The sequence below is a fragment of the Miscanthus floridulus genome, chromosome 2 (genome assembly GCF_019320115.1).
Source record: "Miscanthus floridulus cultivar M001 chromosome 2, ASM1932011v1, whole genome shotgun sequence".
In the NCBI taxonomy this organism is placed as follows: domain Eukaryota; kingdom Viridiplantae; phylum Streptophyta; class Magnoliopsida; order Poales; family Poaceae; genus Miscanthus; species Miscanthus floridulus.
In genome coordinates this window covers 115296067-115368155 of record NC_089581.1, presented here as the reverse complement: position 1 = coordinate 115368155, position 72089 = coordinate 115296067, and the positions used below count along the sequence as shown (strand labels likewise).

Sequence of the window (72089 nt, the reverse complement as noted above, 5' to 3'; positions counted from 1 at the left end):
GCAATCAAACCCTAACGTGGGTTTTGGTGTTGATGACCACCTAATTAGAGAACTAATGATATTTATTAAGATGACAAGCAGGGAATTCATTATAGAGGATGTTACATGGAAAGGAGGAGCCCCCAATTACAATTAAGGACGGCATCTCGCTCAAAGGAGTTTTGAATTCTTTTGTCTTTTGAAATTGAGTATGGGAAAAAGCTGTACTATAAAGGGGGACACTACAACTGGTTAAAAATGTACAACCAAATACTCAATCTCTACACAAAACATTCTCACACCTCAGCCAAGACAACCAACTTAACAACTCCTTCACCCTTGCTATCTTGCTGGGTGCGACAGTGCCACACCTAGAGAGAGGCACTACCGCACTTAGGGTGGCACTATCGCACTTAAGTAACCATTGGGAGGCAGGGGGTATTTATACTTTTCCCTATCCTCCACATTGTCTCTCTCTTCTTTCCCAACGGTTCAGACCAACGAAAAACAGCAGGTGCTCATCTCCTCTCTCCTCCATTTATGCCCTTCAAGCTCTCAAGCTTTTCCTTTAACTTCTCCATCAATCCTTGAGAGAAAAAGGTGCCAAAAGTGATTAGAGAGCAGCCCCACCGATTCCCAAAGTCTAAAGAGCATTTGATTCACGTTTTGGCCGGTGGTTGTGTTTGTTACTCTTGGAGCTTGGCTCCTAGCCGGCTAGAGCATCGCCCAGTGTGCTTGCCAAGTTTGTGGCAGCCTCGGGAGGTTTGTAACCACCTCTTGCAGCGAGTAAAATCACTCCTCATCTCAAGAGTTCACTCTCTTGACTTGAGAACGAGGTAGGGTTGCAAAGCCCTAAGCCTTAGTGGTATACCTCAACAACGTGGACTTAGGCAAGCCTTGGTGGCGAGCTGAACCACGGGATAAATCCTTGTGTCATATTGTGCTTGTGTTGCTACACTTGTTTTCTTGTTGTTGTTGATGTGATTTCTAGGGTTTGAGGCCAATCTACTTGTGTGTAGTGTTCCCACCACTTTTAGCTGTTGACTTGAGAACGAGGTGTGGCAGTGCCACGCTCACAGAGCGATTGTGCCGTGGGTGAATTTGACTTTATTTTGAGTTAAATTTTTATAGGCCTATTCACCCCCCTCTAGACGTACCAGAGATCTTATAAGTGGTATCAGAGCGGGTTACCTCATGTGCGCTTCACCACATGAGATATGGAGCCCGGGGGAGGATCTGGTGTTGTGAAGCCCATCAACATCAATCCGGAGGACGTTGGGCTGCATGACACCAACAACAGTGAGCTTAGCGCCTCTACAACGAGCAACTCCATGCTCCCGTAGCTAGAGGCCACCGATGCCGAAAAAGTTCAAAATGAAGAAGAAAGAAGAAGAAAAAGGGTAGCTATAAAAGAGAAAAGAGAAGCAAGAGAGAAGAAGAAGAAGGAGCAGCAGTGGTTAGAAGAGAAGAAAGCAAGAAAAGAAGAAAGAAGACTCAAGAAAGAAGCTAGAAGAAAAAGAAGAGAAGTAAGAAAGAAGAAGGAATAAGAAGCAAAAGCCTCCAATGCATCTTCAAGTGAGCTATCTAGCAACTCTGAAGATGGTGATGATGATGAGTCCTATCAAGTGCATAGCAAGAAGGACAAGAAAGGAAAGGGCAAGAAGAATAACGACAATAAATATGCCGCCGTATCCTTTAACTATTCTTCTATGTCTATGACTAACCATGATCGTAAGTCTTTCATCAATGTGCCCACGAGCAAGTTACCTCATTTCAATAGAACTAACTTTGCCAAGTAGAAGCACTTGATGAGAGCCTATCTTATAGGTCTTCATCCTAGCATTTGGGAGGTTGTTTGTAATGGATTTGAGCTATCGGTTGATCCCAAGAATCCAACCATGAAAGAAATGAGAATCATCCACCTCAACGGTCAAGCTACTAGTGTGCTACTTAGTGCCTTGGATGGTGATGAGTACAATAGAGTGATTGGTGTGGATGTTGCCAAGCAAATTTAGGATACTTTGCATCTTGCACATAAAGAGGTTGACAAAGTGAGAAAGGTAAGAATTGATTTGTTGATGTCCAAGCTCAACCGATTTGTTAACTTAGATGGAGAAGGACCACATGAGATGTTTGATAGGTTGATGACCATGGTGGGCAAAATTAGAGGCTATGGTTGTGATGAGCTAGATGATCATAAAGTTGTCAAGATTATGTTGGAAGCTTATTCACCAAGAAATGAGACCATAGTAACTCTAATTAGAGACAAGAAGAAGTTTGAGTACTTCACACCAAATGATGTACTTTGGAGGATCTTGACCTTTGACATGTAAAGAGAAGAAGCAAATGAGAGGAAGAAGCTTGGAGAATTGCAAGCAAAGCTACAAGGCATCAAGATCAACAATGATGTAGCTCTCAAGGCCAACAAATCAAGCAAGCAAGGCTCTACTAGCAAGCCCAAAGCAATCAAGCAAGTTCAAGAAAGAGTAGAGATCACCTCATCCTCTAGTGAGAGTGAACATGATGATGACTAATATGAGAAAGTGGATGATGTTGCTCTCTTTATGAGGAGGTTTCACAAAGGGTTGAAGAAGCAAGGGTACAAGGTAGTAAAGAGGAAGTTTTCAAACAAGAAGAAGAGGACATGCTATAATTGTGGAAGCATCGATCACTTCATTGCCAAGTGCCCACATGAGATCAAGGAGAAAAAGTATAAGAAAGAGAAGAAGGAGGACAAGGACGACCAGAGAAAGAGCAAGAAAAACATGGGAGAAGCTCACATTGGGCATGAATGTGATTCATCTATTGAAAGTTCAAGTGAAGAAGATGAGAAAGTTGCAACCATTGCTATCCATGAGCCATCTTCTTCACCAAGACTCTTCACCAATATGTCCGATGATGACTACTACTCCCCTCACATTTGTCTTTTGGCAAAGGGTGAGAATGTAAAATCTAAATCCAAGGTCAAAGCTCCTCCACCTCCACCTCCTAGTGATATCTCTAATAGTGATATTAGTGATAGCTCAAGTGATGATGAATCTAGTGATGAAGAAATTGATAAATTAACTAAGAACTTAGATGGAAAGACCAAACTATTCATCACTAAACTAATAGAGGACTTAGAGAGTGTCTAAGCCGAGCTAGAATCTAGAGAGGAAACTCTTATCTAATAAGAGGATCTCTACATTGCTAGCAAGGAAGCTCTTGCATTAGAGAGAAGTGAGGTGGAATCCTTGCGCAAACCCTTGGCCAAAGAACAAGGGGGCCATGCTATCACAAAGAAAAAAAATATTGCTCGCAAGAAAAAATATTATGACTTAGATGAAAAGCACAAAGAACTTGAGTTGCAATATAATATTCTTTGGGATAGCAACTCACATTCCTCTAAGGCAAATGATGCCTCTACTACCTCCACTAGTTAAGGTTGTGAAAAATGATATAATATTGATTTAAATGCTTATTCCACTAACCTTGCAAACATGGAGGTAATGAGAAAAGAAATTGCTAGACTCAATGAGATCATTGGCAAGGGCTGCTTGAGTGGTAAGGCTCAAGTAAGTGACAAGAAGGCAAATGATTCAAAAGTGCCTCAATTCAAGCAAGGGAGACACCCCTCAATCAAGCATGGGATTGGGCACATTGCAGGTGCCAAGACAAATGGAAGAAAGATCATAAATGGCTATAAGTGTGTCAAGTTTGAGAGGAAGGAAAGAGTTGGTACAGATCAGCCTACATAGACAACGACAGTGCCGCAGTGAATGCCGATTGTTGTAGGGTCGAGATGGCGGACTAGAGGAGGTGAATAGTCCTTTCTAAAACTTAATCACACTGGCTAACCGAAACAAGTGCGGAATTAAAACTATCGGTCTAGCCAAGACTATACCCCTCTATCTATGTTCTCTAGCACCTTGCAAAGATCCTAATTAAGCAACTAAGGTGCCAAGCTAGCTAGAGCTCACCTATTCAATTCTAGGAGCAAGGTCACACAAACCTATGCCACTAGTATTTTGCACACCAGGGAGCTTCTACACAATTCTAGTAAGCAAAAGCACAAAGCTCCTAAGCTCACTAGCAATGCTCAATAACAAGGCAACCAAAGTCAAATTAGAGAGCACAAATACTTAGCTACACAAACTAAGCAATATGACTAACAATGTTACACAAACTAAATTAGCCACGCAAGGAAGCTACTTCTATGCTACACAAGCAAGAACATAACTAGTGAGCTACACAAGCTAAATAATTACAAGAGCAACTACACAAGCACAATGTATATGAAGGTAATTACAAGCGTGTGTAAGGGGATTGCAAACCAATAGGAAGAACAATGTTGATACAGTGATTTTCTCCTGAGGTTCACGTGCTTGCCAACTAAAAGGATCAAGATGCCCAAGAGGGGGGTTGAATTGGGCTAATTCTAAAATTCTTTGCAATAATTAAACCCTACACTTAGCCCACTTCACCCCTTGTGCCTAGAATGTGTTTCTAAAGTTCTACCGCACAAAAGTTTTGCAACCTAAGTTTCAATCCTACTCTAGCATGGTAATTCTATGAATGTAAAGATAAGAATTGAATTGCTCAAAGTAAATGCTTAAAGTAAAGAGAGAAGGAGGAATGCGGCGATGTTTTGCTGAGGTATCAGAGAGTCGCCACTCCCCATTAGTCCTCGTTGGAGCACCTGCGCAAGGGTGTAGCTCCCCCTTGATCCGCGCAAGGATCAAGTGCTCTCTATAGGTTGATTCTTTGACACTCCATTGCAGTGAATCACCCACAACCGCTCACAACTTGAGTTGGGTCATCCACAAGCTCCATCGGATTATCACCAAGCTCCCAATCACCACCAAGCCGTGTAGGTGATGGCGATCACCAAGAGTAACAAGCATGAACTCTCACTTGACCACGACAAGCCTAATGAGAAGGGTGGATGCACACTTTGCTACTTGCTTTCACTAATGAGGCCTCTCTCTTGGATTCTCAAATCTCAATCACCTCACTAGAACCTTGCTCTCTTTGGCACTCTCAAGGGTGTTTCTCATCTGTTGAAATAAGCAAAAGTGATCCCTTAAGTGAATAGAGAAAGTATTTATAACCCCTCATTCAAAACAAACAGTTATGTGCCACTGCGGATTGACCATACGCTCCGGTCAGTTCTCCCCACCACCAAGCAGTTAAGTTGTGACCGGACACAGACCAGCATCCGGTCAGCACTGACCCAATGCGTTCGGTCACAAAAACTACCATCTAGAACCTTACTAATGTTGACCGAACTCTACAACCCAGCGTTCAGTCACTTTGCTGCTCAGTGTCTAGTTAGTAGCCAGAACCTGACCAGCGTCCGGTCAGCACTAACCGGACGTGTCCGTTCAGGATTCTCCCTCTCTAGAACCTTATTAGAGTTGACCGGACTCTGGCACCCAGCGTCCGGTCACATTTCACTCAGCGTTCGGTCGCATTCAGATGACTTCACTTTGATCAAATGAACTAATCGGACTCTGTGCCAGTATCCGGTCACACCAGAACCCGTGGAGGGTCAACATTTGACCCTCCATTCACTTCCAACTCGTAATCATATGTGAATGAAGTTTGCTCTAATTGATCTTAGGGCTATTTAGGAGCTACCTAGTGCTAGATTGATAAGTGTGCACCACACCTAACCCACGAGACTCACCTAGGTCAAGCTACTCATCCATACCCCCTTAATAGTACGACCAAAGGAAAAACAAAGTCCTAAACTACTCTAAGTGTCTCTTCAACACCAAACGACACTTAGAACTAGTCCATCCTTAACCTTGTTGTCCATCCTTTAAAAACCGAAATGATTTCCATTGTAGGGGCATGATAACCATGATCGCCCAATCAATTGTCATTACCATGACCTAACTTAATTGCATATGCAAAACACACATTAGTCACAATAATCTTATATTGTCATTAATCATTGAAACCCAACTAGGGGCCTAGATGCTTTCACCAACACACTACGTCCCTGTTGTATCGACTACTCACTTGGTGGTTCGATGGCTAATTGGCATCACCCACCAAGCCTACACGTCGGGCACCGCAAGAACCTACCCCAAAAGTGAGGGTAGCTCAATGACACACTCAATTAGAGTTGCTCTTCGTTGCTCCTGCGGGACGAGCATAATGCCCCTTATAAAGCTCTTCTCTGGAGCACCGCACAAGCTTCTTGTAGGCTTCGATGGAGACCGCCACCAAGTCATCTAGGAGGTGGCAACCTCCAAGAGTAACAAGCACCACTAGTTATGAGACACAGGGATCCCAATCTTCTGTCAGGTAGTGATAACTATCGTTGTGGCAGAGAATGACACACCGATCTGGCTTTAGATCGAAAGATCGAACCCTGCAATCTTAGCACCACAACTCCTCTGATTATCAACCGAGACATGGATCTAGTTGACCTCGCTAAGAAGGCTAATCCCTACCTGCACAACGAAGAACACAAACAAGTACAAGAAAGAAAGCAACCAAATGCCAGATGATTGATTAATCTCACAAAGTTGGGGTCTCACAAACCGATGAATGGCGAAACTGTTCTTGATAGATTAATCTAAGCAAAACCCAAAACCTAATAATGGCAATGGCATATGATTATAAAGGTCTTAGGGTCGTCACCTACTCTAGACACGCCCCCTAATAGGCCCAAACACGATACACGGTCCAACAGACCAAAAGACGTTGTCACAGCACCCTGGTAGATTCTGGACACTGACTTGTTTCAATGATTCCTGTTGATTCTGGAGGCCTTTTGATGTGACACCACTTGGATTGACTTCCTTATAAAATTAGCTTTCCAACCATATGTGGGTCGTTAAAAACGGAATCCAGATGCGTCCTAGGTGACCAGTTTAAGTCAGACTGGTCCTGGAGGTCGAGGTAGACTCGAAATCATGTTGGACCGGGCCTCTGATTTCTGTTGAACGTCCTTGCTGGTCATCAATGCCTCCACCTCTTCCTCTAAGTCTCTCATGACCCTCTCCAATGTTCCTAAGCAAGATAATATCATTAGGTAGTAGTCTATTCTCAAAAGTATGAAAAGGATCGCTTAAGAACGAGCTCACCTCTAAATTGAGTTGACGCATTCGAGCTCAGGTCATTGGACCTTGCATGACGGTTGGAGGATCAGCAGGTACATCTGAAGGAGTGATGTCCTCATCATCCTCCCTCCTCTTGAAACTGAGTCATCCTTGACTCAAGCTCATCTTCTTCTCCCAAATAAGGCTTCAAATCTGCAATGTTAAAGGTGGGACTAACCCCGAACTCAGGTGGTAACTTAAGTTTGTAGGCATTATCATTTACTTTCTCAATTATCTTATAAGGACCAGCTGCTCTTGGCATTAATTTAGACTTATGCAGCTTAGGAAATCTATCTTTTCTCAAATGTAACCAAACTAAATCACTCGGTTCAAGTTTAATTTCTTTTCTACCTTTACTACCAGCAATTCTATACTTTTTATTTATTCTTTCAATATTTGCTTTAGTTGTTTTATGCAACTTACAAATGAATTCAGCACGCTCTCTAGCATCACTATGTGTTCTTTTAGTGGTAGATAAATGCAAAAGATCAATAGGAGCATGAGGGTTAAAACCATACACTACCTGAAAAGGACTTACCTTGGTGGTGGAATATTCCGTCCTGTTATATGCAAACTCCACATGTGGTAAACACTCTTCCCATATCTTCAAATTGCGCTTCAAAATTGCTCTCAACATGGTGGATAATGTTTGATTCACTACCTCAGTTTACCCATTAGTTTGGGAATGACATGTTGTAGAAAATAGCAGCTTGGTCCCCAATTTATTCCACAAAGTGCGTAAAAATGACTCAAGAATTTTACATCACGATCTGAAACAATAGTAGAAGGCATACCATGCAAGCGAACAATTTCTTAAAAGAAAAGGTTAGCAATATGAACAACATCGTCGCTCTTATGACAAGGAATAAAATGTGTCATCTTAGAAAAATAATCAACCACCATAAAAATACTATCCCTCCCTCTCTTAGTCCTTGGCAAACCCAACACAAAATCCATAGATATATCAGCCCAAGGAGTAGAAGGAACAGGAAGAGGCATATACAAACCATGTAGGTTCAACCGTGACTTAGCTTTTTGACATGTGGTTCACCGAGCCACGTACCGTTCTACATCTCGCCTCATCCTAGGCCAAAAGAAATATGTGGATAACACCTCCTCTGTCTTCTTGACTCCAAAATGTCCTATTAATCCGCCTCCATGTGCCTCCTGCAACAACAAAAGACGAACAGAGCCAACTAGAATGCATAGGCGGTTAGCCCTAAACAAAAACCCATCATTGATCATAAACTTATTCCATGTACGTCATTTTCTACAATTTAGCAACACGTCCTTAAAATCAGGATCAAGCGCATATTGTTCTTTTACTGATTCAAGCCCCAAAATCCGACAATCAAGTTGGGACAGCAATGTATATCGTCTAGACAAAGCATCAGCAATCACATTATCCTTTCCTTTCTTGTGTTTGATAATATAAAGAAAAGATTTAATAAATTCAACCCATTTAGCATGCCTACGATTCAGATTATATTGAGAGCGAAGATACTTAAGTGATTCATGATCAGAATGAATAACAAATTCTTTAGGCCACAAATAATGATGCCATATCTCTAAAGAATGGACAAGTGCATACAATTCCTTATCATACGTGGAATAATTAAGAACAGGACCATGTAATTTTTCACTAAAGTAAGCAATGGGTTTACCATCTTGCATAAAAACACCCCCAATGCCAACTCCACTAGCATCATATTCTAGCTTAAAAGTCTAACCAAAATTTAGAAGTTGTAGCAATGGTGCGTGTGTGAGCTTGTCCATCAAAGTGTCAAAGGACTCCTCATGTGCCTTTCCCCAATGAAACACCACCCCTTTCTTTGTTAACTCATGCAACGGGGCAACAATGGTGCTAAAATCTTTGATGAAGCGGCGGTAGAATCCTACAAGACCAAGAAAACTCCTCACCTGTGTGACAGTTTGGGGAACCGACCAGCTCTTTATGGCTTCAATTTTCATCTCATCCAACTCAATTCCCTATGAAGTTACAACATAGCCAAGAAAAGAAACTTGATTCGTGGAAAAGATGCACTTCTCAAGGTTATGAAATAAACGTGCATCACGTAAAGCATTAAAAATAGCACGTAAGTGATCCATATGTTCATCAAAAGACTTGCTATAAATCAATATATCATTAAAGTAAACTACCACAAAATGACCAATAAAAGCTCTTAAAACCTCATTCATTAAGCTCATGAAAGTGCTAGGTGCATTTGTCAAACCAAAAGGCATTACTAACCACTCATACAACCTGAATTTGGTTTTAAGCACAGTTTTTCATTCATCTCTAAGTTTTATTCTAATTTGATGGTAGCCACTTCACAAGTCAATCATGGTGAAAATTATAGAACCACACAACTCATCAAGCATGTCGTCTAGCCTAGGAATAGGATGACGATACTAAATAGTAATATTATTGATGGCTCTACAATCAACACACATACGTCAAGTTCTATCTTTCTTAGGAACCAAAAGTATAGGAACGACATAAGTACTAAGGCTTTCACATACATACCCGCGGTCCAAAAGGTCTTGGACTTGCCGTTGAATTTCCTTAGTCTCCTCAGGATTAGTGCGATAGGCAGCACGGTTGGGCAAGGTTGCTTCTGGAATCAAATCGATTTGATGTTCTATCCCTCTCATAGGTGGCAGCCCTAGGGGTATCTCAGCTAGAAAAATGTTCTCATACTCATACAAAAGGTTAGTGATAACAGGAGGCACCAAGCTAACAATATCATCAAACAAAAATATAGCTCGTTTGCATACCAAAGCATATTAAATATCATCATCAGGAATTTTAGCAAAGTCACATTTTATTGCAAGCATAACACCACCCTTCAATTTAATCTCCTCAGCCTTAGAAATAGATGTAGACTTATCCTTTTTAGGTGGGAGAATAGAATTAGCAACTTGCTGATTTTCAGATTAAACATCATTCAAACTAGCAGCGCGTTCTCTATCAGCTTGTACAATTTAAGCAAGGGTCAAAGGTATCAAAGTATTTTTCTTTTCTTTATGCGCTAAGGTGTATTTATTACTTCTACCATGGTGTGTAGCATCATTATCATGTTCCCAAGGATGACCCAATAAGAGTGAACATGCTTACATAGCTACCACATCACAATCAACAGAATCAGCATAAGAACCAATGGAAAATGAAACTATACAAGTTTATGTTACCTTTGCTTTTCTAGAATCATTTAGCCACTGAATATGGTATGGACGTGGGTGCGGGCGTGTGGTCAAGCCAAGCTTCTTGACCAAATCAGAACTCACTAAAGTATTATAGCTACCTCCATTAATAATGACACATGCTCAACGGTTGCTGATGATGAAGAAAATCTAGAACAAGTTATGGCTTTGTAGCTTCATAGGTTGCTGTACTTGTGAGCTGAGCACCCACTGTACAATGATGCTCCTATAGAACATCGTGGCCTCGTCACCAAGGACCTCGCCGTCCTCCTGATCTATATCTTGGTCTTCTCCATCCTACTGATGTAACCATCTTCTGTAGCAATGTATGCTCGCTGACTTGGGCAGTCCTTCTGCACATGGCCAATGCCATGGCAGGGTGGCACTGAATGTCTGAAGTGCGTCTCGTTGATGCAATGGATGAGGCACTCTTGGTAGGCACCTGCAAAGAATTTTTATATGAATCTGAAGGTCATATGGGAGGTGCCTTAGGTGTAGCGGTAACTCTAGAGGTTGTTGGTCGCTTGCTCACTGGTGGAGGCACCCGAAAAGTGGTTGGCTTGGTCATTCCCGAAGATGGTGCCGAGCATGGCGTGTATGTGGTGCTGACCTTGCTCTTGCTCTGCTATTCATGGCCCTGCAATTTCTTTTCTGCAAGCATAGCAAACTGAAACAACTGGTTGATAGTGTTAAATTCTCTATAATCAATAATGTCCTAAATCTCGTACCTCAAACCCGAATAAAAATGACAAATGGAATCTTCATTCCCCTTGACAACACTACAACGCATCAATCCCTTTTGGAGCTCACCATAGTAATCCTGTACAGATTTATCTCCTTGTTCTAAACGCATTAATTTCTTATGCAAGTCTCTATGATAAGAAGGAGGTACAAAATAATCATGCATAGCTACCTTAAGTTCTTCCTATGAACCAAGTAAAGCATCCTGTGCAGCTAGCCCATTCCACCAAATAATGGCAAAATCCTTAAACTCACTAGTAGCTTGTCAAACTCTATGATGCTCAGGCACAAGGTGAACGCTAAACTTTTGTTCTACTGTCATCTCCCAATCAAGATATCCCTCAGCATCATAATGACCTAAAAAAGATGGTATTTTGAACTTAATCTTAGCATAAGAATCATCGGGCACATGGTGATTATTACCTTGATGGTGGTGGACACCACCCATACATGTCGTGTTGCAGCGAAGATGTCGTCGTAATCTTGCTTATCGGAAGGCTACTCAATCTATGTTCCCAGTGGCATCATGCATCGTGTCTTCTGGCAAGAGACCATCGGTGTTGCTGCCGGAGACGTCATTGTTGTTGACCGCAACCAAGGTTTCCAGCTCAGTAATCTTGTCAGTTAGCGTGGAAATTCATTTGTCCAATCTCTCCATGCTGTTGCTAATGTTGAGTTCAATGAGTGCGTCAGTGACGGCCTTCCTGACGGCCTCATTCATCCATTTTTGGGCATCCTCTATAACAGCTTGTAGTTGCTCTTGGCTGACACACTCGTTGAAACCCTTAGGATTGTTATCTCCAGTCTGATCACCTCCTGCCATTGTAAACATAAAAAACAGGAACAAATGGTGAAAGTTATCCCTACCAAATGACTATATGGTTGTAGTGGTGTCACTTTTCATAGCAAGTGGAAGCGTCTTACCAAGCTCTTATAAAGTTCTTACCAACACAAGCAGTGGACGGTACAACCGGCGGCTGGTTCATGATACCTATGAGGCAGTGGTACCAAGATTGCAAAGTCCTTTTTCTGTACTGGTCTAAAGTGTTTGTGGAGCTTAGAAGACATACAAAGAATAATATGTATATCTGGCACACAAGTCAGTAACAGGAAGTAATGCTAAATTATAGTCCAAAGTACTTGTTCTTATTACTGGTCTAAAATGTTCGAAGTACCAGGTGTGTAACAAACAAGTATGGTGGATAGCAAGGTGTCAGTGATGTGAAAAACAAGTATGGTGGATGGCAACAGCAACACAAACAAGAAACTAGATAGCACACGCTAACACAACTCGCTTTGGCCTTCTCTATGTGCTCCTCAAGATATTGTTCCTCTTTTGCCCATTTTTTCTATTTTTTGGGCTGCCGTTGTTTTTTAGGAAATTTTGACTTTTTTGTTTTTTTTATATTTTTCCTTCACTTAGGAGCACAAAAGAAGTAACCACAGAAAATATGAGCTTAAACAAGTGAAAGACGTGGCCTATGGAAATTTCAGAAGACGTGCTCAAAATCGACAAAAAGCTTGTGACCACGAAAAGAGGATCTTGTGACCAGTTTTTGAGCAAATTAAAATTTCCCAACCCCAGCAAAGTGAGGGATGGATGGATCCAAAAAAATTTTCTGATCGATTTTAATATATGGAACATTGAAATCCGAGTTCGTATGCGAAAACTAGACCAGTTTTAAGAATGGGCTCCGAATTAGAGGACAAAACGAGAACAATATGCGCAAAATTAGTCACGGAAGCAAAGATTTAATGGAAATGATGGGGGAAAACACATGAACTAGACTTTAACATGACCTAACCAGCGACAAGACCTCGACCAGGACACAAACTCAACACGACGGACTCTGAAACCGAAATATGCAAAGGCTATGGTGCGGAAGGTTCTAGGACAGGAAAAAATATGGCATAAGACTATGGGATGAATGCGAAACACTCAAAACTAGGGGATAAATGTGAACCTGACGGTATACCTTAGCTTTGATTACCACTTTATGGGAACAGGGATCTCGATCTTCCGTCAGGTAGTGATAACTATCGTTATTGCGGAGAATGACACATTGATCCGGCTTCAGATCAAAAGATCGAACCCTACAATCTTAGCACCACAACTCCTCTACTTATCAACCAAGACATGGATCCGGTTGAACTCGCCAAGAAGGCTAATCCCTGCCTGTGCAACAAAGAACTCAAGAAAGAACAAGAAAGAAAGCAACCAAATTGCAGATGATTGATTAATCTCACGAAGTTGGGGTCTCACAAACTGATGAACGGTGAAACTGTTCTTGACAGATTAATCTAAGCAAAACCCAAAATCTAATGATGGCAGTGGCGTATGATTATAAAGGTCTTAGGGTCATCACCTACCCTAGACATGCCCCCTAATAGGCCCAAACACGATACACAGTCCAATGGACCAAAAGACGGTGTCGCAGCATCCTGATAGATTCTGGATGTTGAATTGTTTTGATGATTTCTATTGATTCTAAAGGCCTTTTGATGTGAGACCACTTGGATTGGCTTCCTTATAAAATTATCTTTCCAACCATATGTGGATTGTCAAAAACATAGTCCGGATACATCCTAGATGACCAGTTTAAGTCAGACTAGTCCTATAGGCCGAGGCAGACTCAAAATCATGTTGGACCGAGCCTCCAGTTTATGTTGAACGTCCTTTCTGGTCATCAATGCCTCCACCTCTTCCTCTAAGTCCCTCATGACCCTCTCTATTGTTCCTAAGCTAGATAACATCATTACATATTAGTCTATTCTCAAAAGTATGAAAAGGATCGCTTAAGAACGAGCTCACCTCTAAATTGAGTTGACGCATTCGAGCTCGGGTCATTGGACCTTGCATGACGGTTGGAGGATGAGCGGGTACATCCGAAGGAGTGATGTCCTCATCAACCGGCTTGTAAGACAATCACCTAGTGCCACTCAATGTAACCTTACGATGCAATCATACTAGAATCGCTCACTCACTTGATCAGATGAACACTATCAAGCTCAAGTGAGTTAGATGGCTCCTAAGCACTACCACATAAGCCACCAAGGCTCTAGTGTGCTCAGCAACCAGCCCAATGCTGGCCAATGCTTGGTTTTATAGCCTCCAAGAAAATAGAGCTGTTGTACCCCTTCACTAGGCACTTTTCGAACTGACCGGACTCATAGGTCATAACGACCGGATGCACAAGTCACAGAGTCCGGTCGCTAGGATGACACCACGCGTCCCCTCCTTTCGAAGCCGACCATTGGCCTTCAATGGCTAGCTCCTAGGCATGCATACTCTTGACTGGATGCGCCTAGGTACAATGACCAGATGCGCCGAGGCCAAGTCCAGTTACCAACATATTTTTGCACAACAGACCAGACTCACCTTTATCCTATGACCAAACTCAACTCTATCAGCATCCAGTCACTTCTAGAGAGGTTCTAGAGAGCTCTTTTGATGATCGGACGCATCAAGTCATCACTGATCAGACTCTCTGTGCATCTGGTCGCTCCTAGACATGTTAAAACACTGATTGGACTCTGTGACCGGACTCGTAGGTGCTGACCGGACGCATAGGTCGTAGAGTCCAATCACAGACCTTTCAGCGCTAAAACGACTATAACTCTTAGCTCCGAACTCTGATTTCAATGATCTTGGATATTTTGGAAAGCTTACTTAGGGGTCTACACATCCCATATGCATACTTGATCCAAATTATAATGGATCAAAATTGTATTCCAATCCAAGGACCATCCTATAGTTTGGAGTACGTCGAAAAACATTTTTCTCTTCTCTAAGTTGATCCACAACAACTCCAACTTCTTCTCCTTTGCAAATGTGCCAACACCACCAAGTGTACGCCACCAAGTGCAAGTGTGTTAGCATTTTCACAAATATTTTTCAAAGGATTAGTCACTCAATTTACCACGCCACTCGATCCTAGCAACATCGCAAAGTTAGATCACTCAAGTGGCACTAGATAACCGATATGAAAACAAGTTGCTCGTCTTGATAGTATGGCCATCTATCCTAAACTCGGTCATAAACTTCTCTACACACCTATGACCAGTGAAATGAAATGCCCTATAGGTTATACCTTTGCCTTGCACATTCCATTCCATATCCAATGTCGATGCAATACATGCACCAACATGATCAACAATGATATGATCCACTTCATATCATCATGTGACCTTATTGGTTCAACGATCTTGACCTCACTTGCTCTTCACCATTGCATTGGTCCATCGGTGCCAAGTCTTTGCTCAAGCTTCACCACCACACGGTCAATCATTCCAAAGCCTCCAACTTGTCCTTCACACTTGCAACTGGTCCATCAAGCCAAGCCTTGTCTTGATCTTATCCACCTTATCACATGACTCCATGTCATATCTCATGTGCAATGAGCTCCTTCATCACATGTGTGAGCTTTGCAACATCTTTGAGCCATTTTCACCACCATGACATATGTTGCTCACACATATATACCTGTGGACTAATTTCTTGTGTATCTCACATCAAACACAATTAGTCCACCTAGGTTGTCACTCAATTACCAAAACTAAACAAGGACCTTTCAATTGTGCCGCTCCCTACAAAAATGGAAAGGCTACCAATTCTGCTCCTGATCAAACTAAGCCTAAGAAGAAGGTGTCTCAGCAAAAACAGGTTCAGCAGAAGCCAAAGGAATTAGTATGGGGCACTATGAACAAGTATGCCTAGCAACCAAAATTTCAACCACCTCGACAAAGCTTGACTTTATGTTTTGTTTTAAGGAACAACAATAGTGGAAAAGTGGTTGCCAAATATGTTGGAAAGGAAGCAAACACATATATGAATACTTCTATTTGGGTTCCTAAATTTCTTATAACTAACATGCAAGGCCCCAAGTCTAATTGGGGACCTAAATCAAGCAACTAAATCTATTTTACAGGCATACTCCTCTGGTGGATCAAGTTGGGTGCTTGATAGTGGATGTATAAATCATATGACTGGAGAAAGGAGTATGTTCTCATCATATACCCCAAAGATGGACTCAAATGAAAATATTCTCTTTGGAGACCACTCTAAGGGGGATGTGATTGGTCTTGGTAAAGTTGCTATAACCCTTGAGCATTCAATTATAAATGTTTTACATGTTGATTCATTAGGTTATAATTTGTTGTCCGTCTCTCAATTATGCGAGATGGGCTTGAATTGTCTCTTTACGGATAAGGGTGTGAAAGTCTTTAGAAGGGAGGATTTTTCTATTGTGTTTACGGGTCATTTAAAGAACAAGCTTTACTTAGTTGATTTCAACAAAAGTAATGCTAATCTTGAGATGTTTAGTGGCAAAATCTAGCATGGGGTGGTTTTGGCATCGCTGACTAGCCTATGTTGGGATGAGAAACTTGGCCAAACTTTAAAAGGACGAACACATCCTTGGGCTAACAAATGTTCACTTTGAGAAAGATAAGATATGTAGCGCTTATCAAGCCAGAAAGCAAGTTGGCATACCTCACCCACCAAAGAGCATCATGACCTACTCAACCATTGGAGCTCATATACATAGATCTCTTTGGACCAGTTGCCTACCTAAGTATCGGGGGTAACAAATATGGTCTTGTTATTATTGAAGATTATTTCTATTTCACTTAGGTATTTTCTTGTTTGATAAGTGTTAGTTAGAGACAAAGTGAAGACTTTTGTTAGAAGAGCTCAAAAGGAGTTTGATCTCTCCATCAAGAAAATGAGAAGCGATAATGAAACCGAATTCAAGAACACCCAAGTTGAGGAGTTTCTTGATGAAGAAGGCATCAAGCATGAGTTCTCAACTCTATACACCCCTCAACAAAATGGTGTAGTAGAGAGGAAGAATCATACACTAATTGACATGGCAAGGACAATGCTAGATGAGTACAAGATGTCGGACCTCTTTTGGTGCGAAGCCATCAACACCGCTTGCCATGCCATCAACCGCCTCTACCTACACAAGAAGTTGAAGAAAACTTCATATGAGCTTCTAACCGGTAACAAACCAAAGGTGTCCTACTTTAGAGTGTTTGGGTTCAAGTGTTTCATACTTAATAAGAAACCCAAAACCTCTAAGTTTGCACCTAAAGTTGATGAAGGTTTTCTTCTTGGTTATGGATCAAATGAGCATGCCTATCTAATGGCTCTCAAGTGGAGCAAGTTGATTCAAGTGTTGTAGGAAAGGAGGATCCATCATGTGAAGCAATCAAGTAATTGGCTATTGGTGATATATGACCATAAGAAGACGAAGTCACTGAAGTGGAGGTTCCTCAAGCTGCTGATGAATAAAGTTCCGCTGACATACCTAATGCTGAGAGGGAGCAGACCCCTGCTGTAAATCAGCAGAATGGTAGTGCCACACATAAGAGTTGTAGTGCCGTACTCCCTCTGATAGCAGCAGCAAGTCCAACTCTGATTCAAGGATAGAACCTACAACCCATATTCGAGCAAGAAGATAATGAAGATCTAGAAGATAGACAAGAGGCCATTGATCATCCAAGGCTAAGGCAAACAATACAACAGGATCATCCCATTGACAACATCCTTAGGAGTCTTCAAAAGGGGGTAACAACTCGTTCATATTTAGTAAACTTTTGCCAATATTACTCATTTATTTTCTCTTTGGAACCTCTTAAGGTTGAGCAAGCACTTGGTGATCTGGATTGGATGATGGCCATGCAAGATGAGCTCAACAATTTCGAAAGAAATCAAGTATGGACCTTGGTGGAGAGACCCAACACCAATATCATTGGCACCAAGTGGGTCTTCCGCAACAAGCAAGATGAGAATGGTGTGGTGATAAGAAACTAGGCATGATTGGTTGCTCAAGGTTTCACTCAAGTAGATGGCTTGGACTTTGAGGAAACATATGCACCAGTGGCAAGACTTGAAGCAATCCGAATGCTTCTAGCCTATGCCACTCATCACAATTTCAAGCTATATCAAATAGACGTGAAGAGTGCATTCCTTAATGGCCCCCATTTAAGAACTTGTCTATGTTGAGCAACCACCAGGTTTTGAAGATCCCAAGTTCCCCAACCATGTCTACAAACTCCAAAAAGGCGCTCTATGGGCTTAAGCAAGCACAAAGAGCATGGTATGAATGCCTTAAGAAATTCTTGCTTAAACAAGGCTTTGAAATAGGCAAAGCTGACCCTACCCTTTTCACTCACAAAGTTGGTAAAGATATATTTGTGTGCCAAATATATATCAATGATATAATATTTGGTAGTACTAATCATACTTTTTGTGAGGAATTTAGTAGGATCATGACGAAAAGATTTGAGATGTCCATGATGGGTAAGTTGAAGTTCTTCCTTGAATTTCAAATCAAACAAGTGAAGGATGGAACTTTTATTAGTCAAACAAAGTACACCCATGATATGCTCAAGAAGTTTGACATGGTAAATGCCAAGCCTATCAAAACTCCCATGCCAACCAATGGACATCTTGATCTCAATATTGAAGGGAAAGCCATGGATACCAAGGTATATCATTTCATGATCGGCTTTCTACTTTATTTGTGCGCATCTAGGCTCGATATTATGCTAAGTGTGTGCATGCATGCTAGATTTCAAGCTAACCCGAAAGAGTGTCACTTGGTGGCCGTTAAGAGAATCTTAAGATATTTAGTATACACTCCTAACCTTGGTTTGTGGTATCCTAAGGGCTCTAAGTTTGATCTACTTGGGTATTCGGATTCCGATTACGCTAGTTGTAAAGTAGATCGAAAAATCACTTCGAGGACATGTCAATTCCTTGGACAATCCATAGTGTCTTGGAGTTCTAAAAAGCAAAATTATGTAGCCCTTTCCACTGCTGAGGCCGAGTATGTTGTGACCGGTGCATATTGCGCCTAACTACTTTGGATGAGGTAAACTCTTCGTGATTTTTAGATGTTTACCAAAATCCCATTATTATGTCACAATGAGAGTGCCATTAAGCTTGCAAACAATCCCGTAAAGCCACTCTAGAACCAAGCACATAGACATCCATCATCATTTCTTGAGAAACCACAAAACCAAAGGAGATATCGAAATTCGCCATGTGAGAACTGAAAAGCAACTAACTGATATCTTCACAAAGCCCCTCGATGAGTCAAGGTTTTGTGCTTTGTGTAGTGAGCTAAATATACTTGATTCTCGTAACGTTGTTTGAATTTTAGCATGCCTCTGTTTGATAAACTAGTATATAGGCAAAAGAGTTGAAAATTTTCATATTGTGCATGAAAATGATTTATAAAAGGCAACTTATGTATCATGGTCATAGTCTGTATTGATTATTTGTTTCTGGTCATGGTATATAGGTGATATGTGTCCATATCTTATATAGAGAGAGTCATATAGATTATAGCTAACTCCCATTATTTTGGGGAATACGGCAGTGTCGCGCCTGCCGCTCTGCAGCAGTGCCGGGCTAGGCATGCGGCAGTGCCGCACCTTGAATCTTAATTGAGATTAGGCGCAAACGGTTTTACTGTAGGGCCCATCTACCTTATCTCTTTACCCAGGCCCGCGGTAACTCCCTCTCTCCCTCATTCTCACCCAACGCCTAACATCCGCACCTTCTCTTCCTCTCGTGCCCACGCATCACCGTCGTCTGGCCACGTGCTGCCAGTCTCCAATAGTGCCGTGGTGGTTGCCGTCCATCTTCCAATGCCGCTGGTGACTACTGTTACTCTTGGCCCGAGCAGTCATTCTTCTTCCCTCTCCAATCGTCGTTTAAGAAGGTAGAACCCTAAACCTACTCGATCTATGCAATGTGAGTGTTTCTATGATGGATTCAGCTTCTTAGTGGTACTATGAACGAGTAGGAGGGAGATTTGATGGACAAATTGAATCAATAGGTCAATTTATTTGGGGGTGGCGCACAGCACGTGTGGCAGTACCGCACCCCACAGTTTTAGACTGCGTCTGGTTGTGACTTTCCCTAGATGAATCGATGTATTGGCTAGATTTATTCACCACATGCTCTACCCCACTCAAAATGTTATCACTATTCCCATCTATTACATGACATCATGTGTTTTTATCTTGAACTATGTTCTGGAAATTGTTTGGTGATGTGGGAAGACATTTGAAAAATAGATTTGCTAAGAAAGAAGAAGGAGGTCATGAGCTTGTGGAGATATTGAGTGAGGCAGTGCCACGCTCAGGGTGCGATAGTGCCACACTGCTTGGGCAGCACTATCTATAGTGTCTCTCAAGTTCATGATCTAAGTTATTTTTCTTATCAAGACTATTCTTCAAGTGATTTTCTATGTCCCATTTGTACAGTTTTTTATCTAGTTCATTCTATGCATAGATGGAGCATGGAGATAATGACCAAAGGGGGAAAAGGAAGATGAATGAGCAAAGAGACAAAGATCCACCTCGCCATGGTCGAGGGAGACCAATAGCAGTAGGCAATAGTGTAGCTCCAAGGGGACTTGGTGATAGAGGGAGGCGCGAGAAATACATTAAAGATGAGGAGAGGCTGGAGATGACAGGTCGTACCACTAATGCCATTCATGACACCCCACAGCATCTCTCTAAGTTTGATGGTAGATACATGAGAGAATTTGAGGGTGAGATCATCATGAGACCACCAGATGACTCCCGCTAGCATGCAGTTGCCAACTATTCCAAGAGTTGGAAGGTGGTGAAAGAGCCAAGGGGAATCAATCCCTATGTAGTGCGCAAGGATTTGGGCATTGATTATAGATTCTGGAATGAGTTTCATTCCAACTTTTATGCCACGGCCATTCTTGCATCCAAAAAACTAAGATCATCAAGATGCAGTACATTGATTGGGATAAGATGAAGGAGAAGGAGGAGCCTGAGTTTGACAAGGTAATCCAAACTTGTGACAGGTTCTAGCTTTCAGATATCATGGGTTTCCAGTATAACTAGAATGAGGAGGTCCTTGCACAGTTTCATGCCACATACTTCTATGACCAGACATCTGATGAGATTCATTGGATGACTGATAGTCGGCACTACCAAGTCGACTTTGTCACTTTTAGCCGGATTCTTGGCTTTGTGGAAAAGTATAGAGGTTACACTTACATTCATGATGAGCCTCGAGCTGAGATCCATGACATTAGTTACATGTGGAGAGATAGAAGGATTGCAGATGGCAAGAGAAGTGGTCTACACAGCTTCTATTACACCCTCAACAACCTTATTAGGAACACCATCAACCCAAAGGATGGAGCAGCCTCAGATATTAATGACTATGTGATAAATGTGTTGGCTCCAGGTGGGGACATGTTCAATGTCCCTAGATTTATGTGGACTAAGCTGAGATTTGTAGTGGAGGATGGGAGGAGGGGGCTACCCTATGCCCCTTTACCTCATGTTCATGATTGAGAGGGTCACTGGATTTTATTTTCCGAAGGATGGGATGCACAACGTCTAGAAAATTAAGAAGACCCAGCCAGCTACAGCTACTCAGGAAGCGGAGGGCTCTCATGCTCATGTAGATATCTCTGAGTCTTCCCGCTCTAGGTCTCGCAGAGGAGGCAAGATCAAGAAGTTTGGCAATTGAAGGCAATCTTCGGCAAGTGCACCTATGCAGCAGATAGAGCGTATGAGACACAGCTTGAGCATCGTCAGCAGCATGGATAGGACCTTCCACCACTTCCTCCTATTCCACCTCCTCTACAGTATGACCTTTCGAGTATCTCCGACACAGATTCAGATGATGAGGATGATGAAGAGGAGGAGCAGTAGGGACGAGCAGCAGATTGGGATGAGACCCTAGAGGAATACCGTTAGAGACAGGAGCCGAGGTGTTCCACTTGTTCCACTTGCTACACCGCCACTACTCACCGTCAGGGTCGTGCACGTATTGACTCCGACGACGACGATGGTGATGGTGGTGCCTAGACTGCTACAGGAGGTGCTAGGGCTATAGGAGGTGATGATATTAATTGGACGGACATCCTAGGAGATGACGAGTATGTGTTGATCTTTCTTCTTTTCTTCTCTTTTTGGTGCTTTATGCCAAAGGGAGAGAAAATTAGAGGGGTCAATAACTTTTTGACGCCATGGTCAGCAACTGCGCTTCATGTCCTATTCGATGAGTGTTAGTCTTCTCTAGGTGGAAAGTTTAAGAGTCGCTCAAAACTCTAAATTATAAAATAATGCTACTATTTGACTCTTTGTGTATCAGATATGGACATGTATCATTTGTGTGGATTAGAAGTCATCTTATTATGCTAGGTTGCATATCTTTTTTTATCTGAGCTAGTTGTGTGGTGCTTGACTCTGTCTTGCTCGTATAGTTAGGTACGACAGTGCCACACTCCTAGTGCGGTAGTGCCGCACTCAGTTGCAGCAGCAAGCACATGTGTGCATGATCTATCATATGCATCACGTATATATTTTCTTGACACTGTGTGCAGCACCCCACAAAGGCATGGATGTAGGGGGAGCCCTAATTTTCACTTCACTAAAGTATGAATCTTGGCCTCTTATGCTAAGTTGAGAATTCAATTCTCTATTCACATATTTAGAGGAGGCTCTACACCCATGGCTCAAAAAAAATCTCAGTTATTCATTTTATATCTTTTGTAAGCTTTAATTGGGTTGTCATTAATCACCAAAAAGGAAGAGATTGTAAGTGCAATCAAGCCCTAATATGGGTTTTGGTGTTAATAATTACCTAATTAGAGAACTAATGAGATTTATTAAGATTACAAGCAAGGAATTCATTATAGAGGATATTATATAGAAAGGAGGAGCCCTCAATTACAATTAAGGACATCATCGCGCTCAAAGGAGTTTTGAATTCTTTTGTCTTTTAAAATTGAGTATGAGAAAAAGTCGTACTATAAAGGGGGCACTACAACTGGTAAAAAATTTACAACCAAATGCTCAATCTTTACACAAAACATCCTCACACCTCAGCCAAGATAGCCAACTTAACAACTCCTTCACCCTTGCTGTCTTGCTGGGTGCGACAGTGCCGCACCTGGAGAGAGGCACTGTCGCACTTAGGGCGGCACTGCTACACTTAAGTAACCGTTGGGAGGCAGGGGGTATTTATACTTTTCCCTGTCTTCCACAACGTCTCTCTTTTCTTCCCCAACGGTTCAGACCAACGAAAAACAGCAGGTGCTCATCTCTTCTCTTCTCCATTAATTCCCTTCAAGCTCTTAAGCTTTGCCTTTGACTTTCCCATCAATCCTTTAGAGAAAAAGATGCCAAAAGTGATTCGAGAACACCTCCACCGATTCTCAAAGTCTAAAGAGCATTTGGTTCACGTTTTGGCCGACGATTGTGTTTGTTACTCTTGAAGCTTGGCTTCTAGCCGGCTAAAGCGTCGTCCGGTGTGCTTGCCAAGTTTGTGGTAGTCTCGGGAGGTTTGTAACCACCTCTTGCAGCGAGTAAAATCACCCATTATCTCAAGAGTTCACTCTCTTGACTTGAGAACGAGGTAGGGTTGCAAAGCCCTAAGCCTTAGTGGTATACCTCAACAACGTGAACTTAGGCAAGCCTTGGTGACGAGCTGAACCATGGGATAAATACTTACGTCATCTTGTGCTTGTGTTGCTACAGTTGTTTTCTTGTTGTTGTTGAGGTGATTTGTAGAGTTTGAGGCCGATCTACTTGTGTGTGATGTTTCCACCACTTTCAGCTGTCGATCTGTGATCTACTACCCTACAAAAAGTTAAAAAATTTACCCGATCTAAATTTTATTGGGTAGATTTTGAACTGTGAACTAATTTTTCCTACAGGCACGACAGTGCCGCGCTCACAGAGCGGCAATGCCGTGGGTGAATTTGACTTCGGTTTAAGTTTAATTTTTACAGGCCTATTCACCCTCCTCTAGACATACCAGAGATCCTACATGTCTAACCTTATTTCAATCAAATCAAATAAATTTTAAGACCCACAACAAATGCTAGGTACAATAAAGTAGTAATGTTGTGTAGGGAATTGACTGTAGATTGGCTTACGTTGAATAGTTCTATTATGTTCACCTATCGTGAAGTTGAGAAAGGTGGAAGGTGATCTCTTCCCTGCATGCATCTCTACCTCAATCATAGCTAGATATAGTAATGCATTGTTATTCAACTTACATGGCCTCATTCGCTTCGCTGAAAAAATAAGTAAAGCACTGTTTCGACTGATTTGTTGTGTGAGAAAAACACTGTTTCGGTTAAAAAAACAAATTAAAAAAGACGAATTATAAAAGAAGCAAACAGAGCCTATATATCACTTTTTCTCTTTAATCCAACATAGGGTCACCTCGTCTGCATAAGCAAGTTAACATTGCCAACTCAAACAAAGCCCCGGGTACACATGTAGAAAAATTTATGTTTAGCCTTTAAAAAAACGCACGGACAAGCGAAAATGTAAACTGTACAGTTGATAGTATATTTGCTGGAACTTCATTAGTTACTGTGCTTTTTTGAAAGAAACTGATTAGATTTGGAAATCCTGAAAAAACAGCAGGAGACAAGTCACCACTCGCTTACAGTTACAGAGAGAGACTGGTCTCATCCCCTTCCTCCCCGTGTTAGAGCATGGTTAATAACCCAGCCAGCAACGGGCGGTATGCCACTGCCATGTCATATACAGCCAGCTATATAGCCAACTCATATAGTAGATGAGCTCTTTGGCTGGCTGCTGCTCAGATTGTAATCATTTATTGCTCAAATGTGCAAACAAGCTGCAAACCATCAGCTGTGATCACATCTTTGTGGCTGTATATATGTGCTCATTCAACTAGAAAACAATATGCTCATCCATACGATTTTACCAAACAAAATCTGAGATGAACCATTTTACCAAACAACATAATAAAATGGAAGACCATTGGCAGATAGATGGCAAATTTCAAGCAACAATACAAATTTCAAGCAACAATACCAGATAGATGACAAATTTCAAGCAACAGTTCACTGGCACATAGACCATTAACTAAAAACAATACTAAATAAGTTCGTTGGCACACAAGCCATTAATTAAAAACAGTACAAAACAAGTTCACTGGCACACAGGCCATTATTTATTGATCTAGACGACGGTGCTAGAAGTATGAAGCCATAGTTGATAGCTGAACTTCGGTAGAATGCAGCAGCCAGCCCATTTGCATCAAAAGTGAAAACACTGCAAGCATAATAATGCGAAAGTCAAACATATGGGTCCTGAAAATTAGCTAGAAAAGTTTCTGTTTGTGGATAAGTGTGGATCAAATATGTTGAAGAGAACATGTTCACAATTTTAGAGTGGATACCTGCAAGTAGCATCTGCAGCATTCAGCACGCCATGCCCAGTCCTGATTCATGAAAAGATACATGTAAGACATCATGTTAGTTCTCACTGTGAAGGGAAAAAATAACAGAAACATGTAGATTTCATAATTCTACCATGACTAGTTCTGATGGCTATTTCCAAACCTACGCCAAATGTGCTCGACCAAATCATTTTTAAGCTGGGTATGCTGTGGACGAGCACGGATAGCAGCTTTTCTACGCAACACATTAGCGAAGCACAGATTACCACCAGTGTTCACTTCAGGAGGTAGAGCAATGGATGCCCCTGGATTCTCATTCAAATCAATATGAATAGTAGCATCCTCTCTCTCATCTTCCACTATCATATTGTGGAGAATCACACAAGCTAGCATGATCCTTCCAACACTCTTCCTCTTCCACAGGCGTGCAGGATGGCAAACAATGGAAAAACGGGACTGCAGTACCCCAAAAGCACGCTCCACATCTTTCCTTGCCCTTCCTGGTGCTTGGCAAACAACTTATGCTTCTCTGTTCGAGAAAGTGTAATAGTCTTCATGAAGGCTGCCTATTCTGGGTATATACCATCAGCAAGGTAATAACCTATGTTATACTCATTCCCATTAACTGAAAACTGAATTTGAGTGGCTTCTCCTTTTAAAGCATCAAAAAATAGTGGGGACTGGTTGAGCACGTTAAGGTCATTGTTTGACCCAGCAACTCCAAAGAAAGCATGCCAAATATGAAGGTCCTGAGAAGCAACAGCTTCTAGGACTATAGTTGGAACTCCATAATCACCACGGGTGAATTGACCCCTCCATGCTAAAGGACACTTCTCCCAACGCCAGTGCATGCAATCTATGCTACCTAGCATTCCAGGGAAACCACGAGACTCATTAACCTGGAGTAAACGCTCAACATCCTCACGTGTGGGGCGTCGCATGTACTCCCCACCAGTAGGAAGATGAGAGAGCACGAGTAGAAAGATGAGAGTGTTCTGATGGGCTGTAGAAGTAAGATGGTGACTACAATATCCTCTATAAAGACATGGCTGAAATCAGCCTCAATCAACTCAGACATGGCTGCCACTACTTGGCACTGCTGCCACTACTTGGCATTGTTGCCATGCTTCTATAGTAGATAGAGATGACAACATTGTAGTTCAGCACTGCATTGTATAGAGTGTTCTGATCTACATTGTAGTTCAGCACTGCATTGTAATTAGGTGCAATTTACTGCATTGTAATTAGGTCCTAAATGCACCAGAAACCAATAGTGTCCACGTTTTCAGCAACAAAATGTATTTTAGTAAGCAAGACCTTAGTAACTAAAAAAACTAAGTTTTAGTAGGATTGTACCTCATTCATTTTTGTTAAATAAGCTCTCCCTCAGGCACTTCAATGCCAACATATGCTCAGCTTTCACATCTTCAGGCATTCCAGTTGTGTTTTGCATCAATAATGATCTATATGTTTCTAGCATAACTGCCTCCTTGTGCTCTTTTGCTGCAAGGTGAGCAAGCCTCTGAGATTCAAGCTTCTTACTGGACACACGCCTTTGTGTTTCTAACATCTCTGCATGCCCTTTATTTGCTGCTTTTTGAGCATATAAAAAGTTGTTAAGCTCATCTTCAAGATCTATTATACAAGGCTGCTCTTTTTTTTCTTCATCTGTTCCTTAGCTTTCTTGCCCCCTATTGGCCGTTCATCATCATCTAGAGAGAAATGTTGCCCCACATCCTACTCAACAAACTTTCTCTTGCCTGGTTCAAGATCCTCGAGGCGTTCCAGATAGGCGTCCTATTTTGGCTCCTTGCTAAGAACTTCCCAACAATGCCTAAACATGAATGGCCCATCTTTTTTGTGGTCTTCTTCGTAACTTTGCAGTGCCTTGTTCATTACATCCTCATCAGATTCACCACTAGCCCACATAGCATTGGCCTCCTTCCAGTTACCACCAAACCAAGCAACCCTTTTCTTAATTCTTCCAAAGTGATCCTTTATTTGCTTGGCTGTCCTGACTCGGTCTTTTGGGGTGGTGCTATTAAATACATCAGCAACACCTTTCCAGTACTAATCATTCTTCTTAAAATTGGCTTGGATTGGATCATTTGAATTATTCACCCAAGCAGCGACCTAAAACATTGTCAAATTGTCAAAAGATGTTAACTGATGCGCTAACAATGTAACACATGGAACCCATTAACCAAAAAAGAAGAAGATCTTACCGATCTAAGATTCTCCTTTTTTGTCCATGTCAAGCGTTTTTCAGTCCTAGTATTGTTGTCAACATCAATATGTATTGCTTGTGATGAACTCCCATTGCTCGCAGCTTGTGGTGTGCTCTTCAAAATATTTAGGAAACCACCATGAGGGTGAGAATCTAATCCCCTGGCAAAAAAATGTACCCTAAATCAAAATTTGCATTAAAGAACTAGATATAAATAAATAGCAGCTTAGAACTAGAGATCTACAGTTAAAAAAATTCATGTCTAACTAGATAAGAAGCATCACAAAAACTGCTGAAGTCTCTCGCATACAGGACATCTAATTTCATAGCTACAGAGATGAAATACTTGCACATAAATATTAATCGTCATCGGTACAGAGATAACATACCATTCTTGCACATCGGACTCCTCAAGATTAGGCCCAGACCAAGGATATGCTGAAGCACCAACGCCAGGAGGTGCCCACCAAGGGCCTTGAGCCGATGAGCTTGTCATGCCCGGTTGCTGTACGCCGGTTAGCCAGCATGGTGCGGAGGAGGGAGGCATGGACTGTGGCGGGCGAGGCGGGCATCAGACACCAGGTCCAAACATGGAAGGGATGGACGGCGGGGGAGCGGGCTGAGTCGTCGCGGGCTGACCAGACTGAGCCACCGGCGACGGAATCTCCATGGGCGTTGGCGCAGATGTTCTCTTGGACTTCCGACTCATCTCGCCCAAGTGATGGCTGCTGGGTATGGCAGCTAGGGTTTGGGAGAGGTGGCGATTGGGGAAGATTTGGGGCTTAAATCCTTGGATTTGGCACGCGAGGAATCGATTTGGCGTGCGAGGAATCGATTTGGCGGGAAGAGCATAATCTATTTGGCGCTGGGGAAGGGGAAGCGGAGCACGGGATCAGGAAGGAGAGAGACGGGAGAATGAGGCGGCTTCTCGCTCGCATCAGGCTGGAAGACGATGTTTTTTTCTCGTACGCTGCGCTACAGCCGGGCGAAGAGAATAACGCTTGCTCCGTGATCTCTCTCCTCCGTGGCTGTTTTTGTGATGGCGTGGACTCCTCTCCGTCGGCTTGCAGTCGATTATAATACTTGCTCTTACCTCAACCTCACCGTGCTCCCGTTCCAGTCTCCTCTCCACTTTATTATTACACATCCCGCGAATTCCCGGTCCCGACGCGACCAACCACCTTGTTCAGTCACCCCCTCCCCCGCGGCGATCCAGCCAAACCGCGCCACCGCCGGCGCGCGCGTACCCTAACCACCGCGCGGATCTGGGAGCAGCCGGCGGCGCTCCCTCACATGGTCCCCGGCGGCGAGGTGGCCCCCGGACGGCGGCGCAGCTGAGATGCGACGCGACGCGGTGCCGCCACCCACCGCCCCCTCAGCCTCCTCCTCCTCGTCATCCCTCTTCAGCGGCGGCGGCGGCGGCGAGCACCTGTTCGAGTCCGGGCCCAGCCCGCTCGTCTTCCTGCCCCTGCTCCTGATCCAGGGCGGCGGCATGGACCTCTCCCGCGTCGGCGAGAAACTCCTCAGCTCTGTCCGCTCGGCCCGCTCCCTTGGCCTCCTCCCACCGACCCCCACCGCTCCCCCTCCCCGCCCTGAGGTCCTTCACGCTTTCTCCCTCCTTTCATGGCTTGCTCTCGCGCATTGTCGGATCAATGAGGTAGACGTCGCTCACATTTGTTTTGCACATTCTGTAGGTTCCAGAACGAGCTGCAGCGGCAGCAGCTGCGGCACGCGCGATCGCTGGGTTGCCACCGCATGAGAGGATCAACCTGCCGTCCAATTCGGAGGACTTGGTCTCCATCTATGGGAGCAACCCCCAGGGCGAGCCGGTGGAGGAGCTCGAGGAAGTGTTCTATGAGGAGGTGGGTACTGCATTGGCATAGATTTGGTTGTCTGCTGCTTTCAGTATTGATGTGTTTTGAGTTTGAAATTTGAATTATTCACAGGAGTTTGATCCAATAAAGTACATTCTGCAAAATATTCAGGACGAAGACGGCGATGCCACCTATTTCGATAAGCAGGTTAGTAGCAGCAACTTATGTTTTTCATTTCTAGGACATTATGAGCTAAGTGCATGCTAAGAAAACTTACGTGTACCATACTTTTGAGTAACGTGTGCATGCAAAAGTGCACATAGCTAAATTTGTAATGGTTTGTTGTCAGTTTCAACAATGAGAGCTATGACCTCTGTAGAAGAAATCGTTCCCACTTTGTCGTTTAGAAGCATTCTAGTTATCCATTAACTGTAATTGGTATCAAATGTCCAGCTCCACCTGCATGAACGTGTGATTCTTAACCAAATTAACGTCATCTATTTTTCTAATGTAAATCTTTCTTCTTTTCAGTCTACGTTGAGATTAGTGCAGCTTGACAAGATTGCAGAAAGATTATCACACCATGTTATGGGTCACCATGAAGAAATGGGTATGTCTCCCACCAGAGTAGAGAAGAGGTTCAGTGTTTAGTTATCTTTTATCTGCATAGGATTGGATAGTTTTCAGTTGCATGCCTTTCCTTTTCTTTTTTGTTTCCAACTGACACTTTTCATGAATGTTCATCTCCTTCAACATGTTCAGGTTTTAATGCCCTTTAGCTATGAAATAATGAAGACATCTAATGCTGCTTTAGCCTCAGTTATGCTACCAAAATGTGATCTTTATTGACTTCCTTTTAAGGACATTTCAGATTACTGATATTTAGTTTTGGCCAGTGAAGGGGATGCAGTTAGTGATGGAATTAGAACAAGACTTAAAGGTTGCAAATGTAATCTGCATGGTAATATCTTGTGAAACTTTGTCCTTTCTGACATTGTTTTATATCTAGAACTCTAGGCCTTATAATTAGATCAATATTTCAGAATGGACGAAGGCATATAACCTCTTCGAAGAATGAGGTGTCGAGGGATCTGGTTGTCAATGTAAAATCAAAAAAGAAACAAGCTTTGCTGGTAGGTGTTTGCTCTTATCTGTTATATCATGTTAATTTGCAGCGTTTACTTTGGAAGCCTGGTGCCTGCTCCCAACCAATCATTGTAGACCACTAAATTACCATCCTATTATCAATTGATGTCTTGAGGAGAAAATTATTAGTGACATAGTAAATTCAAATGCTTTTCTCTTCCACTGCCACTAGCTCTAGGTAAACTGAATCGAGGATCTGTAAATAAAAAGATCTAGTTTTTGTGTAATGCAGGATGTTCTTCCTGTCCTTACAGAGCTTCGTCATGCTCTAGACATGCAGCTGGAACTTGAAACTTTTGTTGAGAAAGAAAATTACTTTCAGGTGAGCTTGATTTGGCTATTGTTTTTCTATCTTCCTTCATCATTAGTAGACTTCTTTAACCTAGGGTGATATGAGCAGCTGTTCGTTCTAATCTTGCTATGATAAATTTCTGACCCATAAATCGCCTATAGCAATATGGGTCTGTTGCTTTTCGACCTGAACAAGCTTAGTATATGTGTTTATGTGTTGTCAAATACCAGTGGTCCCTCAGTAATAATTGTTAGGTTTCTAATGATATCTTACTGATGTTTCTAGGCATTCCAATTGTTGCCTGAATATTTGCAAATTTTGGAGAATTATTCAGGCCTTTCTGCTGTACAAGAAATGGGACGAGGTATAGAGGTAATTATCTTTTTCTTTGTTCACCTCTTATATCCTGTCTTCTGCTGTTGAGATATTTTTATCCTTAAATTTGAGAAGTGTTAGCTGACTTAAATCTATCCACTGTTGGTATGTTCAAACAGAAACATCTTGTTCACCTTCAAATTAAGTCGAGCTATCTGCTTGTTCACTCCAGTTGATATATTCATATTTTATCCTTGTGATGATATTTCTGCTCTGAGTATGCAGGCATGGTTAGCTCGGACACTCCAAAAATTGGACATTCATTTACTTGGTGTTTGTCAGATGTTTGATGAAGAAAACTATCTAACTGTGAGTGTTCTCAAGAATCTTTTTATGGGTTCTTGGATGAACATGGTAATTATTATTTATCTGTTTTGTTAGAATAACATTCTTTAGCAATTAATCATGGATGTAGGTTGTTGATGCATATGCACTAATGGGTGATGTCAGTGGCATGGCTGAAAAGATGCAGAGTTTCTTCTTGCAGGAAGTACTCTCTCGAACACATTATGTCCTGAAAGAAATGTTGGAAGAGGTATTAGATTTGCTTTATTGGCGTGCTCTGTGTAGTTTTGCTATTCATATGATTCTCCATGTCAATATTTTTGATATTTTATGTTATCAGTTTTCTAATAGTAAAGTAATTGCAGGAGGTTGGAAATAATACGGAGAAAAATAGGTCTGTATTCAGCCCCTTATCTTGGTTCAATGGTTCTTTTGGCTGCATTCTAAGCTTAAATAAACTATTGTGACTTGTATAGTAGGGATATGGCATGGACTACAGATATAGCTAGTCATTTGCGAGTCATAGCTTCATAGTTGAATTTATCAGTGGTGGACCTAGATTCTTTTTTGTCTCTGTGGAAAACTTTTGTGTGCCCCTGTTTTTTTTATTTTCATTTTCAAAAGATTTGAAGTTAGTAATCGACACAAGAAAGCAGGTCAAGAAGAGATCTTGTCATACGTCTGCAGTTTTTAGTTGTTTAAAACCATAGACAATATCGGTTCATAGAACCAAAGTTTTTTTTTTCTCGAACAGCGTAGGAGAACTGCGCGTCATTTCATTAAGGTAGAAGAAATGTTACAAGGGTTAGAGACCCGACACACACCCCAACTCACACACCCCACACCCTAGACACTAAGATACAGACTCGCCACCCAAAGATCAAGAACGACCAAAAGCCTCTAAGCATTAAGCTACAGCAGGCAGCGACCTGATAACAAGCTCCTGGAGTTTGGAAGCCCCAGCTGAGCACCAAAGCCCCCCCTCCGCGCTAATGGACCTAAGGACCTCCTGAACACTTGGCCTCTTATTATCAAAGACACAAGTGTAGCGGTGCTTCCAAATCCCCCAGGCCACCAGGATTATCAAGGAATTGAGGCCTTTACGCGCTTCTTTGGGGACAGCAGCAGTAGACCTCTTCCACCACCCTGAGAAACGAGTTACAGCAGACTGTGGTGCCAAATGTAGCACCCCAAACTGATGCAAAACCAGGGACCAGACCTGTCGAGCGAAGACACAACCCACTAGCAAATGATTTATTGTTTCATCCTCTTGATCACATAAGGGGCAGGACTCAGGATGGGGCAGATTCCTCTTTGCTAGTCGATCAGCTGTCCAAACCCGGTTGTGAAACACCAACCAAATGAAAAACTTACAGCGCGGGGGAGCCCAGGTTTTCCAGATCCTTCTCCACGACCCAAACTTGATGGATCCAAGAAAGAAGGCTGCATAGGCAGACTTGCTACTATAGGAACCATCCTGCGTTAACTTCCAATTATATCTGTCCGGGATCTCTAGATGCAAAATAATTCCGTCCACCCTATCCCAAATGTGGAGGTAATCAAGCAATACCTCTACTGTACGAGCCCCCCTAATATCTTGAACCCAGCTTCTATTATGCAGAGCTTGGGCCACAGTCCTTTTAGCTGTTCGTTTTTGAACCGCATTGAACAGGTTAGGCGCTATTTCTGCCACGGTATGCCCATCCAGCCATCTATCTGTCCAGAACAATATTTCCTCTCCATTTCCAACTATGGCATCAACTGCAACATTAAAGAGGGCCCGGGCTTTGTGAGGAACAGCGATAGAAAGACCGGCCCAAGGCCTTTTAGCATTTGTCTTTTGCACCCACAACCACCGAATCCTAAGTGCCCAACCAAGGAGCTCAAGATTATGGATCCCAGGCCTCCATATTCAACTGGTCTCTGTACCTTTTCCCAGGCTACCAGGCAATTGCCTCCATTGGCATGTTGGTGACCCTTCCAAAGGAAGCCCCGCCGATTTTTGTCAATAGCCTTAAGCACCCATTTAGGAAGGTCCAGGGCTATTAAGATATATATAGGGACAACAGTCAGCACTACCTTCACCATGACTAACCGCCCAGCCCTGTTCATTAGAGAGGCCTTCCAACCAGGGAGATATTCTGACACCTTATCTACTAAAGGCAGCAACACCTCCTTAGTTGGTTTTCCAAGTGAGAGTGGGAGGCCAAGGTACGTACAGGGGAAGGCCTTTATTGAACAAGAGAGGACGCTTGCCTTTATTGAACAAGAGAGGACGCTTGCAGTGAGTGCCAATTCCTCATCAGTACAATGAATAGGGGAAACCGAACTCTTGGACAGGTTGGTTCTAAGACCGGAGGCGTGTCCAAACAATTCCAGGAGCTGTCTGACAGTGACCAGATCCAAGTTGTGGGCAGACCCAGTGCCGGAGGCTCCCACATGAGTGGGGTCTGGGGAAGGGAAAAACTGAGGCAAGCCTTCCCCCCCGCAAAATCTGCGGAGAGGCTGCTTCGAACCCACGACCTGGTGACTTAGTGAGACAGCTCTCACCACAGCTCTCACCACTGCACCAGATCCAAGTTGTGGGGTCTCAAGAATATGACTGCATCATCAGCATAGTAGGAGACGCTGTGCCGTGCTTGCTGAATGGCTAGCGGCTGCATCAAACCCGCCAGAGTAGCAAAATTGACCAGGGAATTGAGGACATCCATAACGAGGATAAACAACATTGGTGACAAGGGGTCTCCCTATCTAAGACCACGGTGGTGCAAAATAGTGTCTCCAGGCACTCCATTAACCAGTACTTGTGTCGAGGAGGTGGACAGGATCAAGCAAATAAGGTCTCGCCACCGCTGACCGAACCCTAACTTGCACATGACTTCCAGGAGAAATGACCAAGAGACAGAATGAAACGCCTTGGAGATGTCTAGTTTAAGAAGGATATGCGCCTCCTCCTTATGCAGAGATTTCACCATCTGTTGGACCAGCATAAATTTGTCATGAATCTTCCTTCCCCGCACAAATGCGCTTTGGTTTGCAGAGATTAAGGAAGGTAACAGCGGTGCTAGCCGATTAGCCAAAATCTTAGTCACCAACTTGGCAAAGCTATGAATCAGGCTTGTAGGACGAAAATCCTTCACTTCAACTGCATCTACTTTCTTAGGCAGTAGGGTAACATAGGCCGTATTCAATAGCCTAAATTTGAATACATGGCCGCGATGGATGGCGTCCAACGCCATCAGCACATCCCCTTTAATAATGCTCCAACATGATTTGTAGAACCACCCTGTGAAACCATCCGGCCCAGGGACCTTGTCCAGGTGCATGTCTTTTATGGTAGCCCAGACTTCCTCCTCAGAGAATGGGGCATCAAGATCGGAAAGATCATGGTGCTGCATATCTAACTCATCTAAGTTAAGAGTATAGTCCCTTACTTCAGCACTGCCAAGAATGTTCTCATAAAAATCATCCACTGCCTTCTGTTTTTCCTCCTGTGAAACGACCACCTGATTACCAACTTGCAGTTTTGGGATGAAGTTTTTCTTTCTGTATATAGCTTGTTGATGGAATAAAACAGTATTGGCATCTCCTTCTTGAAGATACAGTATCCTAGAGCGCAGCCGTGCAATGGTTCGCTCTAGAGAAGCCAAACCGAGACAATGCAGTTTGAGTTTCTTTCTCAGCCATTCCTCGCGCTCAGAGAGTGCCCTTGAATCTCTCTCTATTTCCAAGCGGTGAAGAATCTCCCTGGCCAGCTCAAGCTGAGCTTTAATGTTCCCTATTTTCCGCTGCCCCCATTTTTGTAGTCCCTTACTGAGGCGCTGTAGTTTAATGAATAGGCGCTCTACAGCACAATTAGATTGTACCGGAGCCTCCCAATTCAGTTTAACAACATCGAGAAAACCAGTGATTTTGGTCCAGAAGCTCTCAAAATGGAATCGCCGCTTGCCGCTAGTGCTCACTTTCAAACCCAGAATGAGAGGGCAGTGATCCGATACACCAGCTGCTGTGCTTTGCAGGACAGCATCAGGAAAAATATTGCCCCAATCACCACAACAGAAAGCTCGATCCAGCCTGACCAAAGTAGGCGATCTCCTCTCGTTGGACCAAGTATATTTTCGGCCCAAGAGCGGGATCTCCTTGAGAACCATGTCATCTAGAAAACACCGAAATCTTCCCATCATTGCTCTATCCAAATTAGCATTGTTCTTGTCGGCAGCTTGATAAATTAAATTAAAATCTCCCCCTAGAAACCAAGCTCCATTGCACAGGGCCCTGATATTTCTTAGATCTTGCAGAAACATCACCTTCTCATCATCTTCTTGTGGCCCATAGACACCAGTGAACCACCAATTGCGACCTTCTTGTTCCGAAAACAGAACAGAAGCAAAATAAGTATCTACCCTAGAAGCCATTGCCTGGCAAGAACACCCTTTCCAAGCAATCAGAACCCCTCCTCTAGTCCCATTGGCTGGGAGCGCGATGAAGTTATCATACACAGACCCAAAGACCAAGAGAAACAAATGCTGGGACATGTTGGCAACCTTAGTTTCTTGCAAACAGACAATGTCAACGTTGCTGGACAGAATAACCTCTCTGACAGAATTCCGGTGATCCCTTTGATTCAGGCCTCGCACGTTCCAGATTAAAATAGACGAAGGATTCATCTGACCCAAGAAATAAAACGACCCCGACAAAGAACCAAATCCTTACATCACTGCAAGGACATTCGCAGCCAGCACCTGCTCACCTTCTCCAACATCCCAACCAAAAATAGCAGCTAAAGCACAAACATGGGAGTCAAGAGAGGAATGGCCTGACTAGCTTACTATAATTGTCTTGAGCATTCGGCTGAATAATCTCCCTTTCTTCAAAGCCAAGTTGTCGCATCACCCTCTTCTGAGCCTCCGAGAGCACCGGGCCTGGAGGGCAGGGGGCATCGCTAGCGACTCGCTAGCTACGCCGCGGCAGAGACCCTGAAGGAGGGGCCTTCTTTCGCCGCTTCTGGATCACGGGCAGAGGGACGAGCATATCCACTGGCCTGCGCACCTTCTCAAGCTTCCGTGATGGGGGTCCCTCCCTCGGACACTGGGAGGAGCTGTCCACGGCGGCCGGTGCGGGAGTTCTAGCATGGCGTCGTTGCCTGGAATAGACCCGGAGCGGGGGCGAGACGAAGACCTCACCCCGCGGTGCTTTGGAGAGTCTGAGCGGGCGGCAGGACAGGCCCGAGCGGAGCAGGCACCTCCGAGCCCTCGGAATCCCCACCTGTAGTCGGCGGAGCAGGCGCCTCTGAGCCCAGGGGCTCCCCAATCGGGCCATCAGAAGCCGACGCAGTGGCAGGTCCCGCGCCAAATGTTGGCGAGGGGGGGTTTGGCGCCGGTGGGAAGAACCCCGGGAAGACGGACACGGGATATCGTTGAGGCGAGCGTGGTGAGGCCGGAGAAGCTTCAACCGTTGCCATTCCGACGGGGAGGCTCAAGGAAGAGCACGGCACCGTCGGCCAGTCGGGGAGACCGTAGCCTCACCCAATCCGGTGCACGCCAATTGGGAATCAATCACAGGCCGAGGGCCCAAGTCCAGCCCAAGAGAAGCCGCATCCGCCGGGCCAGAAATGAGGACGCCATCCGAAGGCAAAGGCCCAGCATCCACTTCAAACCGCACAATAGTTGGGGAGGCCACCGAGGGGAACGGGGACGTCTCCTGAATGCGCGCGACATCTGCGGTTTCCGAAATGACTGCATTTGTTGCAGCCGACGCATTAGGCACAGGGACATCCTCGGGACGGCGCGTCTCAGCATTGAGGGCAGAACGACCGTCGCCTGGAATGTCACGCACCTAGACCTCTTTGGAACCCGCGGCCAACGGCTGAGAGCACGCTGCCTGAGAGTGGGCCACGTGAGATCTCCCCCGAACAGAGGATTCCACCTGCTTCATGATCGATCCCCGCCGTGAACCGCCATGACACGAAGCATCACGACCCACCGGACCCGAGCTGGGCGGCGGCGAGGGAGGACGGACGCGACGCCGACGCCTTGCAGGATCATTACATCGTCACCCCCTCAATCAGAGGGAGGAGGGCTTGGCGCCAAAACCTCAGGGCGGTGAACATCGGAATACTGCCGCTCAATAGGGTAGGCCAGAACCCTATTGAGCATTCAAACTGTATCAAGCTGTATTCAAGTTTCTCTGAGCATTCACTTCACCAATGTTTTTTGTTTTCTGCAGGTTTACATACAGTGATCTATGTGTTCAAGTTCCTGAACCCAAACTTCGCCCCTGCTTGTTGAGAACCCTAGAGTGCTTATTTTCATTGATGTGCTCTTATTATGCTATTATGAGCTTTTCTTCAGAAGATAAGGTACATTTATTTTTTTCTGTCCACTTTATTGTTGAAACCTTCATCTCTCTGATTAACGGTCATGAATTTCGTAAAAAAAAGCTGCCTAGGCTCAGGGTGTTAGTGCAAACAAATATGAGAAACTACAAAGTTCATTTTCTGCCTCAATGAACATATAAACTACATAGTCGCATTGGAAAACCAAAAGGAGACAAGAAGAATTAAACCCTTCTGGTTCAAAATATAAGATGTTTAGGACATCCACATGGTCTACAAGGTGATATTTTGACTAGAAAATTATATGAAAATATGGCATTTTGTAGAAAGTAGAAATTTATGAAGGTGTGTTTGTTATGACCGGCATCCCCTACAGCCGTCGCAGCCCAGCTAGGGGCTAGGAGGGGAGCCGGCCATCAAAGGGCTATGGCCCATATAATTGTCGCAATTATAGTATTTCTAGAGGGTTATTTTATAATTATCGCTATTAGAGAGACATATAAATATTTGTAAGACTCTATTTGGGAAATTAAGCAGAAACATATTATTGTTTCCGGCTTCCTCAGGGAGCCGGGAGAAACCCTAGCCGCCTCTACTGTTCACGTGTGAACAGTGCCGCCGTTATTGTAGCTACGTGAGGGTTAGGGCTACAGCCGCAGCTGCCCATCCTCCACCACGGCGTCCAGCCGCCGGCAGCGAGGTTCCCAGCCTGCTCTACCTCCCTCTCATCCCTACAGACTCCGTGATCTACGCGGTAGGATCCGTAATCCTATCAACCTGGTATCAGCATTGCCTGGTTCGATGACGACTGCTCCTCCGAGTTCCTCCGTTCCGGTGACCACTTCGCCGCTGCCCGCTGCGTCGTCGGAGTTGTCGGAGGCGTCCGCTGCCTCTGCCCAGCCCCTGACGTTGGAATCGCTGGGGCCAAGGTTGATCTGATCGCCAACGCGGTGGTCTCCATGCAGACGGCGTGGGCCGGCTTGCTCCAGGCGCCTCCACCACCGCCGTTTCCCGCCCCACCACTGCCTCCACCGCCGGTGCCCACCGTACCGATCCCCACTGCGCCACGACATCCTACCCCTACGGCATGCCGTCGACGGGGGCCGGAGTTCCGCTCCATCTGTTGCAATGGCCGGCCTCGCCGTCACCGCTGCCTGATTGGCTGCAGCCGCCCGTGACGGCGTCGGCTCCGCTCTACTCGATGGCCACGTCGACAACCCCATCACCCTCCACGACGATCGCGGCGACAGCGGTCTCAACCCTGCCTCCCGCCGGCGGTCCTCTCTTTGGGGGGGGGGGGGGGGGATGGACGGCTCGCTGTTCTTCGGGCGGCCAGCAGCAGGGGGGCCTTGACCCGGGCCTTGGTGCTGCCCTCGCGGGCGCCCAGGCGGGGCCCAAATTCTACAAATTGGAGTTTCCTACGTACGACGGCTCGGCAGACCCTCTGAATTGGTTGAACCAGTGCGAGCAGTTCTTCCGCGGCCAGCAGACGCTAGCATCCGCGCGCACCTGGCTCGCGTCTTACAACCTTCGGGGTGCTGCCTAGACATGGTACTACGCCCTGGAGCAGGACGAGGGCATGCCCCCTTGGGAGCGCTTCCGCGAGTTATGCTCACTCCACTTCGGGCCTCCTGTTCTGGGCACACGGTTGGCGGAGCTTGCCCGCCTTCCTTTTGGTTCTTCCGTGCAAGATTACTCGGAGCGTTACAATGCCATCCTGTGCCACGCCCGCAACCTCTCCGCTCGCCAAAAGGCGGAGCTGTACGTGGGCGGGCTGCCGGACCAGCTCCGCAAGCAGGTTCAGCTCCGCGCACCGCCCGACCTCCAGTCCGCCATGTACTTGGCACGGGCGTTCGAGGATTGCGTACCTCCACCTGCACCACAGCCTCGCGTCGCCCGGCCGCCCCTGCGGTCGACCTGGACTCCGCAGCAGCGAACGCCGAGCGCGGGTCCGACACCGGCGGCCGCCGCTCCTACACCGACCCTGGCGGCGCCCACTTTTCGTCGGCTCTCTCCGGCCGAACAGCAGGAGCGCCGTCGCCAGGGGCTGTGCTTCAACTGTGACGAGCCTTACGTACGCAGGCACATGTGCAAGCGCCTCTTCTACCTGGAGGTCGACGACTACATCGTGGAGGCTCCCGGGGAGGCGACCGAGGACACCCCTTCCAGCGAGCTGGCCGGCCCGGAGATGGCCGCCGCTAACGCCCTTGTGGTCTCCCTCCAGGCTGTTGCAGGTATTCGGGCCGCCAACTCCATGCTGCTGCCCGTTGTCATCAAGGGCGAACGCTTCCTGGCCCTCCTCGACACGGGCTCCACCCATAACTTCGTGTCGGGGGAGACCATGCGCCGCCTGGGGCTCGTTCCTGCGGGTGGGGAGCGCCTGCGGATCACGGTGGCCAATGGCGACCGCGTGCCTTGTGAGGGCATCGCGCGCAACGTGCCCCTTCGCATCTACGACGAGGACTTCGCCATCACGTGTGTCGGCCTCAACTTGGGCGGATTTGACTTCATCATCGGCTTCGACTTCATCCGCACCTTGGGCCCCATACTATGGGACTGCGAGGCCCTCACCCTGTCGTTTTGGCGCGACGGCCGCCGCGTCACCTGGCAGGGGGTGGCCGGGGCGGCTGCACCCTCTCCAGCCCCCTCGGCACAGCTGCTGGCCGCGGCTGCCTCCGACCCACGGCAGCCGCTGCTGGACGTCCTCCTCCAGCAGCACGCCGTCGTCTTCACCGAACCCGCGGGCCTTCCGTCGGCGCGAGAGTACGACCACCGCATCCACTTACTACCGGGCACCGCGCCGGTGGCGGTGCGCCCTTACCGCTATCCCCAGCTACAGAAGGACGAGCTGGAGCGGCAGTGCGCGGCCATGCTCACCCAAAGGATCATCAGGCCGACCACCTCGCCTTTCTCGGCGCCGTCTTGCTGGTGCGCAAGGCGGACCAGTCGTGGCGCTTCTGCATTGACTACCGCGGCCTCAACGCCAAGACGTCCAAGGACAAGTTCCCGATTCCGGTGGTCGATGAGCTCCTCGATGAGCTCCATGGAGCTCGCTTTTTCACAAAGCTGGACCTCCGCTCTGGGTATCATTAGGTGCGGATGCACCCCGACGACATCGCCAAGACGGCGTTCCGCACTCACCACGGCCACTTCGAGTTTCTGGTGATGCCTTTCGGCCTTTCTAATGCCCCGGCCACCTTCCAGGCCCTGATGAACGATGTGCTTCACGACTACCTCCGGAGGTTTGTGCTCGTCTTCTTCGATGATATCCTCATCTACAGCTCGTCGTGGGCCGAGCATCTGCAGCACATCAACATCGTCCTCAGCGCCCTGCGGGCGCACCATCTCCACTTGAAGCGCTCCAAGTGCTCGTTTGGGGCGCCCTCCGTGACCTATCTTGGCCATGTCATCGTCGAGGGCGGTGTAGCCATGGACGCCGACAAGGTCGCCGCGGTGGCGGCGTGGCCTCTACCTCGCTTGGCCTGGGGCCTTCGCGGCTTCTTGGGCTTGGCGGGATACTACAGGAAGTTCATCCGCGACTTCGGCATCATCGCGGCCCCGCTCACGCGTCTCTTGCGGCGAGACGCGTTCGTGTGGGACGACGACGCGACGACGGCTTTCGAGGCGCTCAAGCGCGCCTTGACGACGGGGCCCGTGCTTCAGATGCCGGATTTCGACGCACCTTTCGTGGTCGACTGCGATGCATCGGGCGCGGGGTTTGGCGCCGTCCTCCACCAGGGCGCGGGACCCCTCGCCTACTTCAGCAAACCATTTGCAGCTCGCCACCTCAAGCTCGCCGCCTACGAACGCGAGCTCATCGGCTTGGTGCAAGCTGTGCGCCACTGGCGCCCGTATTTGTGGGGGCGCCCCTTCCGGGTTCGCACTGACCATTACAGTCTCAAATTTTTGCTTGATCAGCGTTTGTCTACCGTACCACAGCACCAATGGATCAGCAAACTTTTCGGCTTCGACTTCAATGGTGGAATACCGCCCGGGCCGCCTCAACACCGTGGCGGACGCTCTGTCACGCCGCGACAGCGAGGGGGTGGCGACTGTACCTTCGCCGGACGCGCTCGGGGCAGCGATGGCTGTGTCCGGGCCCTCGTTTGCCCTCCTCGACGACATCAGGCGCGCTACAGCCGCGGCGCCGGATGGCCAGCGGCTGCTGCAGCAGCTCCAGGCCGGGGAGCTCGCGGGGCTGTGGCGCCTGGACAGCGGCCTCCTCCTTCACGGGCCTCGCATCTTCGTGCCGGATCACGGGGACCTTCGCCACCAGGTCCTCCTCCTGGCCCATGCCGCCGGCCATGAGGGGACCCAGAAGACGCCGCACCGCCTCCGTGCCGAGTTCTACATTCCGCGGGACAGGGCACTGGTGCGAGACTTGGTGCGTTCCTGCACCACATGCCAGCGCAACAAGACGGAGGCGTTGCAGCCAGCGGGACTGCTGCAGCCCCTCGACGTGCCCTCCCAAGTTTGGGCGGACATCTCGATCGACTTCATCGAGGGGCTGCCCAAAGTCGCCGGCAAGTCGGTTATACTCACCGTCGTCGACCGTTTCTTGAAGTACGCGCACTTCATCGCGCTCGGGCACCCCTACACGGCCGCGTCGGTCGCCCGTGCCTTCTTCGACGGCATTGTACGGCTCCACGGGTTCCCACTCTCCATCGTCAGCGACCGGGACCCCGTGTTCACCGGCCACGTGTGGCGGGACCTTTTCCAGATGGCGGGCGTCAAGCTCCGCATGAGCACCGCCTTTCACCCTCAGACGGACGGCCAGTCGGAGGTGGTCAACAAGGTGATTGCCATGTATTTGCTCTGTGTTACAGGTGACCGGCCTCGGGCATGGGTGGATTGGCTGTCGTGGGCGGAGTATTGCTACAATACTTCTTTCCATACCGCCCTCCGCGCCACGCCTTTCGAGGCCGTCTACGGCCGACCACCGCCGCCCATATTGCCGTACAAGCCGGGGACGGCTCGCACTGAGGCCGCCGACGCCATACTCCGCAGTCGCGACGAGATGCTCGCTGAGGTCCGTCAGTGGCTCCTTCAAGCCCAGCAACTCTCCAAACGCTACTACGACGCCAACCACAGGGATGGGGAGTTCGAGGTGGGGTCGTGGGTCCGGCTGCGTCTCCTTCACCGCACCACGCAGCAGTCCCTCGACCCTCGCTCCAAGCGCAAGTTGGGGCCGCGCTGGGCGGGACCGTTCGCGTGCTTGAGCGCATCGGTTGCGTCGCCTACCGCCTCTAGCTGCCCGATGACGCCCGCATCCACGATGTTTTCCATGTGGGCCTCCTGAAGCAGCACCGCGGCGATCCCCCCACCGCCGCCGGCGTCCTGCCACCGGCTTTGGATGGCCGGGTCTTGCCAGGTCCGGAACGCGCCCTGCGCGCTCAGCAGCGCCGGGGTGTTTGGAAGATCTTGATCAAGTGGCGCGGTCTACCAGCAGATGATGCAACGTGGGAGTCACTCGAGGATTTTCGCGCCGAGCACCCCGATTTCCAGCTCGAGGACGAGCTGTTTTTGCAGGCGGGGAGAGATGTTATGACCGGCATCCCCTACAGCCGTCGCAGCCCAGCTAGGGGCTAGGAGGGGAGCCGGCCATCAAAGGGCTATGGCCCATATAATTGTCGCAATTATAGTATTTCTAGAGGGTTATTTTATAATTATCGCTATTAGAGAGACATATAAATATTTGTAAGACTCTATTTGGGAAATTAAGTAGAAACATATTATTGTTTCCGGCTTCCTCAGGGAGCCGGGAGAAACCCTAGCCGCCTCTACTGTTCACGTGTGAACAGTGCCGCCGTTACTGTATCTACACGAGGGTTAGGGCTACAGTCGCAGCCGCCCATCCTCCACCACGGCGTCCAGCCGCCGGCAGCGAGGTTCCCAGCCTGCTCCACCTCCCTCTCATCCCTACAGACTCCGTGATCTACGCGGTAGGATCCGTAATCCTATCAGTGTTTCATGATTGTTGGAGTATAAGTGAATTGCCCACCTCTCCCATCAGCTTAAGCTTTTGGGTTGAATTAGTTGGTGCATGCATCTCAATATGATATCAAAGCCAGTGGTCTTGAGTTCGAATCCTGGATAGCACAATTAAATAAATAATTGTTGCTCGCTCCTATTCCACGTTTGAGGCCTGAGGGAGCCTCCACATGAGGGGGAGTGTTGGAGTATAAATGAATTGCCCACCATGCAACTCAATAATGATGAATAGCAAAACCTATCTTAGTCAAACTGCGTAATTCTGCATATGTTGATGGTTAAAGTTTTAAAAGCTTGGCCAGCAGGAATCATAAAGCAACATATATTTTGGGTTGGAGTAGAAAAGATGTCAAATGCTATCAGTTTTAAACTCTCTTGTTTGGTGGAACGGGGCAACTATCCTATTTATTCTCTGTTGAACTTATTATATTCAATATATGGTGAATAATCTTCTGTTTTCCGTATGAAATAATTCTGAGTTAATACTACCTATCCTCCTATCCAATAACCTATACATACATATATATGTGGATCTGATGCTATCTATACTTAGTCTAATTTTCAATATAAGGTTTTGTTCTTATTCATGAAATTGGTTTCCTCTTCAGAATATTGACTCCAAGGGCCCAGATCTAGCAGATAAGAATGACATATCTCAGAATAGCAACGAAACTTTAGTTAATTCAGGAAGAGGTCATTCAAGTGCAGCAGTCACTCAGGATGGTTCTGCAGCTGTAAAAAGTGACAGAGCATCATCATCTGAGGTTAACAACCCTGATGCTAGTACATCAGAAACGGGTTCTCCATTCTATCAGCTTAGAACAGATGCTACAAAACTTGTTGCGCAAACATTTCAAAGAGGGCGAAGAAATCTTTGGCAGCTGGCAACAAGTCGCTTGTCTGTTTTATTATCTAGTTCAGCTGTTTGTTCAACTAGCACATACCAATTCCTGAAGAATTATGAAGATCTCGTCATTTTCATTTTGGCTGGCGAAGCATTTTGTGGGTTTGAAGCTAGTGAGTTCCGCCAGAAGTTGAAGACTGTCTGTTTGAACTACATGGTGTCCTTTCACCGGCAAAATATATATGTATGTCAATAACTCTGACTCGGTTCTTAATTATAGTGCTCAAAGTTCAAACATGTGAATATTGAAGTGCTATCATCTTTTTTTTACTGTAGCCATAGATATAACTTTAAATGTGTATGCAGTTCATGGCGTGTTTGTAGTCTTTAGGAACATTCTTCAGATTTCTTTTCCTTTTCCCCATTGGTAGTGATGGTTTCATAGTAGCCCATTTCTGTAACTGATTTTGGTATGAGCTACCAGTGCACTTATGTTTCCACAAAAGGAGATTGCAGCTGATACGAACATTAAGTCAGTGCAACCACATTAGAAGGGTTTGCAATTGATATGTACCATAAGTCACTTCATTCACAGTATAATCTTAAGAAAATACATTAATAATGAAGTTTGATTGTAGTTCTATGTCAAAAAGAGAGAAAACAAATGTGTATTTTCTGGGAATGTGTTGTTGCTCTAGTCAGTACTGTGTTTTACTCTGACCTTTTGGGCTTAACTGCAAAGATGGAGTTGCAAACTGTTAGCTCTCTATGTAGTGAGTCATTCTCTGTGTCTTCTGCATGTAGCATTTTTAACTTACTGTGTTTTGCCATTCGTCTGGCAGGCACTTAAGATGGTACTGGAAAAGGAATCTTGGACAATAATGTCTGCTGAAGCTTCACAAATAATTAGTTTAGCAGGTCTAACTGGTGATGGTGCTGCACTGTGCTCTCCTACCAGTAGAAGTCTCAAGTTGCCAATAAATTGTTACCATGGGAATTCAACTACAGCCAATTCAGGAAACGAAAATCTCGGATTTGCTTCTTGGCTTAAGATTGAAAATCCATTTTCTTTTAAGCTAGAAGATGGCTCTGCCGAATCCCCAAAGTCCAATATGCCTTTTGACTCATCAGTTAGCAATAATCATGGCAATGGAAACAATTCATCTTTTGATGAAGAGAATGAAGACCTTCTAGCGGATTTCATTGATGAAGATAGTCAGTTGCCTAGTAGGATACCAAAAACGAAAATTGTAAAAGGCAATTCTTCACATTGGAAAGATGGAGACATTTCATCGCAGACAGGCTCATCACTTTCTTTATTAAGGTATTAAATGCTTGTGTTAACTTAGTAATGTTTCTATGCATAGCTTCCTAGCCTAAATTGCCACTGGAATCAGGATGATGGACAAATACGCCAGGCTGATGCAAAAGCTGGAAATTGTCAATGTTGAGCTTTTTAAGGTTAGTTATGTCATATCATGTACTCGGGGGGGGGGGGGGGGGGGGGGGGGGGGCAAGTTTGTGGAATATTGTCTGATTATGCTGGACAAAATTTTCAGGGTATCTCCCAACTGTTTGGCATCTTTTATCACTACATATATGAGACATTTGGGAACCTAGACAAGAGTCAAAGCAGCAAGCCTTTACCTGATCATCAATCATGTAAGGATTTAGTTCTCCACAATATGTTCTCATATACACATTTCTTAGCTATCACTGCTTACATAGATGATCGCCTTTCTTAATTGTCCTTACCACTACTTGCGCTGTACTCAGCTCGGCTTAAAGCCGCTTTATCAAAAATAACACAAGACTCTGATCAGTGGACAAAACCAAATAATGTTTCATATTCACCTTCATCCCCTTTGTCAATGAATTCAACTTTCGGCCAAATGGATGTGATGCCTACTGCGCCTCCCAGTTCAATGTTCACCTCCTATGGGTTAAAGGTAACTGCTGGTTTCACATGGGCATGCTTACATAATCCTATGTAATCCTAACTCATTTTCAGACTTAACATGTTTTCTTGTATATGGAACTGAGTTGTGATATTTACCATGCAACATTTGCCCTGTAATAGACAAAAGTGAATTGCCTTTGCTTGTTTGACTTGAGCTTGTCTCATTTGAGTTCAATTTTGCTAATTCCTGCAGTCTTAAACTCTAAAATTTGAAGATATACCTTGAAGTCTACTGCAGATGTGATTAATCTGTTCTCACAATTAATTAGTATTTATCGACTTATCAACTATTGATGTTAATCATTCCGAAGTTTGTGTGAAATAAAAAAAAATCGGTAGGTGTTCAGCTTTTAGGCAATACATTTTACTCATTTCTGTGTGACAATTCTTCGTTTTTAGTTTGCTGTTCTTTTTAGGAATTTCTGTATTGTTGCTTCCTTGCTGCCATAACTGAAGTGATGGTATGACAGTACTAGCTTATTCTATTTGTTTCCATACAAGCATCACATGCCAATAAGCTATAGGCCTATAACCTTGGAGGTTGTCGGAATGACAAATTTTTGGCATTCAATGTAGAAGGCGACAAGGCGTTAGTGAGTGTCTAGGCTTTGAAAGTTACTTGGAAAGAATCTCGATGGACATCTGGATTGTGTCCTTTTGATTACTATAAGCCATTGGATCATTGGATGTGTCCCGGTGTCCCCCACTATTATATGTAAACCTTGGCTGGAGTCTGAAGTTACCTTTCTGCTTGGTTAGGTTGCTATGAAAGCATAGCATTTTGTATGGCAGAATGCATTTTTCTTTATGCTTAAAAAAAAAAAGATAATTTTTGCATGCCACTGCCTTCTTAGTTTCAGTGTCCTCGTTCTAAAAAGTGCATTTCAACTTGTTTTTCCCTCAGGAGAGATGTGCAGCTGCTGAAACATTATCATTGGTTGCTCGAGTTTTGAACCGATCTAGAGCCCATCTACGCTCAGTATTGTCTAAAAATAACAGTTCTGTTGTTGAAGAGTTCTTTAGGACACTGGTATGTTTCTCTACTTTGGGAGGTTTTCATTGCTTATTTGGTAGTCCATAAATAGAAAAGTTGCAATGTAATTCAGAGCTTACCTTCTGTGTCATAGGTGGACTCTGTTCCAGATTTGACAGAGCACATTCACAGAACGAGTGCACGTATGCTTTTGCATATTGATGGGTATGTTACAGCATCCAATCCCTTCTCTTTGGCCATATAAATTTGTGCGGGATTTGCATCACCATTGATGCTGACATGCTGTTAGTAGTTAGATGGATAGTACTCCCTCCTTTCCAATTTGTTAGTCACTTTTAGCTTTGTCCTAAGTCAAACTTCTCTAACTTTGACCAAGTTTATAGAAAAATGCATGAACATTCATTGGATACACCATGGAATATATTTTGATAGTGCTTTTATTTGATATAGCAAATGTTAATATATTTTTCTATACATTTGTTCAAAGTTGGATAAGTTTGACATAGGAAAAAACTTAAACTTACAATTTGAAACAGAGGGACTAGTACCATACCTTGCTGTTTTGAATCACCACACCTGACATATGTATGCTCAGTTGAGTCGCGGACTGAATGTGTTTTCAGGTATCCAGATAAGATAGCAAATGCTAAATGGGAGGTGAAGGAGCTCGGAATAGAGCACAATGGGTATATTTATGCTTGAGCCTTCTTAATTTGAACAATTTTGCCCCCTTTTTTTGGTTTCTGTTTTTGGCAGCTTTCCTACTGTTTGTTACGCATCCTTGAGCCTCTCCTTTACCTCTTCATAATCATTTATACATTAGTTTTATAGCAAATCACCATGTTTAAATCTAATTTTGACAGCCTCGATGTCCTTTGTTGTATGATTATTGTAGAAAGCACTTTGTGGTAATTTACTTTCAGTGGTTGTGGAGTAGACCATCTGGATATATCATTCAGTTGTACTCTTGTACTTAATCCATCATTTTGCATGGATCTGGTGTTTGTTGGGCTCTGTGGCAAATTGGCAATATATTAGAAAAGTCCAAATTACTGCCCCCCAGTGCGCTCACAGGAAAGTTATCTGAATAACCCCCTAAAGTAATTTGTGACCATTTACCTCTTAATAACATTTATCTTTTTTATTTGTCCACATACAAGTTGAGTCTTAAGTTCAAATTTTGTAGGGTGATAGCAGTGATAGTGAATATCCTAACTTATGTTAGGAAAAAAAACACTATGATTTTTTTTCATCATCATTATTATTTTTTGTATAATTTTGTATCTGTAGGGTTCATTTGTTATTAAATGCCTGAGCTAAAATAATGATGAAAAATTCATAATGTATTTTTTCTAACACAAATGATGTTCTCTATCACCCTACAAAATTGAAACTAAAACTAACTTATTTACGGAGAAACAAAAAAAAAAGACTAATCTTATTAAGGGGTAGATTGGACTAACTGAAAGATCTAGAGGGGTCGATTGAACACAAAATCCGTTTAGAGGGTTATCGGGAAAATGTTCATGTGCAGGGGGAGTAAATTGGACTTTCCCCCCAATATTTGAAATTGTCTCATATATATTAGTGTTTCCTTTATATATCTGGTTATATTTCTTTCAGACAAAATTGCACCTTTTGCCCATGTGCTAGCAAATTTGAAATTGAAGTGTTAAACCCATTTATGACGTAACAGAATGCGTTGCAGGTTGTGTTAATATATAGCAAAATCTGCAGTCTAATACTTATGTGTATAATACTGTCAAGGGCAGTGACGCCCAAGGTAGCTGGACCTCGACTGCGAAGCTCGTAGTCACGATCCGTCGTCGCCGGCAGGGTTATACCCCCACGCCGCCGCCGTCTTCGTCAACCGGGTTATGCCCCCTGGTTGCCGGCTTAGAGAGGAAGAGGTAGGAGATAGGCTGATAATGCTTGATTGATTTCCAACGTGTGGTTACAATAATATATGGCAAAAGGCCCAACTAAAATGAGCAACAATCTCCTTAATCTTAGGAACAAATAACAGAAAGCTATCCTACTTTCCTTCCTAGCCACCAGCGTTGCTTATGCCCTGCGCCTCCTCCTGCGCGGCTGCTGCCCGCTCCAGGGCGCGGCGCACGTCACGGGCCCGACGCCTTCTCACATACGTGCGCCCGACCATGACATCTCCCTCTCCGTCGAGAGTCAGCTCGTCCTCGAGCTGGAAAGAGGGGAACCTGGTGCGGAACGTGTCGGTGTCCTCCCAAGTAGACGACGCCGCTGAACAGTCCTTCCATTTGATGAGCACCTGCGGAACGCCGCGGGCAAGACGGTAGCGCACCGCACGCTCAGGCTCCGGCTCGATGGCGCCATGACGGAGCGGGGGTAACGGCGGTGTCTCAGCTGGTGGAGCTCCTAGGAACTTCTTGAGGAGGCCCACATGGAAAACATTGTGGATACGAGCGCCCGTCGGAAGAGCAAGACGGATGGTGACATCGTTGATGAGCTCAATGACGCGGTAGGGCCCGACAAAACGAGGCTTGAGCTTGCCGCCCACAGCCTGAGGCAGCGAAGACGCCGAGCGTTGCCGGAGACGAAGTAGAGCCCAATCCCCGACCTGGTAACTGACTGGGCGATGGTTGCGGTCGTAGTACAGCTTCTGCGTGGCCTGCGCTTGCTCAAGGCGGTAGCGGACGTCGGCCAGGAACTCCGTGCGCTCCTCCATAGTCTTGGCGACCGCCTGCACCCTGGTGTCGCCCGGCTCATAGGATCTGATCGAGGGCGGGTCGCGCCCGTACACCACGCGGAAAGGAGTGTCCCGCAGGGATGACTGGTACGCCGTGTTGAAGAGGTACTCCGGCCACGGCAGCCAACGGACCCATTGGCGAGGCCGATCCCCCGTCAGGCACCACAGGTACATGATGATGATGCGGTTGGCCGACTCGGACTGCCCATCGGACTGGGGGTGGAACGCCGTCGTCATATGTAGCTTGGTGCCCATCAGTCGCATGAGCTCTTGCCAAAAGGAGGATGTAAAGACCGTGTCCCTATCAGAGACGATGGACTGAGGAACGCCGTGTAGACGAACGATGTCGGTGAAGAAAGCTTGGGCAACGGATTCAGCGGAGTACGGATGTGCCAACGGAATGAAGTGGCAGTACTTGCTGAACCGATCCACCACGGTGAGGATCACTGACTTGCCGCGGACGCGAGGGAGGGCCTCCACAAAATCGAGCGCGATGTCCGTCCAGACACCCTGTGGCACCGGCAGCGGAAGGAGCAGGCCCGCCGGCTGAAGGTGCTCTGATTTGTACTGCTGACACACAGCGCACACTCGCACCATGTCCTGCACCCGTTGCTTCATGTTGGGGAAGTGGAAGTCGCGCCGTAGCCGGTGCAAGGTGCGCTGGACGCCCTCGTGGCCGTCCGCATGGACCGCGCCCATGATTTCCTGGAGCAGCGGAGAGGTGGGCGGGATGTACAGCTTGCCGGCGAACTGGACCATGCCGTCAACAAGCGTCCACGGCGCCTGGCGAGAGCCGGCTGTGATCTCAGCCTGGAGGGCGACGAGGGCCGGGTCGTCGAGCTGGGCTTGGCGCAGGCGGGCGATGAAGTCGAAGCGGGGGGCCGAGAGAGCGAGCAGCGCCCCGTCCTCAGTGTCCCGCCTGGACAGCGCGTCTGCCATGGCGTTCGCAGCGCCCGACTTGTACTCGACGGAGAAATCGAAGCCCAGCAGTTTGCCAACCCAATGGTGTTGCGGGATGGTGGCGAGGCGCTGGTCCAGCAGATACTTTAGACTGTAGTGGTCCGTCTTGACGCTGAAGCGGCGTCCCCAGAGATACGGGCGCCAGTGCCGCACAGCCTGGACCAACCCGATGAGCTCGCGCTCATAGGCCGCAAGAGGGCGGTGTCGCGGCGCCACCGGTCGACTAAAGAAAGCGATCGGGTGCCCGTCTTGGATGAGCACAGCCCCGAAGCCGTGGGACGACGCGTCACACTCGACCACGAACGGCTTGGCGAAGTCGGGCATGGCCAGGACCGGTGCTGCAGTCACGGCGGCCTTGAGGTCTGCGAATGCCGCGGCGGCCTCCGGACTCCACGAGAAGCCCTCCTTCTTGAGCAGGCCGGTGAGTGGTGCCGCAAAGGCGCCGTAGTTGTGAATAAACTTGCGGTAGTAGCCTGCCAGGCCGAGGAAGCCCCGTACCGCCCGCGCCGAGCGAGGCACCGGCCAGTCGTGTATGGCCTGTACCTTGGCCGAGTCCATGGCCACACCCGCCGCCGAGATCGTGTGGCCGAGGTAGGCGACCGAAGGCACCTCGAACGCGCACTTGGAGCGCTTGACGAAGAGAACATGGCGACGTAGCTCGTTGAGGACCGCGCGGAGGTGCCGGAGGTGGTCCGCCCATGACTTGCTGTAGATCAATATATCGTCAAAGAAAACGAGTACAAAGCGACGGAGGAAGGGACGCAGTACGTCGTTCATGAGGGCCTGGAATGTCGCCGGAGCGTTGCACAGCCCGAACGGCATCACCAAGAACTCGTAGAGGCCGTCGTGTGTGCGGAACGCCGTCTTGTGGATGTCCTCCGTCCTCATGCGCACCTGATGGTACCCGGAGCGTAAGTCGAGCTTGGTGAAGAACTGGGCACCATGAAGCTCATCCAGCAGCTCGTCGACGACGGGGATGGGGTACGCATCCTTCACCGTGAGCGCGTTCAGCTCGCGGTAGTCGACGCAGAATCGCCACGATCCATTCGGCTTTTTGACGAGGACCGGGGAGGAGAAAGCGGAGTTGCTGCGCCTGACGATGCCTTGGGCGATCATTGCGTCGCACTGCTTCTCTAGCTCATCTTTGTGTGCCGCCGGGTACTGGTACGGGCGGACCGCCACGGGAGCCGCGCCGGGCTTGAGGACGATGCGGTGTGTCCGGCCCCGCTCCGGAGGCAGGCCACTCGGTGCGGCGAAGACGTCGGGGAAGTCATCCAGGAGCGCGTCGAGGAGTGGTTCTGTGGCTTCAGTAGCGTGTAGACGGGCAAGAGCCTTGGGGGCGATGCCGTGCCAGCAGACGGACCTGCTCGCATGCTGGAACGCCATGGTGCCATCCGCCAGGTTCCACACGATGTCCCCCAGTGGCGCCATCCAATTGGTGCCCAACACCACGTCATAGCCTGCAAGGGGCATAATAAATAGATCGACCTGGAACTCCAAGCCATCGATGAGCACTGGAGCGTGGTGGAGCACCCCGGGGCAGGAGACACGTTCGCCGTTTGCCACGGTTGCCGTGAGCCGAGGGCGCGGTTCGATGGGAACACCGGCGCGTCGGGCAGCGTCCTCCCCAATGAAGCTGTGCGTGGAGCCGGTGTCGATGAGCGCGATGAAGTCGGCCACCCCAACTCGTACCCGGAGCTGGATCGTGTTGCTGCCGGGAATGCCTGCGACCGCGTGCAGGGAAAACACCGGGGCTTCCTCGTCCGCGCCTCCCTCGTCCAGCTCGACGCCGTCGATGTAGAAGATACGACGGCATGTGCGGTTATGGCCCCGCGAGTACGGCTCGTTGCAGTTGTAGCAGAGACCAAGGCGACGTCGTTCCGCTTGTTCCTCGGCCGAGAGACGCCGCACCGGGTTGGCTGCTCCTCCTCGGATCGGCGGTGCCGACAGGGCCTGTACAGCGGGCGCTGGTAGTAGGGTGCCGCTGGAACGGCGGTAGGCGCGTGGCGGATCGCCGGGGCCGGCAGCACCGCGCGCGGCGCGGCTCGGGCTGGAGCGGCTGGCACCCGCTCAAGCTCCATCAATTCGACCTGGCGGGCGAGGCTCATGGCCGCAGCGAGCGTCTCCGGGTTGTGGATGCGGACGGCGTGGTTGAGCGGCGGAAGGAGGCCGCCGGTGAAGAGTTGGACGCGTTGCGCTTCGTCAAGTCGGCCGGCACGCGGGAGGAGGGCCTGGAAACGGTTGGCGTACTCCTCCACTGTTCCGGTGCGCCGGCATTCAGCGAGCTCGAACATTGGGGCGGATCGGAGAGGTGGGCCAAAACGCAGATTGAGGAGGTCCTTGAAATGACCCCACGGCGGCGTGCCCTCGTCATCCTGGAGCTGGGTGAACCACAACTGCGCGATGGCGTCCAGGTAGTACGACGCCAGGCGCACGCGCTCCTCCCCCATGGTCCGGTGTTGGCGGAAATAGGCCTCGCACTTGTTGAGGAAGAGCATTGGGTTGGTCGTGCCGTCGAAGCGGGGAAAATCCCACTTCCTGTGTTTTGGGTGGAAGTCTTGATCACGTGGCTCGTCCGGGCGACGGTTGTCGCTGCCGCCGGAAGACGACGAGGACTTGTCCTTCATGGCCGCCATGTCAGACTTCAAGGTCGTCAGCTCGGTGTTCATGGCCTTCAGCATGTTCATGACCTCGGCGAGGGTGGGTTCGGACATGGTGGCTGGACTGGGCGCAGAGGCCGTGGGCGATGGGGGTGAGGTTGCATCGGCGGCGGCGGTGGGCGGGCTGGAGCGAGTGGGAGAGGATCGGCGTGACCGTGATACCAGGTTGTCAAGGGCAGTGACGCCCAAGGTAGCTGGACCTCGACTGCGAAGCTCGTAGTCACGATCCGTCGTCGCCGGCAGGGTTATACCCCCACGCCGCCGCCGTCTTCGTCAACCGGGTTATGCCCCCTGGTTGCCGGCTTAGAGAGGAAGAGGTAGGAGATAGGCTGATAATGCTTGATTGATTTCCAACGTGTGGTTACAATAATATATGGCAAAAGGCCCAACTAAAAGGAGCAACAATCTCCTTAATCTTAGGAACAAATAACAGAAAGCTATCCTACTTTCCTTCCTAGCCACCAGCGTTGCTTATGCCCTGCGCCTCCTCCTGCGCGGCTGCTGCCCGCTCCAGGGCGCGGCGCACGTCACGGGCCCGACGCCTTCTCACATACGTGCGCCCGACCATGACAAATACAGGCCACAGGACTAAATGTGCCTGATTCTTAAGTATAAGAGGCTTGGGAAATGATTTCTATTTCCAGAATCAGAGCAAAGACTGCAGTTACTGCTGTGACTTTTAATTGCACCAGTGACCAAGTGTTTGTTATTTGCAGATATGTTGATTTGTTATTGGGTGAGTTCAAACACTACAAAACAAGATTGGACCATGGAGGAATTTCTAAGGAGGTCAGTGTGAGAGAACTAATAAATAGTCGTTCTCTTTCTTTTTTCCTCCCCCTTTCTTTTGACCTCACTTTGTTTTATTTTTATCCTGGTGCTAAGTAATGAACTTACTAGAGTTTGTTCTGCTTCATCTTGAAAAGGATGCTGTTCTTTCTTTCTTATGAATCGTTTGATGATGAATTTACTGACAACCAGAGTAAATTCACATATGTGCTTCCCAGCTCCAACACCTTTTGATAGAGTATGGCGTAGAGAGCATATCGGAAGTTTTAGTTGAAGGTCTCTCTAGAGTGAAAAGGTGCACTGACGAAGGACGTGCTTTGATGTCACTTGACCTCCAGGTCTTGATTTTTCAATTTAATATTTGGAAGTGAATGCCATGGAGGAATCCATAGTAACGGCTTTGATGTTCTTTCAGGTACTAATTAATGGGTTGCAGCACATTGTATCATCAAATGTAAGGCCGAAGTTGCAAACTGTGGACACTTTCATAAAGGTAAGCAGAGCAAATTAGTGGCAGAGCAAATTAGTGGTGGCACGTTCTGATTGCCGAGAGCATTTGCCATTCTGCAGTCCTAGGGGTTCTCCATGAACAGCTGTTTCATTTGTGTTCATTTTGTTCTTATACTAGTGAAATCTTGGCAAAGGGAATTGCTGCTAACAACTCTTGTGCCAATCAAACAGGCTTACTATTTACCGGAGACTGAGTACGTTCACTGGGCACGGTCTCATCCAGTAAGATCCCTGCAGAACCTCCATCTCCCATTGATCCTATGTGGAGGTACAAATGAACTTAAACACTGCTGTTTCTGAACTCAACAGGAATACAGCAAAAGTCAGGTAGTCGGGTTAGTTAACCTGGTGGCCACCATGAAAGGGTGGAAACGGAAGACGAGACTAGAAACGGTGGAGAAGATTGAGGCAGGGCCATAGACTCGATGGGAAGGTTTTTGCCGTGATTGTTTTTCTTCTGTTTGCTTCAGCTGCACATAGGAGCTGTATTTCCCCCCCTCCTTTTCTTTCACCTTAGAATCAATTTTGTCGATTCTTTCTTTCACCCTCAGGCCATTCTGATGCTAACACCATCAGGCCATCGCCCGCCCATCCATATCCATGGTGTATATTTATATGCGTTGACCCTGTATTATATGAAGCGAGTGGGGCGGGTTGACGCTCACCGAAAGGAAAAGAACTGCACACCCTACATGGAACATTGGCTCAGTAATAAATATGAATCGTTCATAAATACTACTCCGTAGTAGCAACCCCTTTTCTCAGATTATAGCACCGTTGCATTGCATTGCATGTCGCAGATGCCTTTATTATGAACTGCACGGATGTATCTCGGAACTTATGAGTCATGGTATAGTGTTTTTTTATTACAACAAAATAGCTTTAGCCGGTTTATTAGTTGCAAAAACCATCAGCGACAGTTTGATTGTTGCAAGTTCTGGTATTCGTTTAACTAATCAATGGCGCTGTAATAGATTCATGTACCCCATGTCTTAATACCGGCGCTGATGTACCCGTACCCAGTATGGAATCCAAGCCTCTGGATTTCATTACGGAAGATTTAAGACCGGTTCAGGTCTGTTTCACTTTCATCTCCGTATACTTGTGCAACTGTAGCCTGAGTTATTCACAAGCTTTTAAGGCAGGCTCAGCAGGTCTGTTTTCATCCGTATTGCTTGCCATCGTTTTGCTTGGAGGCTGAAGGATGATAATCACCGGGACCGACCTCTCGCATGGTTTGCAAGGCCATTACACGTTGACTCTCTATTGGACAGTTGGAGGAGTCACAGGTAGAATGTACAGTACAGATGTTCAAGATTGCGCAGAAGTTTCATTGTTTCAATGCCGACTCTGGTCTCGTACGTGTGCGATCCAAGCCTTGTGGAGAGAAACTAGCGGTTGAGCACAAGTCTTGTCTCACTGCAAAGTCTCTGCCTCTGGCAACGCGAAGGCGAAGCAGATTCTCTAGTGAAGCTAAAGCACTTCATATGCTAAAACGATTTCGAAGAGCATTTTCGACAGGAACAGATATGACCAAAAGTTTTGGCTCTAGTTTCTAATTCGAAAAGGGCTTCGCCTTTTTTGGTGGCTTCAGGTGCGAAACCATTTTTTTTATCCCGTTTATAGGGCTCCTTGGTAAGCTGGATCCGGAGCTCTCTTAGAAGCCCTCTAAGAGGGCCAAGACCAAGTTTTTCTATGAACAGAACATGCAAAGAACAGCCAGTGCGTGTAATAAGTGAATGAGAAATGAGAGCTCCGACCGGAGTAATAGTATATATGACGCTAGAGGTACAAATGAGCTTCTCATTACACAGGCTACATGGAAGAATGAAGATTCAGGGCATGCAGCTCCGATCCTGCCTAGTATTAAGCTACACCTTTTGACACCATAACTGAACACCATCATCACATACACTGGACAGCATCTAGCAACTATAAGAACTGCTGATTACTGATGAGCTATAGAGGAAACTAGCTATAGAGATATATATACGAGCTGTAGTAGTACAAGTACAGCAGTAAAAACGCAGTACTCCTAACACCCCTACCACCATGCACCTCCTAAGCTGATACCTGATCCAGCCAAAACCACTTGGCCGGCCCCTGAACCTAGCTACCGCTGCCGCTACTCGATCTCTACTACTAGCACCTGCCACACGAAGCTAGCAGCTAGCTAGCTGCTCTTCCTGGGCTTGGGCTCCGGGCAGGCCACCCTCCGGCGCTTCTTCTGGGCGGGCGGCGGCTTTTGCGCCGCGGGGTGCGGGCGCCAGAAGAGGCGCTCCAGCCGCAGGCTGAACACCTCCACCTCGAACAGGCGCTTCCGGCACAGCGCGGGGGGCGCGGGCGCCGGCGGGCACGTCCCCGGCGGCTTCACCTGGCTCTCCCCGCTCGTCGGCGTCCGGCACCGGTAGTCCTCCTCCTCCTGCGGCCACATGGTCGCGGCGGCGGCGCTCTCCTCCGCTACCGCTCCTGCGGCTCCCGCCCCTGCCCCGTGCAGGAGGAGCGGCGAGCTGCACGGCGAGAACGCCGGCGGCGCTGGCTTGTAGAACTCCGGCGACGCAGACATGGCGGCGGGTATGGGAATGGATTGCTCGGGCTGTGTGTGCTAGCTGGTTCTTTGTTGAGAGAAGAGAAGACAAGAGGGAGGTGAGGCGGAAACTTCTCCCTGGGTTGGGGTTCTTGCTTGGGGATATGGTCTGCTTTTGGGAGAAAGGGCCCTTTGTTTCGGCCCTTTTCTATTGGGCGGGTGTCCTTTTGTACCCAGCACGTTCGAATCATAATGTTATTGCATTTAGGTCCTTGATGAATGATGATGGTAGCCCCAATCCCCCACCCAAAATCCTGCACAGTGCACACAGCACACATGCATGGTATTGGTATGGATACTCCACTGACCACTGGGCCACCACTCGCTTCAATTATTAGGTTGAATAAAGGAAATGACGTACTCAGTGCAGAGAGATTCCGCTTTGTGCGGAGTTTGAAAAAGGGTGTTAGTGGCAAACTTTACCCTCACCTGTGCAATACAAGGAGACCGCGACTTGAACTCGGGATCTTCCGATCACAGACGGAAAGACTCTACCGCTTGCACCAGACCCACCCTTCATTAGGTTCAATACAGATACGGTGCTAAAAAAAATCTTAGTCCGAATCTCATGGTGCTAAAAATATTCGCCTTGTTCGTTTGGCTTATAAGTCATACTTTTTTAGCCAATAAATAGTATTTTTCTATCACAACAAATCAACCAACAATACTTTAAACCATAATTTATTAGCCAAACGAACAGAGCAACTGTACTAAACGCTCACATTCCTAGCATCGTGTTAGCACGACCTCACCTGCATGCCCATGTCCCATCATCACAACACCCTCTTCCTTAGGTATCTGGTAAAGGTAGCCTTTCACTCCGGATCTCCTAGAAACCTACGTTCTGTCATAATAATATTTTTCTCTTAAAACAAATCAGCCAACCTACTTCCTATTTCCGTCACGAAAGCGACCACGCATGGTTGTTTGAAAAATTTTTTACCATTGATTGATGACATATATATACGTTCTCTCCACCTCAATAAAAAAACAATTGTAGAAAAAAAAATATTTCACGATATATATATAGACATCTAGTGAGATAAAAACGTCTTCCTCCTCATATATTGTTATTAAAATAGGTTAGCAAAAGAAAAAATAGTTCATGTAGAGGTAGGAAAAATTCAATTAGCTAGTTTGACCACCGGCCTGTTCGGGAGACCGTATCGTATCGTGGATTATTTACTGCTGGCTGGTTTGGTGTGAGAGAAAAACACTGTTCCTAGCTAAAAATTTACTATCGTTTACGAGGAAGCGAACAGGCTGCGAGTATAATTATATTCATTCATTCAATCATGGTAGAGGAGCCCCCGGGCCCGGCCCTCTTCTCTCCGCCGATGGGTGTGGTTTCAGGATGCAGGCGGGGCGGGTTTTTAACGTTGCCCACCAACCCGCCCCGCAAAATCAACGTTCGCGGACAACGCGGTTCAGCTGCAAGTTCCTTGTGGCCTAACATCGTTTGGTCCGCCAAACCCGCTGGACAACACAATAAGCTCGCAAAGAACCCGCAAGAACCACAACTCAGTACGGCACGATCGACATTGATGCGCTAGGTTCAACCACGCCGGCCGCCATGCGGACCGACGTGACGTGCGTACCTACGAAGTAGCCACGGACGACGTCGGCGGTGGCGTTCTCGCGCTCGATCTGCGACATCTGCCCGATCTTCTCCGCGAGCGTCATGCGCCCCAGCAGGTCGTCGATCCGACGGTTCAGCGGCTGCCTCGGGTCCTTGTACCTGGCGCCGCCGTAGTACTGCTGCTGCTGCGCCCCTCCTCCGGCAGCCATTGCCGTCGGCGTGCCGAAGCCGCAAAGAAGCAGCACGAACACGGCGGCACTGGTCGTTGCAAGGACGACACCGTCATCTGATGGGACCCCCATAGGTCAGCAGCTCAGCTAGCTCAGCTCAGGTGCGTGCTGTACTGCTGCGACTGGCTACTTCTTCACCTGCAGTTCACGCACATCTTGGTGTGTATACTTATGGGCAGAGGTATAGCGCCCAAATCTAATTGTTAATTCAGATAAAAGGTTTTGCCTGGGTAATCTCAGAGGATCACGTTGCTTTGCATCGATCAGAGGATCACATTGTGGGTTTTGCAGCGTAGTCTGTTATGTCCGCGAAAAATTTGTCCGCAAAGTTTATAGCTTAGCGGCTGGCCGCAAGCCCGCTAACAAACTTTGCGACGAGTGATGCGGGTTAGCGGCCGGCCACGAACGAGCCCGCCTGCAAGCAGAGTGTGGTTACTCCTTGAGCTGGAGGTATCCGTTGGGCGTGCAGTTGATTTGGCCCAACTATTAGTTCCACCGATCCTATTTAATAAGCCAAATTAATAAAATACGGCACCACATCGTCGATGTACAAATACAGCAATGCCAGGGACCTATACGCAAGAAGAAGAAGGGGAAACGGGCGGAGGCAGCCGACAAGCAGATCATAGGATACCACATCGCCGCCCCGCCTCCGCTGTCCGCTCCGCGCGGCCGCCTCCGCCTCCGCCTCCGCCTGGGATTCCATGAGCCGCCGCGAATTTGCGGATAGGCGCTGCGACTGCTTGTCTGTCTGTCACCAGGGCTCGGCCCTGACGAGCGCGCGTGCCTCACGTACTTGGCTGCCGCCCGCCGCAGGCCGCAGGCCGCAGCCCCGACGACGCGACTCGCGAGCATCGGATGCCCCCGCCCGTGCGCCTAGATTTTTTATTCGTCCGGCCACGTTCCGCCTGTCGCGGCAACCGGCCGCGCCGGACGAAGACGTGTCCCCTGCCACTGCCGTCGACGAGAGCGCCGCAGTCCGCAGACAAACGCGTTCAGAGTCAGATGATGGTTGGAAATCACTATTGGGCACGGTAGGACTTTCGTTTGTATTTGATAAATATTATTTAATTATGGTCTAACTAGGCTCAAAAGATTCGTCTCATAATTTACAATCAAACTGTGTAATTAGTTATTTTTTTATCTATATTTAATACTTCATATATGTGTCCAAAGATTTGATGTGATGGAGAGAGAGTGAAAAAACTTGAAATCTAAACAAGGCCAGAGAATCCCTAGACTGGGGCTAGGAATCGGTATTTGGTAGTGTAGCACTTTCGTTTGTATTTGATAATTATTGTTTAATCATGATCTAACTAGGCTAAAAAAAATCCGTCTCGTAATTTACAATCAAACTGTGTAATTAGTTATTTTTTATCTATATTTAATACTCCATACATATGTTCAAAGATTTGATGTAATAAAAAAGAGCGAAAAAACTTACAATCTAAACCAGGCCTATCTTCTTATTCTTCTTTTTTCGTTTTCGTTTGAGAGGAAAATCGTGACAGGTACTCGTCGTTGCTGAGCGTTACTGCTAGCGCTAGCATGTAGTACTAGTATTACATTTTTTTAACATGACGCCGCGCGAGAGAGAAAGAGGGGTGCCTTTGGCTTGATCAACTGAAAGCTTGTCGTATATAACATGCGCTCGAGCTAGAAAGCCTAATAAGCCGAGTTTTTTTTATAACTACAAGGTCGGTCTTACTGAGAGGTGTCTTACTGAGAGGTTTCGTGACGTTGTTTTTAAGACTATTATATCGTAAGGAATGAAATAAAATATAAATGAAATATTATTTCTCAATAAAAAAAGTTTCCTTCTATGGTTTTATAGACATTTAATTTCATAACTCGAAACTCACAAAGATTAAGTAATCGTGTCAAGAGTGTTTGGGCCCCATGAAACTCGTTCCTTCTCTATCTTCTTGAAAACATTGCCACGTCATCGAAAATGCTTATATGACAGCATATCAAATACAAATGAAACTCCCACCGAGAATGGCATAATAAACCAAGAGTTGAAGCGGTTCTGTTGGAGCGGTCCTAACCAAAAACTCTTTGCAGTTTCTATTGAAATTATTTGATTTAAGGTTGGGCCAGGTCCAATTAAATCCAACAAAAATAACTAGCGCAACAAATTACACGTCATGTTATAATGCACAAACATGTTCACTAGTAATTGTTAGATTAATAGGCAATTTCCATGTCATTTTAATTCCATAATTTAACAGCATGATGATGACATGTAAAGAAATATTAATCATTGAAATCATGATATCGATTATCTCCATGGTGAAAATACATGCTAGATCATGTATCATGTGAAACATATAAAAAACAGAAACATGTGAACTTGATTCATAAATCATAACAGAGAGAAACTAGCATGATATACATCTCAGATTTTCAACAAGCATAAGGCTACATATGAAGCAACATGACTGTAACGATAAAGCACATATATGGAGCATATATTTGACAGAAACAAACTGGTAAAACTGAACATAGGGAACAAACTGAGAGAGGATGAAACGATCATACCCTCCCGTCCGTGATTCCGAAGTTGACATGCTGTAGGAGAAGAATCCTCGACGAAGAAGACGAAGACCCTCGACGAAGAAGACGCCGGTGATCGGGAAGAAGACGAAGACTCTTGGGCAGTCGCGTAGACGCTCCCAAAAACCTAATTGCCGATCCCCCGTGCAAGGTCCCGAACGACAAGGGCTTCGAAGGCACCTGCCCTCTCGCTCCTCCGTGCGCGCAGAGTTACGAGATGAGGAAAGCTATCGAACAACTAAACTCGTTTCTGGAATGTGTTCTCTCTTTTTAACTGGAGTTGGAAGAATAGCAAGGGAAACCGAGAAGCCTCAGAGGCATGGAGGCATGCGCTGGGAAGACCAAGAGACTCAGGGAGACCACACCACGCCCGCCTGCCTGCCTCACCTCGCCATGCCATGCCCTGGCCCGAGCCCGAGCCCGGCCCGGCCGGTGGCGCGCGCGCGTGTGGCACGCCCTTGTCCTTTTCTCAACCTCTCAAATTAGAAGGATCCATTCAAATCATTTAAGTTGAGTCAACATCCTTTTAACTTTCAATCCGGTACAAATAATAATACACACAATTACAAGCCATAGAGTTGTTGATTTATTAGATATATAAATAGGCCTAGCCCATAATAAATCCAACAATCCCCACCAAACTCTAGGGTTTGTAACTGTATAGTTCCAGAATCACAATTCTTTGATATACCAGTGTTTCGATGGAGACTGTTAAGTTGAACATCTACCTAGAACAAGAGTTTCACTCAGTCACAACTGAACAATGGACTATGCCTTGAATTGACAGTTTGTGTGAGGTGAGATTCACTCAAGTCCTTTGCTGGTACTAGGTTGCAACAAGCATCCCCGCTGTTTGAAGCATATAAGTCACACTTCTATGCCTTTTATGAGTGTTTAGGGATAACCCAGGGCCCATAGACTGTGATCAGCAGTCTGACTCATATAGGTGTACTTCTCAAAAGATGTTCTGTAGGACAACATTTCATCTTTATAAGACTCTCGAAATACATTAAGGTAAACACCATCCTGCCTTACAGAAAGAAAGATATGCATCAGAGATAGATTCATAGGGAACTTTCCTCTCAATCTACTTATAGCTTGTTTCACCACTCTACTTCATGGGATCTCCGATCACATAGAGCAGGTTACCACTACAGTAGACTTTCACGTGGGTCTCATACCCATCTCTCTCGATGCACTTTCTATCACATTTCGTGATAGTCCCTTAGTGAATTGATCTGCCAGATTATTCGACGTGTGGACATAGTCCAACGTTATAACTCCGGAGGTTTTCAACTTTTTGACAGTCTTTAATCTTCTTTTAACATGCCTTGTGGACTTCATGTTATTCCTGGAACTGTTGACCTTTGTAATCACAGTCTGGTTGTCATAGTTCATTGAAATAGCCGGTATCGGTTTTTCAACTACCGGTAAATCCAATAGGAAATCACGAAGCCACTCGGCCTTAGCTCTAGCAGTGTCCAATGCAGTGAGTTCTGCTTCCATTGTAGACTTCATTAAGATAGTTTGCTTGCAAGACTTCCAGGAAACAGCGCCACCTGCAAGCAGAAACACATATCCGCTCGTGGCATACAGCTCATCAGCATCAGAAATCCAGTTGGCATCACAATAGCCTTCCAGCACTTTTGGATGTCCAGTATAATGAATACCATAAGTCATAGTACCTTTCAGATAACGCAGCACTCTCTCAAGAGCACGCTAGTGATCATCTCCTAGGTTTGACACAAACCGGCTCAGCTTGCTCATAGCATATGAGATGTCAGGCCTTATCGCACTCGCAAGGTACATGAGTGAGCCAATGATCTGGGAGTATGTTAGTTGATCCCTTGCTATTCTTTGATTTTTTTCTCAATAGCACGCTAGGATCATAAGGCGTGGGAGCAGGATCACAGTCACTAAAACCAAAGCGACTTAATACCTTTTCCACATAGTGGGACTGTAACAGAGTTACCCCACCATCACCTTCTCTAATAAGCTTGATGTTTAAAATAACATTAGCTTCTCCCAAATCTTTCATTTCAAAATTGCTCGACAGAAGTTTCTTTACTTCCATAATCACATTGAGATTTGATCCAAAGATCAGGATGTCATCAACATATAGGCACAACATAACAGCTTCACACCCACCATATCGATAATACACACATGTGTCAGCTTCATTCATAGAGAAACCATTAGATGTTAAAGTATTATCAAACCTTTCATGCCATTGCTTAGGTGCTTGTTTTAGGCCATATAATGATTTTAACAACCTGCACACCTTGTTCTCTTGACCATCCGTAATGAACCCTTCTGGCTGATCCATATAGATCTCTTCTTCTAACTCTCCATTTAGGAAAGCTGTCTTAACATCCATCTGATGAATGATAAGACCATAAGAGGCAGCCACGGCAATTAAGGTGCGAATTATAGTCAATCGAGCAACTGGTGAATAGGTGTCAAAGAAATCTTCACCCTCTTTTTGAGTATATCCTTTGGCCACAAGCCTTGCCTTGTACCTCTCAATTATACCATCAGGCCTAAGCTTTTTCTTGAAAATCCATTTGCAACCTATAGGTTGACAACCATAAGGACGGTCAACGACCTCCCAAGTTCCATTAGACATAATAGAATCCATCTCACTTCTTACTGTTTCCTTCCACAAGTCAGCATCAGGAGAAGAATATGCCTCTCTAATGGTGGTTGGTATGTCTTCCACAAGGTACACTAAATAGTCATCACCAAAGGATTTTGCAACCCTCTGTCTCTTGCTCTTTTGAGTGACTATAGTGTCATCTTCCTCAGGGATGTGCACATGAGAATCTTCAGCATGATCTGTTGGAATAGACAGTTCGTGTTCATGGGGAATTATAGTCTCATGACTTATTTTACTAGGTGTATTCTTCATTGGAAATTCATTCTCAAAGAATGTAGCGTCTCTAGATTCCATGATTGTATCAACATACATATCAGGAACTTCAGATTTTATAATTAAGAACCTATAACCAACGCTGTGAAATGCATAACCAAGGAAAATACAATCAACAGTTTTAGGCCCAAGTTTACGCTTTTTGTTGATTGGCACATTTACTTTAGCCAAGCAACCCCAAGTGCGCAAATATGAGAGATTTAATCTTCTCTTTTCCCATTCCTCAAATGGTGTGATCTCTTTATTCTTTGTTGGAACTCTATTCAGGACATGACATGCTGTCAAAATCGCCTCACCCCACCATTCCTTGGATAATCCCGCTGTACTCAACATGGCATTCACTAACTCTGTTAGAGTGCGGTTTTTCCTTTCAGCAATCCCATTGGATTGTGGTGAGAATGGTGGTGTCCTCTCATGAACAATACCATGTTCCACACAAAACTCATCAAAGACATTAGAGAAATATTCTCCACCTCTATCGGACCTTAACCGCTTTATTTTCCTCTCAAGTTGGTTCTCAACTTCAACTTTATAGGTCTTAAAATAATTAAACGCTTTATCTTTTGTTTTTAAGAGATACACATAGCAAAACCTGGTGGAGTCATCTATAAACGTGATAAAGTATCTTTTATTGCCTTTAGTCAAAATTCCATTCATTTCACACAAATCAGAATGGACAAGTTCTAGAGGTGCTAAATTCCTCGCCTCAGCAGCCTTGTGAGGCTTGCGGGGTTATTTTGATTCAACACATACATGGCACTTAGACTTTTTGACCAAATTGAATTTAGGAATTAAATTTAGATTTGCTAACCACATAAGACAGCCAAAACTTGCATGACAGAAACATGAATGCCATAAATCCGACTCATCAGAAATATTAACACAATTCACCATTTTATTACACACATCATGCATTGATAAGCGGAACAAGCCTCCGCAATCATATCCTTTACCAACAAAGGAACCATGTTTTGACACAACACATTTATTCGACTCTAGAACAATTTTGTAGCCATCTCGACATAGCATAGATGCACTAACAAGATTCTTCTTGATGGAGGGCATATGCTACACGCCCTTCAATGGCACCATCTTTCCCGAAGTAAACTTCAAAATGATCATACCAACACCAAGAACATGAGCACGTGACCCATTTCCCATCAACAAGGTGCCAGACCTCTCGACCTGGTAGGAAGAAAATAGAGAAACATCAGCACACACATGAATATTTGCACCACTATCCATCCACCACTTAGGTGAATTACATACTGAAAGAACAAATGGTAAAGAATTACCATATCCAGTTGCTCCTTCTCCAGTATCAGTAGTGACAACATTTGCTGATTTCTTTTCCTGCTTGAACTTGCGCTCAGGACACTCACTTGCCCAGTGCTGTTCACTGCCACAAACAAAGCAGCCTCCATCTCTCTTGTTGTTGTTCTTCTTTTTAAACTGTGCTGTTTGAACAGGCTTAGTTGTGTTCTCTTGCTTGTTCTGGTTTTTCTTCTTTTTATACTTGCGGAATCCAGAGTTTCTCTTCTGTACCACATTAGCAGTAGAGGTCTCAACACTCTTTCCATTGTCTTTTGCTCTCGCTCTCTCCTCAACATCAAGAGTACCAATGAGCTCTTCAACATTGAACTCCTATCTCTTATGTTTGAGTGAGGTAGCAAAGTCCTTCCAAGAAAGTGGTAACTTGGCGATTATACCGCCAGCCACAAACTTGTCAGGTAAGACACATGGAAAGAGCTCAAGTTCCTTAGCTAGTGCCTGAATCTCATGAGCCTGTTCCACTATAGATCGGTTCTCAACCATCTTGTAGTCATACAGCTGCTCCATGAGATACAGCTCGCTACCAGCATCGGTAACTCCAAACTTTCCCACAAGTGCATCCCACAGCTATTTCCCTATAGAAAGGATGATATAGCTTTTCTAGAATTTTGGATCAAGTGCGCTAATCACTGCACCTCGAAAGAGGTTGTCATCAGCCTTAAACTTAGCCTCATCCTCAGGAGGCAAATTAGCAGGTTTGTCATCAGAGATGTGATAACATGACATTGCAGTGAGCCACAATTCCATCTTAGCTTTCCAAACCAAGAAGTTTTTACCATCAAAAGGATTAGGCTTTAACACAGCAGCAAAACCTCTGATAGAAAAATGCCTATAATTAGGTTTTTGGAATGTTAGATTAATAGGCAATTTCTATGTCATTTTAATTCCATAATTTAACAGCATGATGATGACATGTAAAGAAATATTAATCATTGAAATCATGATATCGATTATCTCCATGGTGAAAATACATGCTAGATCATGTATCATGTGAAACATATAAAAAACAGAAATATGTGAACTTGATTCATAAATCATAACAGAGAGAAACTGGCATGATATACCTCTCAGATTTTCAACAAGCATAAGGCTACATATGAAGCAACATGACTGTAACGATAAAGCACATATATGGAGCATATATTTGACAGAAACAAACTGGTAGAACTGAACATAGGGAACAAACTGAGAGAGGATGAAACGATACCCTCCCGTCCGTGATTCCGAAGTTGACATGCTGTAGGAGAAGTATCCTCGACGAAGAAGACGAAGACCCTCGACGAAGAAGACGCCGGTGATCGGGAAGAAGACGAAGACTCTTGGGCAGTCGCGTAGACGCTCCCCAAAAACCTAATTGCCGATCCCCCGTGCAAGGTCCCGAACGACAAGGGCTTCGGAGGCACCTACCCTCTCGCTCCTCCGAGCGCGCAGAGTTACGAGATGAGGAAAGCTATCGAACAACTGAACTCGTTTCTGGAATGTGTTCTCTCTTTTTAACTGGAGTTGGAAGAATAGCAAGGGAAGCCGAGAAGCCTCGGAGGCATGCACACCACACCACGCCCGCCTGCCTGCCTCGCCTCGCCACGCCACGCCACGCCCCGGCCCGAGCCCGGCCCGGGCGGCGGCGGCGCGCGCGCGCGCGTGTGGTACGCCCTTGTCCTTTTCTCAACCTCTCAAATTAGAAGGATCCATTCCAATCATTTAAGTTGAGTCAACGTCCTTTTAACTTCCAATCCGGTACAAATAATAATACACACAATTACAAGCCATAGAGTTATTGATTTATTAGATATATAAATGGGCCTAGCCCATAATAAATCCAACAGTAATAATATTGATTAAAGAATAAAAATTATTTCTTCCATCTCTCACTCATCTTCCATCCCTCAATCAGTCATCTCTTACTCTAACCCTTCTTGTTTTGAGTTTAGAGCTGCAAAACCTTTGTTGACGCTGCACCACTCATGCCACTACCTAGCCGCCCAAGCCCGTTTGCATTGCAGGGCGTGATGAACAAACATGTGGCTCACCTTTCACCTTAGCTTTCTTAAATTCACAATAGGTCACCTTTCACCTTAGCTTTCTTAAATTCACAATAGGTGCATATAATAACTATTTATTTAAGTTAAGTTAATCTACTACAATTTTCACATGGGATTAATACCTTATTGCACTAGCATTTATTATGGGTCTTGGAATATATTTGATTTAGGGTCGATTCAAGTCCAATTAAATCCAAAAAATAGGTAGCCCATTTTCATTAGAATGAGCATCGTGCAACAAATTGTACATCCACAACGTACGGACATATGTGCTAGTCCAATATTAAAGTGAAAATGGTATTCTTACCATCATATTTTACTTTCCATAATGCACTCACACATCTCTCCATCTGGTCCATGATCTAGACTCGCGACCTTCTCGCGTACTACCAATCTAGACTAGAAGAGCAGAGCATGCTCGCATACAAGCTAGAGCACGCATGTCTAACCATGATACGGAGTCCGATTCTAATATTCCAAGCATATTGGAAGGAATGACGTGGTCTTATGAAATCTCTGAGCTACAAGTCATCTAGATGACCACACAATAAAGTGCATGTTCTATTATGACACACAAACGTCTTTGCTAGTACATAAAATTTCATCCCGCCCCAAACTATCAATTCATAGAATCACCCTATGTCGAAACTATCTTAAATTTAACTAATTTTATTGGAATTGGTAACGACATCTATGACACTAAATAAAATAGATTATAAAAATATATTTCATGACGTACTATGTAGTGATATACTAATTTGGTGTTATAAATATTGGTGTTTTTTCTATAAATTTGATGAAAATGCAAAATAGTTTTTTTGACTTAGGATAATTGTAGAAGTTGATTTAATTTGAGATTATCTTTAGTTTACGTGCGACTACTCACATCTCATCTTAAATCTCTAGGAGTACATTGTTGATGAAGCTCGAGGTCGAGGCTACTAGTTGACGACCCTACACTAAGTGCGCGTGCGGCTCGATGTCGCTCGTGCTCCAGCCACCTTGAATCCTTGAACCTTGATCGTCTCGACCGGCCTGTCCGTGAAGCGTGAACTGCTTGTGCCTACTACCTTCACCTGATCACCTCGATCGTGAAAAGCCTTGCCACTTCACTCTAGGCAGCAGCTAGTACTCCGGCTATATTCTCAGGCTATCCGCACCGCACACCTGCAAGCGGACCTGCAGCACGTGCGCGTGCCTGGATAGCCCGCACCGTGCCGGTAAACGCACCTGCAGCGTACTGGCCGCACAACGCATGGCTACCTGCAGCGTTCCGGTCGATCTACGCTAAACACTATAGCGAAAGAGAGAGAGTTGGTGAGAGAGAGAAAGAGAGAGAGGGAGAGGAATAAAATATGGAATAGTAGATATAGAGTATGAGATAGAGATAACATGGGTGTGAAAAAAATAAGTATAGAGTAGAGAATCTCAATGACTAAGATAGAATATTTTTTTTAAGATGAAAATAAAGGTGAACGAGTACGGATAGCCTCGGGTCGCTTTGCAAGCGCTCCCGGCCTGTTCAGTGTTAACCCCGACTAGGCCAGGCCACTGGCATTACTATCATCTTGGGATCTGTAAACAGTAACTTCGTCGGTTCCACCTTGTGGTAACTTCCAGGTCAGCAGCACAGTTAACTTTCGTTCGGACCAAGGGTGTACGTGGAGATGGGAAGAGAGAGAGAGCTGCATCCGTTCGTTTTGCTGTGGTTTATCGTAAATAATCGTAAATTTTTAACTAAAATAATATTTTTCTCTTACACAAACTAGCCGAGAATACTTCTTTATGACCCAACAAACGATACCAACCAGCCAACTAACAGATGCAAGCAGGCAAGCGGCCGCATCAGCAGCCTGTTCGCTTGCTCGTAAACGATCGTAAATTTTCAGCCGGGAATAGTATTTTTCTCTCACACCAAACCAGCCAACAATAAATAATCCATGATACGATACGGCCTCTCGAATAGGCTGGGGATGCGGTTGCTGGCGCATGGGTTTCGGCGCCCGAATCGGCAGCTGCCGTGGCACTGGCATGGCGTGGCATACTACTGCCTGGAACGGGGCATGGGCTGGTCAGGTCAGCTTCCATTTACGCCACAACTCGTCCACCACAGCACAAGGGAATCACCCGTACTTCACGCCCTTTTTCTTACCAGTTTAAAAAAAAATTGTGACAGCTGTCGCCATTACGGAGGACTATGAAAGAACGAGAGTAAAAGTAATATACCGGCTGGGAGTGCATTCCCTTTTTTATATTACACAATACACAGCTCCTATGCTCGCTGCTGGGCTCTGAGCATCTCAAAAAAAAAAAAAAAACTAAATTCACTCTCTAAATCCTTGTTAGATAGTCATTTTGAATAATAAAAATCGGTCTCTATATCTTTTCATCCTCCAATAGTCTCTCTGTATTTGTACGCACTCTAAAGAGTTATTCTCGCTCTTCATCTTTAGCTAGCAAGAAACTCGACACTCGTGATATCAATATTTGGAAAACTAATTGAAGAAGCTGTTGTATAGATTTTTTCTCACTAAAATATCTATTTCTATCAATATAAAATGAAGTTACACTTAGGCCAGTCTCATTAAGAGTTTTATGTTAGTTTATTTGTATTTAATAGGGATAGGTTGCCACACAATTTTTTTTGACATGACAATGTTTTTAAGAAGAGAGAAGATGTGAGCTTCATCTAGATGAATTTTTTCAAATGATTACGGACTTTATTTATATGAATCATGAAATTAAATATCTATGAAACAATACAATGAAACTATATGTTGATGATGTATATTTCATCCATGTTTAATTTCATTTTACATGATGTGATGGTCTTGAAGATAATGTCATGAAACTTTCACTGAGAATACCCATAGATGACACGCGTACTCCAAAGGTGGACATGCATGCCGACTAGTCGGAGGAGGTAAGTGCGGCGGCGAGGCGGGCTGCGGGAGATCGGTGTTATGCGCTTAAGAGTGTGACAGTTCTATTATTAGCGAGGGAGGGATCGATGATATATTATGACACAAGAGATGCGGTGACGAGGAGCTGCGTTAGACGGCTAATGGTGGGAGGAAGCGATCGAGCGTGTGCTCCGCTGCATCCAGAGAGAGAGAGAGAGAGAGCTGGACGTTCAAAAAGACATGTTTGCCGTTCGCTGGTCCAGAAGTTCCGGACCAGCCGGCTGCTCCTATCACATTTTACTGTTCATCAAACCAGTCAAACAGTGTTTCTCTCTCTCACAACCAGCCAGTTGAGTGTTGGATATGCCTTGTAGGCATAGAATAGATACCTAGTTTTAAGCGCTATACAGATAGTTGTTGTTGTGGTTACTGCAGTTACTATAACATGTAGTAGTATTACCTTCTTTATCAAGTTCTGATGATAATTAGTCTATATCTCCTTCATTAAATCTATAGTTTTTCCACTATGTGTCTTATTAGACAGGCCCCTAGTCTTAGATATGTGTTAGGTGGTACTTTAGCTAAGTTATTAGCTCTTTGTTTTATTAGTTCATTTGTAGTGATGTCATGAATCTGTATTATCTAGTGCTCATTGTACCTTACATTAACACTCTTCATTTGTATTTTATCAAAATATACTATATTCTATATCCTAAACTGGACTCTTGGTTATTAGAATGGTATAAATAGCTGTTTCAATGATCTTGATGTTCA

General features: G+C 45.9%; 2 protein-coding genes and 1 pseudogene across 3 annotated transcripts; 1 reads left to right on the top strand and 2 right to left on the bottom strand.

Moving 5' to 3' along the window:
* Nucleotides 1-26963: 26963 nt before the first annotated feature.
* LOC136539413 (glutathione S-transferase T3-like) lies at nt 26964-28062 on the bottom strand (annotated as a pseudogene).
* A 516-nt stretch (nt 28063-28578) lies between these two features.
* On the top strand, nt 28579-55909 carry LOC136528151 (uncharacterized). 2 transcript variants are annotated; one of them, XM_066521072.1, is made up of 25 exons: nt 28580-29075; nt 29173-29340; nt 29425-29499; nt 29824-29902; nt 30189-30253; nt 30336-30425; nt 30671-30760; nt 31016-31102; nt 31331-31414; nt 31521-31640; nt 31756-31784; nt 37616-37748; nt 44324-44803; nt 45402-45883; nt 45957-46020; nt 46119-46221; nt 46336-46508; nt 47424-47549; nt 47647-47717; nt 48137-48199; nt 54575-54647; nt 54866-54985; nt 55063-55140; nt 55329-55379; nt 55467-55909. In XM_066521072.1, exons 1-25 carry the CDS (start codon nt 28818-28820, stop codon nt 55575-55577), a joined length of 3273 nt encoding a protein of 1090 aa, XP_066377169.1. In that variant the 5' UTR covers nt 28580-28817; the 3' UTR covers nt 55578-55909. The 2 variants fall into 2 exon arrangements, with proteins under 2 accessions (XP_066377175.1, XP_066377169.1); XM_066521078.1 differs by lacking the exons at nt 54866-54985; nt 55063-55140; nt 55329-55379; nt 55467-55909 and adding an exon at nt 54785-54861 and having other exon boundaries at nt 28579-29075.
* A 994-nt stretch (nt 55910-56903) lies between these two features.
* Nucleotides 56904-57864, bottom strand: LOC136539412 (cyclin-dependent protein kinase inhibitor SMR1-like). Its single transcript, XM_066531368.1, has one exon. The coding sequence runs from the start codon at nt 57721-57723 to the stop codon at nt 57331-57333; it is 393 nt and encodes a 130-aa protein (XP_066387465.1). The 5' UTR covers nt 57724-57864; the 3' UTR covers nt 56904-57330.
* Between the last annotated feature and the right edge of the window lie 14225 nt (nt 57865-72089).

Bases quoted from the DNA above. Each gene is read 5' to 3' on its own strand.
- LOC136528151 (XM_066521072.1), top strand. From the start codon at position 28,818: ATGCGACGCGACGCGGTGCCGCCACCCACCGCCCCCTCAGCCTCCTCC. The intron at 30,254-30,335 runs GTAATATCTTGT...TCAATATTTCAG, and splicing joins TTGCAAATGTAATCTGCATG to AATGGACGAAGGCATATAAC. The intron at 47,550-47,646 runs GTATGTTTCTCT...TCTGTGTCATAG, and splicing joins AAGAGTTCTTTAGGACACTG to GTGGACTCTGTTCCAGATTT.
- LOC136539412 (XM_066531368.1), bottom strand. From the start codon at position 57,723: ATGTCTGCGTCGCCGGAGTTCTACAAGCCAGCGCCGCCGGCGTTCTCG.